This window comes from Oncorhynchus mykiss, chromosome 13 (genome assembly GCF_057628025.1).
Source record: "Oncorhynchus mykiss isolate SJ-2025 chromosome 13, ASM5762802v1, whole genome shotgun sequence".
Classification (NCBI taxonomy): domain Eukaryota; kingdom Metazoa; phylum Chordata; class Actinopteri; order Salmoniformes; family Salmonidae; genus Oncorhynchus; species Oncorhynchus mykiss.
Window position 1 is genome coordinate 14,660,268 of NC_143034.1, and position 71,045 is coordinate 14,731,312.

General features: G+C 44.6%; 6 protein-coding genes and 1 long non-coding RNA gene across 14 annotated transcripts in view; 5 read left to right on the plus strand and 2 right to left on the minus strand.

Annotated features, from left to right (window-relative positions):
- Positions 1-3,824: 3,824 nt before the first annotated feature.
- On the minus strand, positions 3,825-10,305 carry LOC110485476 (uromodulin). 2 transcript variants are annotated; one of them, XM_036948028.2, is made up of 9 exons: positions 9,943-10,305; positions 7,615-8,418; positions 7,326-7,412; positions 6,682-6,869; positions 5,883-6,034; positions 5,206-5,454; positions 4,914-5,064; positions 4,335-4,410; positions 3,825-4,149 (listed from the first exon to the last, which is right to left on the minus strand). In XM_036948028.2, the coding sequence occupies exons 1-9, from the start codon at positions 10,004-10,006 to the stop codon at positions 4,130-4,132; spliced, it is 1,791 nt and encodes a 596-aa protein (XP_036803923.1). In that variant the 5' UTR covers positions 10,007-10,305; the 3' UTR covers positions 3,825-4,129. The 2 variants fall into 2 exon arrangements, with proteins under 2 accessions (XP_036803923.1, XP_090050542.1); XM_090194416.1 differs by lacking the exon at positions 7,615-8,418 and having other exon boundaries at positions 9,943-10,034.
- A 6,605-nt stretch (positions 10,306-16,910) lies between these two features.
- On the plus strand, positions 16,911-30,959 carry LOC110514183 (uncharacterized). The gene is made up of 4 exons (XM_036948087.2): positions 16,911-17,113; positions 17,769-18,469; positions 20,992-22,028; positions 30,716-30,959. Exons 2-4 carry the CDS (start codon positions 18,167-18,169, stop codon positions 30,717-30,719), a joined length of 1,344 nt encoding a protein of 447 aa, XP_036803982.2. The 5' UTR covers positions 16,911-17,113; positions 17,769-18,166; the 3' UTR covers positions 30,720-30,959.
- On the plus strand, positions 24,743-26,804 carry LOC149978719 (uncharacterized). Its single transcript, XR_016485680.1, has 2 exons — positions 24,743-25,142; positions 25,803-26,804. It is a non-coding gene; the product is annotated as an uncharacterized LOC149978719 (long non-coding RNA).
- Positions 30,953-32,705, plus strand: LOC110485479 (uncharacterized). The gene is made up of 2 exons (XM_090195343.1): positions 30,953-31,310; positions 31,468-32,705. Exon 2 carries the CDS (start codon positions 31,478-31,480, stop codon positions 31,844-31,846), a length of 369 nt encoding a protein of 122 aa, XP_090051469.1. The 5' UTR covers positions 30,953-31,310; positions 31,468-31,477; the 3' UTR covers positions 31,847-32,705.
- Positions 32,706-36,496: 3,791 nt separating this feature from the next.
- On the plus strand, positions 36,497-48,749 carry LOC110487226 (uncharacterized). Of its 4 annotated transcripts, none has more exons than XM_036948009.2 (4): positions 36,497-36,640; positions 41,498-42,633; positions 44,274-45,478; positions 46,646-48,749. In XM_036948009.2, exons 2-4 carry the CDS (start codon positions 41,782-41,784, stop codon positions 46,647-46,649), a joined length of 2,061 nt encoding a protein of 686 aa, XP_036803904.2. In that variant the 5' UTR covers positions 36,497-36,640; positions 41,498-41,781; the 3' UTR covers positions 46,650-48,749. The 4 variants fall into 4 exon arrangements, with proteins under 4 accessions (XP_036803904.2, XP_090051461.1, XP_090051462.1 ...); XM_090195336.1 differs by lacking the exon at positions 36,497-36,640 and adding an exon at positions 36,670-36,772; XM_090195337.1 differs by lacking the exon at positions 36,497-36,640 and adding an exon at positions 36,723-37,268.
- A 6,012-nt stretch (positions 48,750-54,761) lies between these two features.
- slc26a11 (solute carrier family 26 member 11) lies at positions 54,762-69,296 on the minus strand. Of its 4 annotated transcripts, none has more exons than XM_090195338.1 (17): positions 69,022-69,296; positions 67,369-67,591; positions 66,964-67,129; positions 66,118-66,226; positions 64,207-64,399; positions 62,977-63,062; positions 62,827-62,906; positions 60,927-61,069; positions 60,658-60,836; positions 60,174-60,246; positions 59,824-59,935; positions 59,233-59,288; positions 58,151-58,291; positions 57,909-58,036; positions 57,550-57,649; positions 57,291-57,424; positions 54,762-56,364 (listed from the first exon to the last, which is right to left on the minus strand). In XM_090195338.1, the coding sequence occupies exons 3-17, from the start codon at positions 67,089-67,091 to the stop codon at positions 56,263-56,265; spliced, it is 1,764 nt and encodes a 587-aa protein (XP_090051464.1). In that variant the 5' UTR covers positions 67,092-67,129; positions 67,369-67,591; positions 69,022-69,296; the 3' UTR covers positions 54,762-56,262. The 4 variants fall into 4 exon arrangements, with proteins under 4 accessions (XP_090051464.1, XP_090051467.1, XP_090051465.1 ...); XM_090195341.1 differs by having other exon boundaries at positions 62,827-62,861; positions 66,964-67,096; positions 69,022-69,291; XM_090195339.1 differs by having other exon boundaries at positions 66,964-67,096; positions 69,022-69,291.
- The window catches only part of sgsh (N-sulfoglucosamine sulfohydrolase (sulfamidase)), a 20,811-nt gene continuing 19,039 nt past the window's right edge, over positions 69,274-71,045 (plus strand). The window contains exons 1-4 of the mRNA XM_036948066.2: positions 69,274-69,689; positions 69,889-70,049; positions 70,405-70,510; positions 70,764-70,849. Of these exons, the coding sequence (XP_036803961.2) occupies positions 69,599-69,689; positions 69,889-70,049; positions 70,405-70,510; positions 70,764-70,849 (444 nt within the window). The 5' untranslated portion in view covers positions 69,274-69,598. The remainder of the gene's footprint in view (positions 69,690-69,888; positions 70,050-70,404; positions 70,511-70,763; positions 70,850-71,045) is intronic.

Genomic DNA, 71,045 nt, shown 5'->3' on the forward strand with positions numbered 1-71,045 from the left:
TCACATTGTATTGTTACAAAGTAGTATTCAAATGGATTTAATTGTAAAAAAATTAATCTGCAATCTACGCAAAATACTCTGTAATGTCAAAGAGGAAGAGAAAAGTGAATTATTTCTGAAGGGAAAATACATCAATCTAGTTGTTGCGTAACTATTCAGCTCTCTGAGTTAATACATGTTAGAAACACCTTTGGCAGCGATTACAGCTGTGAGTCTTCTTGGGTAAGTCTCTAAGAGCTTCACACACCTGGATTGTGCAACATTAGCCCATTATTCTGTTCAGAATTCCTCAAGCTTTGTCAAGATGTTGGGGATCATGGCTAGACAGAAATGGCCAAGTCTTGCCATAGATTGTCAAACAGATTTAATTCAAAACGGTAACTAGGCCACTCAGGAACATTCACTGTCTTCTTGGTAAGCAGCTCCAGTGTAGATGTGGCCTTGTGTTGTAAGACTCCTGCTGAAAGGTGAATTCCTCTCCCAGAGTGTGGTGTAAAGCAGGGTTTCCTCTAGGATTCTGCCTGTGCTTAGCTCCACCCCTTTTCATTTTACCCTGAAAAACACCCTAGTATTTGCCGATGACAAGCATACCCATACCATGATGCAGCCACCACCATGCTTGAAAATAAAAGGTGATGTCAGTGATCTAACAATTTTTTCAGAATGGCACAAATTCCCCGATATCAGGGTACTCATGTCAACATGTTTGCTTTCAGAGCATATTTGATCCCTATTTATAAGGGATGGGATCAGTGATGTGGTGTGTTGGATTTGCCCCAAACATAAGGCTTTGCATTTAGGCCAAAACGTTTATTCCTTTTCAGTACTGTTTTGCAGTATTACTTTAGTGGCTTGTTGCGTACATGAATGTTTTGGAATATTTGTATTCTATATACTTGTATTCTTCTTTTCACACATTTAAGTAATCATTGTGGAGTCACTACAATGTTGTTGATCCATCCTCAGTTTTCTCCTATCACAGTCACTGAACTCTGTAACTGTTTTAAAGTCACCAATGGCCTCATGGTAACATCCCTGAGCAGGTTCCTTCCTGTCCTGCAGCTCAGTTCAGAAGGACGACTGTATCCCTGAGCAGGTTCCTTCCTGTCCTGCAGCTCAGTTCAGAAGGACGACTGTATCCCTGAGCGGGTTCCTTCCTGTCCTGCAGCTCAGTTCAGAAGGACGACTGTATCTTTGATGTGCCTGGGTGGGTTAATACATCATCCACAGCATCATTATTAACTTGGTCAGGCTTAAAGAGATATTCAATGTCTGATTTGTTATTGTTACCCATCTACCAATCACTGGCCTTCTTCATGAGGCTTTCTCAAAGCTCCCTGCTCTTTGTGGCTGAATCTTGACTGAGGGACCATACAGATGTTGTATGAATGGGGGACAGAGGATGGGTTAGTCATTCAACCACTGTTATTTCACACAGACTGAGCCCGTATTAGGTTTGCCTAAACAAAGCGTCTGTATACTTACGCAACGACCAGATTTGAGTTGACATTTTTATGAATCTTTTTATTTTTTTATTTACATTTTTCTTCCATTTTGACATTCCAGAGTTATTTCAGTAGGTTATTGACCAAAAATTACATTTAAATCCAGTTTACTTCCACGTTTAAAGATAATAAAATGTGAAGTAATCCAAGGGGTATGAATACTGTATCAAGGTACTGTATCAAGAGCGCAGATCTAGGATCAGATCCCCTCTGACCGGACCCTGTCCACGTCATCTAATCAGACCCTTCCTGACCCCACCCTGTCCATGTCATCTTATCAGACCCCCCCTGACCCCACCCTGTCCATGTCATCCTATCAGACCCCTCCTGACCCCACCCTGTCCATGTCATCTTATCAGACCCCCCCTGACCCCACCCTGTCCATGTCATCTTATCAGACCCCCCCTGACCCCACCCTGTCCATGTCATCCTATCAGACCCCTCCTGACCCCACCCTGTCCATGTCATCTTATCAGACCCCTCCTGACCCCACCCTGTCCATGTCATCTTATCAGACCCCCCCTGACCCCACCCTGTCCATGTCATCTAATCAGACCCCTCCTGACCCCACCCTGTCCATGTCATCTTATCAGACCCCCCTGACCCCACCCTGTCCATGTCATCTTATCAGACCCCCCCTGACCCCACCCTGTCCATGTCATCTTATCAGACCCCCCCTGACCCCACCCTGTCCATGTCATCTTATCAGACCCCCCCTGACCCCACCCTGTCCATGTCATCCTATCAGACCCCTCCTGACCCCCCCCCCCCCTGACTCCACCCTGTCCATGTCATCTTATCAGACCCCCCCTGACCCCACCCCCTGACTCCACCCTGTCCATGTCATCTTATCAGACCCCCCTGTCAGACCCCCCCGTCAGACCCCTCTGTCAGACCCCCCCCTGTCAGACCCCCCTGACCCCACCCTCCATGTCTAAAAGGCAATTATAAATCACTCCTACTCAGAGCTGCTGTGTACATATATATTTGTTTACCTTTATTTAACTAGACAAGTCAGTTAAGAACAAAATCTTATTTATGATGGCCTACCGGGGAACAGTGGGTTAACTGCCATTTTCAAGAGCAGAACAACCTTGGGATTTGATCCAGCAACCTTTCGGTTACTGGCCCAATGCACTAACCACTAGGCTACCTGCCGACCCAAAAATACGTATGGTCCCTGGATAGAGAGGAAAGCAATATGGTGAAAACTCCTGGCCTATCAGAGGGCAGGGTTGACCTACCACCATGTTGCTTATTTATCCCATTCTCTCAGATCTACACAGGTTGACTAGACAAGCGGGTGCTACTACTGGAATACATCAAACAAGTGGAGAGACTAGAGTGATCCAGGAGGGGTTTGGGAAACACTGAATTAGAGTCTAGGAATCACAGAACGTTGGTGGATCACATGGTTTCCAGTTGTTTGATGCCATTCCATTTGCTCCGTTCCAGACGTTATTATGAGCCGTCCTCCCCTCAGCAAGTTCTACTGCTCGGGATTGATTCAGGACTGGGCCAACAGCCAACCTTTCTCTTACCACAGCGCCACAGCTCCACCTAGTGGAGAGACTGGAGAACTGATACCTCGTAAAACTTTCCCCAAACCAACAGCACCTTGGTGCTTTACAGACAGCTCTGTTGAAGTTTAGAGGGTATTAAATGAAACTGTCATCTTGATAACAGTAACTGTTTTACAGACTCTAGCTTGACCCTGTGTTAATGAGCTCTTTGTAATAAACACACACACCCACACACATCCACACACACACACCCACACAAACGAGGCCTGAAGGCACAACCCACATTGAGTTTACAGTAACAATGGAGAGAGGTGGAAGGTCCTCAACCAACAGTAACAATGGAGAGAGGTGGAAGGTCCTCAACCAACAGTAACAATGGAGAGAGGTGGAAGGTCCTCAACCAACAGTAACAATGGAGAGAAGTGGAAGGTCCTCAACCAACAGTAACAATGGAGTCATAAGAAAGGAGCATCATAAACTACTACTCAGACTGTCATGGCCATTCTGAAGACTTTCATTGTGTTATTCTACAGTGGAACAAACAGCACTATTTCAATACACCAATCAGTCTTCCTGCTTTGGTAAAACAACCTAGGAAGTGTTCAGTACACTGACTAAATACATATCATGAATGTCACTTAGCCAGTTTTCCTAAAATCTGCTATGGTCAATTAGTACTTTCACCTATACAAAATAAACCACACATTGTTCTGCCTTTTGTAAATATGTATACACCTGCCTTACAATACATATATGTTTACAACCTGTTAAATAGACAATCATTAGACAATGACCATCATCATACAGAGTTATTTATTGACATCATCAAATCACAGCACACACACACAGCAACTCAGATTTGGATGGAACTTACACAATGATTTGAGGAAATGATCAGTCCTAAAACAATGCAAGTCTGTGTGTATACAACATGCACAGTACAATGAAATCACACTGTAGTGCATAAATTCATTACTAGAATCAAAACAAGTATTTCTGTGCCCTTAAAAGTTACACTGGGCTGTAGGTTGGGATGGAGATCAGGGGATTAGTTCAGGAGGGACCCCATCCTTCATATGACATGCTGGGGGCTCCCAAGGCTCACTCCAGACTCTGGGCCCCTGGGGGTCAAAGAGAATCTGACTGTTAGAGAGGAAACACACCAGAACAACGGCCGAGTGCTTTTGACCAGAATATCGGCCATTCATTTTTGTTCATTTCCCGACTACTCTACATTTCGGTCCAAAACCTCTACAATATATTAGCTCATAAACTATGTAAGTCATTACTAAAGTAAAATATTTACAGGTGATTGGCCCGATGGTGAGCGGCTTGAGGCGGATGGACTTGGACACAGAGCGGGATCTCCTCCTGGAACACACCTGTAGAGAGAGAAACCAACCACTAAGTCAGAGTGACCAAACACTAAGTCAGAGAGACCAAACACTAAGTCAGAGTGACCAAACACTAAGTCAGAGAGACCAAACACTAAGTCAGAGAGACCAAACACTAAGTCAGAGAGACCAACCACTAAGTCAGAGTGACCAAACACTAAGTCAGAGAGACCAACCACTAAGTCAGAGAGACCAAACACTAAGTCAGAGAGACCAAACACTAAGTCAGAGTGACCAAACACTAAGTCAGAGAGACCAAACACTAAGTCAGAGTGACCAAACACTAAGTCAGAGAGACCAACCACTAAGTCAGAGAGACCAACCACTAAGTCAGAGAGACCAAACACTAAGTCAGAGTGACCAAACACTAAGTCAGAGAGACCAAACACTAAGTCAGAAAAACACTGAGTCAGAGACCAACCACTAAGTCAGAGAGACCTGAAAGCCCAAGGAGAGAGTTAAATGAGTCTGAGAAGAACATCAGGACTCACTGGAGTGCAGGAGGAGCTCCCCTGGTCACACAGGCTGAGTCTGCAGTGCAGGAATATGTAACGGTATTCCCCCTGCAGTAGAGCAGAGAACGAAGCCCTGAGGGACGAGCCACTTTCCTCCACTGTCACCTGGGTACGATTTGTAGGACACCTGGGAGAAGAGCCAAGAAACAGCAAAGGTTTCAAGGCATGCACGGCTACACAGACCGTACACAGCAACAAACACACCATACTTCACACACAAAACAAACACACACGGACATGCAAACAGCCGATGAACAGAGTCATGGACCTGTCCTGAATCATGTAGGTCCGTGGGAGATTATCAGGGCTGGGGGATTCCGTGGTGTAGCAGTCTTCCAGAACAACAACAAAACGTTCTGCCTCGGACTCCTCTACGGACACGCCCACGTGCAGGGAGGAACCCGCAATCAGGGTGACTGGCTGACCAGCTGGGTAAGGCTGTGTGTAGTTGGAGTCGCGGTACAGAGACATGGAGGCCTTGGCCTTGGCACCGACTCGGACAACTTCATGATCAGTTCTGTGAAGAGGTACAAAGGTACATAGAGGTGACGCTACAAATCAAACTTTATGAACATTAAAATAACAGTTGAATGTTCACAATGATGGCACTGTTAGACTAAACAGTTCCAAAGGGGTTCTTTGGCTGTCCCCATAGGAGAACCCTTTCTGGTTCCAGGTTGAACCTGTTTTGGTTCTAGGTAGAACCCTCTGTGGAGAGGGTTCTATATGGAACTCAAAATAATAATATAGCTGAAACCAAAAGGTTTCTGCCTGGAACCAAAAGGGGTTATTCAAAGGGTTCTCCTATGGGTTCTCCTATGGGTTCTCCTATGGGGACAGCCGAAGAATCCTTCTAGGTTCTAGATATCACTTTTTTTATATAATAGTGTCGTCTGCACAAAGACAACAGAATAAACAGAATGGACTTTCTGCATATTTTCTCACAGTGGGAGAGGTCTGATGGCCACATCCAGACTGCTCTCTGTCTCCAGAGGATAGACACAGGAGAAGGGAAAGCCGAAGGGTCGGGAGCCGTTCCTCCCATCTACTGGATAAACAAATAAACTGTTGGAGTAGACAGCATGGGTGGTGTTTGTCTGGGAAAAAGGGAGGAGGGGGTTAAGAAACATGTCATATTCATGCATTTATTAGGCCTGCTTGAATTAGTGATGTGTAGACTACCGTGAGATCACAGGGATTTGTTTGACAATTAACCACCGTTAACACTAATGTCATGTCGTCTTCAGCCCTATTTATTTACCTGACCTTTATTTAAAGAGTCCTATTGAGACCAAGGTCTCGTGACCAGACCAGCAGCTATTACACATTAAACGGTAGAGACTCACACACTTCAGTCAAGGCAGGAGCATAGAAAACACAAAAATACAAAAACACAATTCAAAAAACAAGCAGAGGTTCCTCCGCCAACAATCTGAACTGAAAGGCACCACTGCATCCCGCGTAGCTCGGTTGGTAGAGTATGGCGCCAGAGTTGTGGGTTCGATTCCCACCAGGGACCGGTATGAAAGGTATCAACGTATCAACTCCCTACTGCAAGTGGCTCTGGATGAGAGCGTCTGCTAAATGTCAAATGTAACTGTGGGTTATTCTGAAGGTTGTTACATAAGTAAGATGTGAACCAACTAAAGTGTGTGTTTAGTAATAATTCACAAAACGTCTCCAGGGAAAATATTGGGGCAGCAATATAGAACCTTTTTGAGCATAAAGTGAAAATATTTCTCACCTCCAGAGTGTTTCCACAGTGTCCCTCCCGTCGCTCCACCTGGTACCACACTGAGCCGTTACGATCCTCGTGGGCGGAGCAGCGTCCGTCAGCCAGGTGGGCAGAGGAAGCATCCAGACCAGCAGCCTCCAGGTAAACATTTGGAAGGCCCACCTTCAGGAGGCTCCGCCCACACACCAGCTCTGGAGCTAAGTAAACCACTCAGGAGGTTATTTAAGCAATAAGGCGTGTGAACAGGTACATGTGTGAGACTGAGATCTCTGTGTTATACACCACGCAACACGGAATGCCTGCATACATCCCTCAGCCGTGGTATATTGGCCATATACCAAAAACCCCCAAGCTGCCTTATCAACCAATCATCATTCAGGGCTGGAACCCTGAATGTTGATTGGCTGAAAGCCACGGGTATGAGGAAACATGTATTTTTACTGTTCTAATTCCATTGGTAATCAGTTTATAATAGTAATAATGCACCTTGGGGGTTTGTGACATATGGCCAATATACCACGCCTCCTCTGACCTTATTGGTTAAAAGATACGCCTCTTAAAGATGCATCATTTCACCCCGAAATCTCTGCGTTTCATAGTGTTTGAAAAAAAGACAGATCTGACAATACAGTTTATATTTGTTCAGCACTCACCTTTCCTCTCACATCTCCAGTGTGTCTCATTGTCTCTCACACAGGCATCAAACACTCCACATGTGGAACACACCGTGGTGTTGACATCTGGAAGAGACAGAGGTAGTGTTAAATTACTTTGTTATGTCTAGTTATTTGAACACTCTTGATGTCTTTAAGAAACAGTGACAAGGACATTATGAGGTCATACCTGCACAGTGACAAGGACATTATGACGTCATACCTGCACAGTGACAAGGACATTATGACGTCATACCTGCACAGTGACAAGGACATTATGACGTCATACCTGCACAGTAGGCCATGTTGCATAGTGTTGTAGGGACAAACTTGTAGACATAGTAGTTTCCATAGCAGGCTTTGACATGGATGGGATTTTGCCTCCTGTAGCAGCAGTCATAATAATAGTGTCCACAGACGCTCCTCTGAACCACCCCGTCTAACAGCTGGGGATGAGCTAATGGAAGCCACAAGGGGATCTCCGTCCCACACATGTATTTCTCCACACACCTCTCTGGCATCTGAACACTGGTGTTCCCCAGGAACAGGCGATACCAGCCCTGCCAGTTGACAGACGAGTCACAGTGGTAGCCATTAGCTGGACCGTAGTTGGTGGTGGAACGCCAGTCGTCATTCAGTACAGAGTAGTGCAGGCAGGGGTCTGCACAGAGGGACGATCCACCAACACTGATACAGTCCTCTCCCACTGGACACCGTCTCCCCCCGCACTGAAACTGCACTGAACGGGAGTCACCAGGACTGGAGTGGAGGTTGTCTTCAGGAGGCACCAGGCAGTTGAAGGATCCGGGGGTGTTCTCACAGACCTGAGGAGGGCTGCAGGGTTGGTCTGGGAGGGAACACTCGTCAACGTCCACACAGCCCAGCTCCGAGGACCAGCCGTAACCTTGACGACAGCAGGAGCCTTTAGCGCAGAACTCAAGGTCGTAACAGGTGATGCCGTCGCCAACGAAGCCATCTTGACAGGTGCAAGTGACGGACCAGGTTTGGAAAGCATCTCCCCTCTCACGTTCCACAGGTGAGTCTAGGCAGGTGGCTTGGTCATGACACGCCTCACAACTGGTAACAACCGTACCTGAGAAAACAATTCCCCCATAAAGCTTATGACAAGACACTACATTCAATTTAATCAATGTGTGATATATTGGCCGTTATAAACTGGGTAGTTTGGGTCCTGGATGCTGATTGGTTGAAAGCTGTGGAATATAAGACATTATAGACTGGTTGGTTAGAGCCCTGAATGCTGATTGGATGACAGACGTGGTATTCAGACCGTATACCACGGGTATGAAAAAACAGCTCTAATTACGTTGGTAAACAGTTTATAATAGCAATAAGGCACCTTGAAGATTTGTGTTATATGTGCAATGTACAACAGGCTAAGAACAGCCCTTAGCCGGGGTATATTGGCCGTATACAACACCCCCTCGTGCCTTATTGCTTAAATATACCACAAGTATGATGCAAAATTACTTGTTTACTGTTATAATTACTTTGGTAACTAGTTTATAATAGAAATAATGCACATCAGGGGTTTGTGGTATATGGCCAATATGTCACTGCTAAGGGCTGTATCCAGGCACTCCCCTTCACATCGTGCCTAAAAACAACAACACATAAAACCTCACATAATTCTGCTAAAAAACAATGACAATTTATCTCATCCAGTGGTACAGTTGAAGTCATTAGTTTACATACACTTTAACCAAATACATTTAAACTCAGTTCTTCACAATTCCTGACATTTCATCCTAGTAAAAATTCCCTGTTTTAGGTCAGTTAGGATCACCACTTTATTTTAAGAATGTGAAATGTCAGAATAATAGTAGAGAGAATGATTTATTTCAGCTTTTATTTCTTTCATCACATTCCCAGTGGGTCAGAAGTTTACACACACTCAATTAGTATTTGGTAGCATTGCCTTTAAATTGTTTAACTTGGGTCAAACGTTTTGGGTAGCCTTCCACAATAAGTTGGGTGAATTTTGGCCCATTCCTCCTGACAGAGCTGGTGTAACTGAGTCAGGTTTGTCTGCCTTCTTGCTTGCACACATTGCTTTATTCTTGCACACAAAGCATCACCCATAACCTGCACTGGGGAGCAACAGTATATATATAACCTGCACTGGGGAGCAACAGTATATATATAACCTGCACTGGGGAGCAACAGTATATATATAACCTGCACTGGGGAGCAACAGTATATATATATAACCTGCACTGGGGAGCAACAGTATATATATAACCTGCACTGGGGAGCAACAGTATATATATAACCTGCACTGGGGAGCAACAGTATATATATAACCTGCACTGGGGAGCAACAGTATATATATATAACCTGCACTGGGGAGCAACAGTATATATATAACCTGCACTGGGGAGCAACAGTATATATATAACCTGCACTGGGGAGCAACAGTATATATATAACCTGCACTGGGGAGCAACAGTATATATATATAACCTGCACTGGGGAGCAACAGTATATATATAACCTGCACTGGGGAGCAACAGTATATATATAACCTGCACTGGGGAGCAACAGTATTCTGTGTGAAGCTCTCCATCCGTTCCCTAAATGAGAATCAACCCTTTACCTGAGCTGTCTGCAGTAACATGCTTAAAGAACAGGAGCACCATCAGAACACCCGATGACATCATTCTGTTCAGCTTCTCTTCAGATCAGACACACGGCTGGAAAATAAAGAATAAAAAAATAATATCAAATATTTTGGCCTAAAAGTCTCCATCAGGGTCAAAACATGATAAAGGCTAACGAGCGAAACAAACACGTTTTAGTTTTATAATTGAAGAAGCGTTTAAAAATAACAAATGATCAACTTCCACTTCCTGAGTTCCTGAATTCACTTCACTTGTGGCAAAATCAAACAATAAAATGTGAAGTATTTTCATGCAGAAGGAATAAGATATAGTTGAAACTATGGAAAAAGACATCGCTCACTTACCAATCAGCATATGATGGATTTGACCATTGAGCTAGAGAATATATCCAGTAGTTTTTCAGGGGAGGAGGAGGGGGTGGTGGGGCGCATCATGTGACTACAGTAAAAGGGATATTGTTTTTAACGGAGTTACTAATTAATCGTTACTAATTAACTATTAGAAATATAATCTATGCCAGTTAGCCTTGTGCCAATGTGCCCATGGTGATGACACTGAAACATTGAACAACTGAATAAAGTGTATTGTTTAAAGCCGTGTTTCCCAATACCAAACGGGGGGGGGGGGGGGGGGCAGGGGGGGTTACATTTCGCCCTAGCACCGAACACATTTGATTCAGCTAATCAACTCACCATCAATCAAATTTGACTTGAATCAGGTATGTTAGCACATTGGAAAAATGTGTCCCCGTTCGGGTCCCCAGGACCAGGATTGGGAAACACGGCTTTAAAGGGACATTTCACTCGTAAATGAAAGACTTTCAGACCTCAAAAGTAGACTGGTTTCAAGGTTTCAAGATGAAACCCACAACATTGGTTGTGTAGATCATGCCATATGCCTCAATCCAAAGGGTTTTCTCCAGTGCTGATCTTTTCCATTCACTCTGACATGAGTTAACTTTGGAAGTCTGAAAACTGAAAACGTCTGACAACCTTTTAGTTGAAGGTGTAATGTCCCTTTAATCACTGTGTGGAGCTGAACTAATGAGCTCATCACTCCGAGTGTTATGTTGGTCTGTCATTGATAATAAGTCATGACCATAGGTCATACTGGTCGGAGCCAGAAGGGCCCATTGGGCGGGAGCCTATCGGTCGTCATTATGGGCGAGTGGTAAAGTCAGAAGCTCCGCCTCTTTCAAAAATGTTTCTTCTTCTAATCTGAATTTAAACCTAACCTTAACCTCACTGCTTACTGTATGTCTAACCATGACTTTAAATGAAGACCAACCTCACTGCTTACTGTATGTCTAACCATGACTTTAAATGTAGACCAACCACACTGCTTACTGTATGTCTAACCATGACTTTAAATGAAGACCAACCACACTGCTTACTGTATGTCTAACCATGACTTTAAATGAAGACCAACCTCACTGCTTACTGTATGTCTAACCATGACTTTAAATGTAGACCAACCACACTGCTTACTGTATGTCTAACCATGACTTTAAATGAAGACCAACCTCACTGCTTACTGTATGTCTAACCATGACTTTAAATGAAGACCAACCACACTGCTTACTTTATGTCTAACCATGACTTTAAATGAAGACCAACCACACTGCTTACTGTATGTCTAACCATGACTTTAAACAAAGACTAAAAATCCCATTTTGATTTCCTCTTTCTCTAGCCCAGGTGTTTCCCAGGGATCCAAAGAGAGGCACGTTTTTGGCTTCGCCCCTGTACTAACACAGCTGATTCAAATCAAATGCTTGATGATGATGATGATGATGATGATGATGATGATGATGTCGATTAGTGGAATGAAGTGTGTGAGTGCTGGGGTAAACACAACAATGTATATCCCTTTGGGTCCCAAGGACCAGGACTGAGAAACAATGAGTGGTGTGAGGCAGAATGATGTACCAGTACACCCCCTGGACAGGACACTAGTCTATCTCCTGTTTCTGTAGGGTGAGGCAGCTTGATGTACCAGTACACCCCCTGGACAGGACACTAGTCTATCTCCTGTTTCTGTAGGGTGAGGCAGCTTGATGTACCAGTACACCCCCTGGACAGGACACTAGTCTATCTCCTGTTTCTGTAGGGTGAGGCAGCTTAATGTACCAGTACACCCCCTGGACAGGACACTAGTCTATCTCCTGTTTCTGTAGGGTGAGGCAGAATGATGTAACAGTACACCCCCTGGACAGGACACTAGTCTATCTCCTGTTTCTGTAGGATGAGGCAGCTTGATGTACCAGTACACCCCCTGGACAGGACACTAGTCTATCTCCTGTTTCTGTAGGGTGAGGCAGAATGATGTACCAGTACACCCCCTGGACAGGACACTAGTCTATCTCCTGTTTCTGTAGGGTGAGGCAGCTTGATGTACCAGTACACCCCCTGGACAGGACACTAGTCTATCTCCTGTTTCTGTAGGGTGAGGCAGCTTGATGTACCAGTACACCCCCTGGACAGGACACTAGTCTATCTCCTGTTTCTGTAGGGTGAGGCAGCTTAATGTACCAGTACACCCCCTGGACAGGACACTAGTCTATCTCCTGTTTCTGTAGGGTGAGGCAGAATGATGTAACAGTACACCCCCTGGACAGGACACTAGTCTATCTCCTGTTTCTGTAGGATGAGGCAGCTTGATGTACCAGTACACCCCCTGGACAGGACACTAGTCTATCTCCTGTTTCTGTAGGGTGAGGCAGAATGATGTACCAGTACACCCCCTGGACAGGACACTAGTCTATCTCCTGTTTCTGTAGGGTGAGGCAGCTTGATGTACCAGTACACCCCCTGGACAGGACACTAGTCTATCTCCTGTTTCTGTAGGGTGAGGCAGAATGATGTACCAGTACACCCCCTGGACAGGACACTAGTCTATCTCCTGTTTCTGTAGGGTGAGGCAGAATGATGTACCAGTACACCCCCTGGACAGGACACTAGTCTATCTCCTGTTTCTGTAGGGTGAGGCAGCTTGATGTACCAGTACACCCCCTGGACAGGACACTAGTCTATCTCCTGTTTCTGTAGTGTGAGGCAGAATGATGTACCAGTACACCCCCTGGACAGGACACTAGTCTATCTCCTGTTTCTGTAGTGTGAGGCAGAATGATGTACCAGTACACCCCCTGGACAGGACACTAGTCTATCTCCTGTTTCTGTAGGGTGAGGCAGCTTGATGTACCAGTTCACCCCCTGGAAAGATGCTGTCACTGATATCAAGTTACATTTATTGGAGAACCCAATATCTTCCCATGATATTCTTCGGAGTTGTGCTCACAGTACATTTACACACACACACACACACACACACACACACACACACACACACACACACACACACACACACACACACACACACACACACACACACACACACACACACACAATAAACGTGTGTAATTGTCATCAGTCAGTTACGCAAGAAACTCTTATCTAATGCTGTACAAACAATCCGCTGGTCCATTCTCAAAAACATCATAAAATGTAGCCTACTGGTTAATCTTAGTGGTCTGATTAAATAAATTCACAACTGAGTTAGGAAATAGGACACACACACACTGCCACACACACACACACACACACACACACACACACACACACACACACACACACACACACACACACACACACACACACCTGGATTTAATCCAAGGCGTATTATAGAGCAGCTATCCTATGATGTATATTGTCGTGTGTTGAATTGGATTGAATCCCACCCCCAGTACAGGAGCCTGAAGGCAACACCCACATTGAGTTTACAGTAACAATGTAGAGAGGTGGAAGGTCCTCAACCAACAGTAACAATGGAGAGAGGTGGAAGGTCCTCAACCAACAGTAACAATGGAGAGAGGTGGAAGGTCCTCAACCAACAGTAACAATGGAGAGAGGTGGAAGGTCCTCAACCAATAGTAACAATGGAGAGAAGTGGAAGGTCCTCAACCAACAGTAACAATGGAGGGAAGTGGAAGGTCCTCAACCAACAGTAACAATGAAGAGAGGTGGAAGGTCCTCAACCAACAGTAACAATGGAGAGAGGTGGAAGGTCCTCAACCAACAGTAACAATGGAGAGAGGTGGAAGGTCCTCAACCAACAGTAACAATGGAGAGAGGTGGAAGGTCCTCAACCAACAGTAACAATGGAGAGAGGTGGAAGGTCCTCAACCAACAGTAACAATGGAGGGAAGTGGAAGGTCCTCAACCAACAGTAACAATGAAGAGAGGTGGAAGGTCCTCAACCAACAGTAACAATGGAGAGAGGTGGAAGGTCCTCAACCAACAGTAACAATAGAGAGAAGTGGAAGGTCCTCAACCAACAGTAACAATGGAGGGAGGTGGAAGGTCCTCAACCAACAGTAACAATGGAGAGAAGTGGAAGGTCCTCAACCAACAGTAACAATGAAGAGAGGTGGAAGGTCCTCAACCAACAGTAACAATGGAGAGAAGTGGAAGGTCCTCAACCAACAGTAACAATGAAGAGAGGTGGAAGGTCCTCAACCAACAGTAACAATGGAGAGAGGTGGAAGGTCCTCAACCAACAGTAACAATGGAGAGAGGTGGAAGGTCCTCAACCAACAGTAACAATGGAGAGAGGTGGAAGGTCCTCAACCAACAGTAACAATGAAGAGAAGTGGAAGGTCCTCAACCAACAGTAACAATGGAGAGAGGTGGAAGGTCCTCAACCAACAGTAACAATGGAGAGAGGTGGAAGGTCCTCAACCAACAGTAACAATGGAGAGAGGTGGAAGGTCCTCAACCAACAGTAACAATGAAGAGAAGTGGAAGGTCCTCAACCAACAGTAACAATGGAGAGAGGTGGAAGGTCCTCAACCAACAGTAACAATGGAGAGAGGTGGAAGGTCCTCAACCAACAGTAACAATGAAGAGAAGTGGAAGGTCCTCAACCAACAGTAACAATGGAGAGAGGTGGAAGGTCCTCAACCAACAGTAACAATGAAGAGAGGTGGAAGGTCCTCAACCAACAGTAACAATGGAGAGAGGTGGAAGGTGTGTGTGTATGAAAGTGTGTAGATATATGTGAATGCACTCCTTTGCGCCCCCACCCCTTTTCCCCGCACAGTGGTGAGCTATAATTTGAATAAAGCTGATTTTAAACACAACAAACTCATGTCAGGAAAAGAAAAAAGGTGAAACTAATCTATGCCTGTTCTGATAAAAAAAACTCCGGGCATTTAGCCTGGGGGGGATGCCTTGCTTGACCACACCCTCCTTCCTTGCTCCTGCCCTGCCTCTTCCACCAATCCATTTGTTTTTATGGACAGAAAAGAGCAGGAGCTCTGAGCTGTACGATCAGGTCCATAGGCAACACCATTAAGGGCCATCTCCATTCGACTTCTATGAGTTAGTAATCAAACTGAAAGTGTGCCTACCTTCATGTTCCAATCCAACCAAAAGTACACATGGTCATCCATGCGGGGAGAGAAACATGACAAAGTGAGAAAGGCTATAGTGGGTCTTTTTTTTTTGCTCTTCATTTCCAAATCATCCTAAAGTATCTACAAATGTACTGTGTAGCTCAATGAAGTTACTTATAGGTGAATTGGACATGAAGTGTGAAAACGCTTAGGTACCATTGACATGCATTGGATTCGTGCCGTAAATGCTAAACAGTTAGCTTTTGAAACAGTGACCAGGTAAACAACACCGAAGCATCTGTTGCTGTCATAGCTTGTCCATAGACTGCTGGATGTAATGTGGGTGAACTATCCAAGTCCTGGTCTAAAGAGCAAGAGAACTGTTGGTTATTAGCCTATAGGACTAGCTAGGTTTAATCTGTGTCCGGGAAGTCGTCCCTCACTGTTGGTTATTAGCCTGTAGGACTAGCTAGGTTTAATCTGTGTCCGGGAAGTCGTCCCTCACTGTTGGTTATTAGCCTGTAGGACTAGCTAGGTTTAATCTGTGTCCGGGAAGTCGTCCCTCACTGTTGGTTATTAGCCTGTAGGACTAGCTAGGTTTAATCTGTGTCCGGGAAGTCGTCCCTCACTGTTGGTTATTAGCCTGTAGGACTAGCTAGGTTTAATCTGTGTCCGGGAAGTCGTCCCTCACTGTTGTAAATCTAACCCCTCCACAGTGTCAGTGTTGAGTCTGGTCCTGATTGGTAACACTGGCCAGGGTCGGGGTGCAGCAGGAAACGCCATCCTGGTCAGAGAGGCGTTCTGAGGCGTTCTTCTCTCTGGTTGCCGTGACAACAGAGTGCCAGTGTTGGACCGGGCCAGCTGCTGCTACCGCTACGGGACCAATGTACACCATGGTGCTGTTCACTGGGGGAGACCAGCTAGAGGGGAGACCAGTGGATGACCTACTGAAGGACAACAGTCAACTGCTACAGCTAATCAGTACCTGCAGGGGCAGATATCATGGGAACTTGGAGAGAAACGGACAATGAAAGGTTGACTACTGAGAGAATGATTATCAATGTGTTACTACTAAATTAGAGCTTTGATCCAAGCTTTGGTTAGACTCATTCCTGTAATTTATGTGAGTGTGAATTATAGTCATATGTCATCAAAGGAGAAAATATTAAGCAATACTGTATCATGCATTGTTTTATCTACATTTGTATGCTGATATAAAATTACGTAAAAAATAATTATATCAAATGATGGGAAAAAAATTAAATACATAAAAATAAAAAAATAAAAAAATCAGAATTAGGGTGTCATTTTATGACCAAATAAAATGATTTAACAAATGAATGAAAAGCAAATCTATACTGTCTCTTCAAACAGTAGATACGTGTTTTACCATGTGGATTTACGAACAGATAGTTATTTCACCACGTACAGATGAATATGGGAAACCCATAAGAATTAGGGGTATGTCTATCTTTATCTCTTATAGAGCATACTTGGAAATGGGACGATATGTCTGATTCCTCCGATCCGCTAGGTGGCAGCATTGAGAATGTGGACGTCGAACAAAATCACCAGAACCAGTCACTACTTCCTTTGCGCTGTGGATTCATGTGCGTTATTGTTTATCTTTGAATGCAACTGTGTTTATTGCAAACTGGGATTGCAATTATTTCCTGATATAACTGTACTGGCTTCTCAGTAAACCGACTCTGAACACCCATGCCCGCCTCAGATTGTTGCCTTCGTCTCTGCAGGTAGGCTATTTGATGTCTCTTGCAGTAGTAACTAGCTAGCTGATGTTTAGCTAGCTCTGGTCCAGTTGATGTTTAGCTAGCTCTGGTCCAGTGCGTGTAACTCTATTTAGGAGCAACTCGTTGTCTTTGCGCGATTAGACCAGAGCAAGCTGACCAAACGTCATAAATCAGCCAATCAACTGAATAACTACAGTAGCTATAGCTTTCCACAATGCAAGCTATCAAATAAACTTCGCTTTAAGTATCTGTCAATATGTAATCAATGCATTATTCATCCGGAAGTAACTAAGGTACTGCTTCGTTTTGCACCAACATAATACATTTGGTAGACTTTTTTTTAATCTTTAAAAGAGACCTCTCTTGCAGCAAAATGTAGTGTTGAATTTCACAATGAAGATCCATTTATCCTATAATGATTTCATAGATTTTTAGGTTAATGATGTGAAAGGTTTAAAAACCAGTCAGGTGGTCTTTCTCACCAATAATAGTTTGTTTAATATATCTACTTTGGAGAGATAATAATATTGGATTCCTTATTCTTAGTTAATTTGATTGAGTCTAATTTATGTTCTTAAATCTTACGATGTAGGCTTAATTTTCTCAATTCTAGTATTCTTATTTACTTTCTCTCCATTGAATCCATTATTTCTTACAGATGATGACCAGCTCTGTCTTTAAAGGAGAAGACAAGACATCCCCCACATGGTTCCATCCTAGAGCTACAAGACCCTAGAATGATGACCAGCTATGTCTTTAAAGGAGAGGACAAGACATCCCCCACAGGGTTCCATCCTAGAGCTACAAGACCCTGAGACATTAGTTTAACAGAACACGTTTCTCTGCCCAGATTGAGACACGGGGTAATGTTCCCCTATGTTATTTCATCAACCATTGCTATAACATGATGTGGTTAGTTGAAACTTAAAATACATATCCAGGTGTTGTGAGATCAGGTCAGGCGTCAGCAACTTCTGAGCAGAGGAACGCTTCTTACATCAACTCAAAATAGAGGGAGGAGATTCACTGCATAGCGTTAACCTGAATCATCTCAAAATGGCTGCTATCGTGAGACTCCACAGACTAACGAAGGATCAACTGTCTCTCGCTGCTCAGAAGAACAATAACAAACCAGGCAGAAAACCAACGAAGAAGAAAAACTCCACCACCACCACCACCACCAGAGGAAGGAAACAATCCACAGGAAAAGGAAACAACTCTGCTGACAGTGAAAGTGTTTCTAGCCAGGTATCATCGGCCCCTAAGTGGTGGGGTCGCCCCAAGGGAAGCAAAAACAAACCCAAGATAAGTCTACAACTCTCCAGCGCCATCTTGAGGCCTGACGAGGTAAAACAAGAGGTAGGTTTAAAGTTGTGGCTTTTAAATTAACATTTAATTGAGATCTTGTATAGCATTTGTATCTGTCTGTGTGAATGTTACAGCTATATGTTTACTAGATATCTGTCTGTGTGAATGTTGCAGCTATATGTTTACTATATATCTGTCTGTGTGAATGTTGCAGCTATATGTTTACTATATATCTGTCTGTGTGAATGTTGCAGCTATATGTTTACTAGATATCTGTCTGTGTGAATGTTACAGCTATATGTTTATTAGATATCTGTCTGTGTGAATGTTGCAGCTATATGTTTACTAGATATCTGTCTGTGTGAATGTTGCAGCTATATGTTTACTAGATATCTGTCTGTGTGAATGTTGCAGCTATATGTTTACTAGATATCTGTCTGTGTGAATGTTGCAGCTATATGTTTACTAGATATCTGTCTGTGTGAATGTTGCAGCTATATGTTTACTAGATATCTGTCTGTGTGAATGTTGCAGCTATATGTTTACTAGATATCTGACTGTGTGAATGTTGCAGCTATATGTTTACTAGATATCTGTCTGTGTGAATGTTGCAGCTATATGTTTACTAGATATCTGTCTGTGTGAATGTTGCAGCTATATGTTTACTAGATATCTGTCTGTGTGAATGTTGCAGCTATATGTTTATTAGATATCTGTCTGTGTGAATGTTGCAGCTATATGTTTACTAGATATCTGTCTGTGTGAATGTTGCAGCTATATGTTTACTAGATATGTCTGTGTGAATGTTACAGCTATATGTTTATTAGATATCTGTCTGTGTGAATGTTGCAGCTATATGTTTACTAGATATGTCTGTGTGAATGTTGCAGCTATATGTTTACTAGATATCTGTCTGTGTGAATGTTACAGCTATATGTTTACTTGATATCTGTCTGTGTGAATGTTACAGATCTACACTACCGGTCAAACTGTTTAGAACACCTACTCATTCAAGGTTTTTCTTTATTTTTACTATTTTCTACATTGTAGGAGAATAGTGAAGACATCAAAACTATTAAATAAACATATGGAATCATGTAGTAACCACAAAGCAAAATATATTTGAGATTCTTCAAGTAGCCACCCGTTGCCTTGATGACAGCTTTGCACACGCTTGGCATTCTCTCAACCAGCTTCATGAGGTAGTCACCTGGAGTGCATTTCAATTAGCAGGTGTACCTTGTTAAAAGTTACATTTGTGGAATTTCGTTCCTCAATGCTTTTAAGCCAAAGGGTGGTATACAGAAGATAGCCCTATTTGGTAAAAGACCAAGTTCATATTATGGCAAGAACAGCTCAAATAAGCAAAGGGAAACAACAGTCCATTACTTTAAGACATGAAGGTCAGTCAATGTGGAAATTTTCAAGAACTTTGAATGTTTCTTCAAGTGCAGTCGCAAAAACCTGAGTTACATCTGCTGCAGAGGATAAGTTCATAAGAGTTACCAGCCTCAAATTGCAGCCCAAATAAATGCTTCGAAGTTCAAGTAACAGTCACATCTCAACATCAACTGTTAAGAGGAGACTGTGTGAATCAGGTCTTCATGGTCGAATTGCTGCAAAGAAACCACTACTAAAGGACACCAACAAGAAGAAGAGACTTGCTTGGACCAAGAAACACGAGCAATGGACATGATATCGGTGGAAATGTGTCCTTTGGTCTGGAGTCCAAATTGGAGATTTTTGGTTCCAACCGCTGTGTCTTTGTGAGATGCGGTGTGGGTGAACATGTGTATTTCCCACCGTAAAGCCTGGAGGAGGAGGTATTATGGTGTGGGGGTGCTTCGCTGGTGACACTGTCTGTGATTTATGTAGAATTCAAGGCACACTTACTAAACCAACGTGGCTACCACAGCATTCTGCAGTGATACGCCTTTACATCTGGTTTGCGCTTAGTGGGACTATCATTTGTTTTTCAACAGGACAATGACCCAACACACCTCCAGGCTGTGTAAGGGCTATTTTACCAAGAAGGAGAGTGATGGAGTGCTGCCTCAGATGACCTGGCCTCCACAATCCCCCGACCTCAACCAAATTGAGATGGTTTGGGATGAGTCGGACCGCATAGTGAAGGAAAAGCAGCCAACAAGTGCCCAGCATATGTGGGAACTCCTTCTAGACTGTTGGAAAGGCATTCCAGGTGAAGCTGGTTGAGAGAATGGCAATAGTGTGCAAAGCTGTCAAGGCAAAGAGTGGCTATTTGAAAAATCTCAAATATTTTGATTTGTTTAATACTTTTTTGGTTACTACATGATTCCATATGTGTTATTTCATAGTTTTGATGTCTTCACTATTATTCTACAATGTAGAAAATTGTAAAAAAATAAAGAAAACCCCTTGAAGTAGGTGTTCTAAAAATGTTGACTGGTAGTGTATGTTTAATATATATATATATATATATATGTCTATGTCTGTGTGAATGTTGCAGGTATATCTTTCACTAGATATCTTTATGTATCATACCACCACTGAAGTTTCCTCTGGGAAAATAAAGCTATTCTGTTCTAAACCAGGTGAAACAAGAGATGGACGAGCTGCCTATCGGGACAAGAAGTGATGAACACTGGTTGAAGTCTGTGAAGACAGAGAGCTACGACCCAGAGATGGGTAACACCAGGGGACCTACAGAGAGCGACCCCAGGACAGATGCACATCAGCTGGGTATCAAGACGGAGGACGCCCCCCTGTACCACCAGGATGGAGGGAGGCGGCTGCGGTCGGCTACCGTTCAGCTGTTCAATCTGGCTGCGTTGCGGTCTGAGTCGGAATGGTGGCCTCGCAACCAGAAGGTCCGCCGGTTCCCGTGTCCAGACTGCGGACAGAAGTTCTTCTCCAAAACCACGCTGGGGTTACACTCCCGGATCCACACCCAGTACCGGCCGTACTCCTGTGAGGTGTGCCATAAAACCTTCTCCCGGAAAGGCGGTCTGGTCGAGCACCGACCAATCCATGAGGTGGAGCGCCCCTTCGCCTGCCTCCAATGTGGCAGGACCTTCACGTTCAAATCCAACCTGACCCGCCACATGCGTTTCCACAGCGACGCACGACCCTACGTCTGCCCCCAGTGCGGCAAAGGCTTCAAAATCTCCGCCCAACTCAAGAGCCACATGATTTCCCACAGCGGGTATAAACCGTACGTGTGCCCGGAGTGTGGCCAGAGTTTTGTCCGTTACATTAGTCTGAAGTATCACCGGCTGAGCCACACCGGCGAGCGCCCGCTGTCCTGCCCAGAATGTCCCATGACCTTTGCCCGGCCGCACACCCTAATGGTCCACCGGCGACAGCACACCGGGGAGACGCCCTTCTCTTGCCAGGACTGTGGGAAGAGGTTCAAACAGGGGTGCCAACTGAAAGACCACGTCAGAAGGAAACACACAGGGGAGAAACCGTACGAATGCTCCGAGTGTGACAAGTGCTTCGTCACTTCGGCGTCCCGTAAAGTGCACATGGTTGTCCACACAGGAGAGAAGCCGTACAAATGCACAGAGTGCTGTAGGAGCTACAGTCAGAGTGGGGGCCTGAAGAGGCACAGGTGTGAGCAGCAAACCAGGTGAGAGGAACCTTGGGGTTACGCCCCAAATGGCACCCTATTCTCTAACTAGTGCACTAAGGACCATAGGGCTCTGGTCAAAAGTAGTGCACTAAAATAGGGACTAGGGTGCCATTTGGGACGTAGACCCAGTGTTCTGAGTGTAGGAACTGGAGAGAACTTGAGTGTTCCATGGACTGTTCTATCAGTTATTGAACCCCCAATGGGCTGTTCCATTGACTGTTCTATCAGTTATTGAACCCCCAATGGGCTGTTCCATTGACTGTTCTATCAGTTATTGAACCCCCAATGGGCTGTTCCATTGACTGTTCTATCAGTTATTGAACCCCCAATGGGCTGTTCCATTGACTGTTCTATCAGTTATTGAACCCCCAATGGGCTGTTCCATTGACTGTTCTATCAGTTATTGAACCCCCAATGGGCTGTTCCATTGACTGTTCTATCAGTTATTAAACCCCCAATGGGCTGTTCCATTGACTGTTCTATCAGTTATTAAACCCCCAATGGGCTGTTCCATTGACTGTTCTATCAGTTATTAAACCCCCAATGGGCTGTTCCATTGACTGTTCTATCAGTTATTAAACCCTCAATGGGCTGTTCCATTGACTGTTCTATCAGTTATTGAACCCCCAATGGGCTGTTCCATTGACTGTTCTATCAGTTATTGAACCCCCAATGGGCTGTTCCATTGACTGTTCTATCAGTTATTGAACCCCCAATGGGCTGTTCCATTGACTGTTCTATCAGTTATTAAACCCTCAATGGGCTGTTCCATTGACTGTTCTATCAGTTATTGAACCCCCAATGGGCTGTTCCATTGACTGTTCTATCAGTTATTAAACCCTCAATGGGCTGTTCCATTGACTGTTCTATCAGTTATTGAACCCTCAATGGGCTGTTCCATTGACTGTTCTATCAGTTATTGAACCCTCAATGGGCTGTTCCATTGACTGTTCTATCAGTTATTGAACCCTCAATGGGCTGTTCTATCAGTTATTGAACCCTCAATGGGCTGTTCCATTGACTGTTCTATCAGTTATTAAACCCCCAATGGGCTGTTCCATTGACTGTTCTTTCGGTTATTGAACCCTCAATGGGCTGTTCTATCAGTTATTAAACCCCCAATGGGCTGACCAGTTTTCCCTGTGATGCAGTCCCACTCTTACCTGATGTGTGATGTGAACGTTGCGGGACGGGTTCCCCAGACGCAGATTAAGCCAAGTCCTGGAACTAAAAGCAGGAGAATCTCCAGTGTAATAGGTTTTTATCCTAGCGCTAGGCTTCATCTGTGGAAACCGGCCCTCCATGTTGTTAAACAGTCTTTGTATTGAAACTTCAAATCACATTTTATTTGTCACATACACATGTTTAGCAGATGTTAATGGTCACATACACATGGTTAGCAGATGTTATTGGTCACATACACATGGTTAGCAGATGTTAATGGTCACATACACATGGTTAGCAGATATTATTGGTCACATACACATGGTTAGCAGATGTTATTGGTCGCATACACATGGTTAGCAGATGTTAATGGTCGCATACACATGGTTAGCAGATGTTAATGGTCACATACACATGGTTAGCAGATGTTAATGGTCGCATACACATGGTTAGCAGATGTTAATGGTCGCATACACATGGTTAGCAGATGTTAATGGTCGCATACACATGGTTAGCAGATGTTAATGGTCACATACACATGGTTAGCAGATGTTATTGGTCACATACACATGGTTAGCAGATGTTATTGGTAACATACACATGGTTAGCAGATGTTATTGGTCACATACATGGTTAGCAGATGTTAATGGTCACATACACATGGTTAGCAGATGTTAATGGTCACATACACATGGTTAGCAGATGTTAATGGTCACATACACATGGTTAGCAGATGTTAATGGTCACATACACATGGTTAGCAGATGTTAATGGTCACATACACATGGTTAGCAGATGTTAATGGTCACATACACATGGTTAGCAGATGTTATTGGTCACATACACATGGTTAGCAGATGTTAATGGTCACAAACACATGGTTAGCAGATGTTAATGGTCACATACACATGGTTAGCAGATGTTAATGGTCACATACACATGGTTAGCAGATGTTAATGGTCACATACACATGGTTAGCAGATGTTATTGGTCACATACACATGGTTAGCAGATGTTATTGGTCACATACATGGTTAGCAGATGTTAATGGTCACATACACATGGTTAGCAGATGTTAATGGTCACATACACATGGTTAGCAGATGTTAATGGTCACATACACATGGTTAGCAGATGTTATTGGTCACATACACATGGTTAGCAGATGTTATTGGTCACATACACATGGTTAGCAGATGTTAATGGTCACATACACATGGTTAGCAGATGTTAATGGTCACATACACATGGTTAGCAGATGTTAATGGTCACATACACATGGTTAGCAGATGTTATTGGTCACATACACATGGTTAGCAGATGTTATTGGTCACATACATGGTTAGCAGATGTTAATGGTCACATACACATGGTTAGCAGATGTCAATGCGAGTGTAGCGAAATGCTTTGTATAAAAAAAACATGCATATACTATTAATGGCATGGTTGAGACTGAAATCCTTTTGTTGGAGACGATTCTTACACCTCTACACCTGCATTGCTTGTTGTTTGCTGATGTAAGAAGGGCTTTATAAATACATTTGATTTGATGATTATCAGGATGTATAGAACAGGTTGTACCATGATGATGGGTGGAACGGAGTAAATGGAATGGATTCTAACACATGGAAACCATGGAAACCGTGTGTGATGATTATCAGGATGTATAGAACAGGTTGTACCATGATGATGGGTGGAACGGAGTAAATGGAATGGATTCTAACACATGGAAACCGTGTGTTTGATGCCGTTCCACCTGTTCCGCTCCAGCCATTACCACAAGCCCGTCCTCCCCAATTAAGGTGCCACCAACCTCCTGTGGTGCCATGCTTATGTCATTTATGCCCAACTGATTTAATAGAACGGATCAATAAACGTGTTGGTGAGTGATAAGGGCTAGTCAGAAAGAGGAGACTGTAAAATGGCTGGTTTAAACAACACTGACAGGTTCAGGGCTGGTTTAAACAACACTGACAGGTTCAGGGCTGGTTTAAACAACACTGACAGGTTCAGGGCTGGTTTAAACAACACTGACAGGTTCAGGGCTGGTTTAAACAACACTGACAGGTTCAGGGCTGGTTTAAACAACACTGACAGGTTCAGGGCTGGTTTAAACAACACTGACAGGTTCAGGGCTGGTTTAAACAACACTGACAGGTTCAGGGCTTGTTTAAACAACACTGACAGGTTCAGGGCTGGTTTAAACAACACTGACAGGTTCAGGGCTGGTTTAAACAACACTGACAGGTTCAGGCCTGGTTTAAACAACACTGACAGGTTCAGGGCTGGTTTAAACAACACTGACAGGTTCAGGGCTGGTTTAAACAACACTGACAGGTTCAGGGCTGGTTTAAACAACACTGACAGGTTCAGGGTTGGTTTAAACAACACTGACAGGTTCAGGGCTGGTTTAAACAACACTGACAGGTTCAGGGCTGGTTTAAACAACACTGACAGGTTCAGGGCTGGTTTAAACAACACTGACAGGTTCAGGGCTGGTTTAAACAACACTGACAGGTTCAGGGCTGGTTTAAACAACACTGACAGGTTCAGGGCTGGTTTAAACAACACTGACAGGTTCAGGGCTGGTTTAAACAACACTGACAGGTTCAGGGACGCTCTTTAAGGAATGATGGAGGAGATTACAATGTAACTGAAGAATCACACTGCTTAAAAGGTGAGATCCCTTTTGGCTACTAAACCAGAGCCATGTCTTACGTATCCAGCAGGTTAGTGTGATTAACAGGGTTGGCAGTAGGGAGGATCTATGTGACATTTTGCTTTGACCTTTGACCTTGTAGCCTGACGGGGCAGTTGAAGGGCACTACGGAACACGCCAGCACTGCATGAACTTTGAACTTGAGAGTTGACTAAAAGTAGATGTATGAATCTGCTGTGTTCTGAGCAAACTAAAATGGACTACGAATGAATATATATATTTTTTACTTATACTGATTAAGGAGGTATATTAAAGACTTAAAAACAATATGAAATATAACAGGAATCCATTTCAAATTGCTGTAATATTGCTTGCTATAAGTTACATTGGGACAAGATGTCCCATAACATCTGTTCAGTCATTTGGTGACATGTTTTTCTTGAAGTCGACTTTTGTTTTTTTTATTAACTCTCTCAGTAGACGACGTATCAAAGTAAACCACACCTGTTTCACTGATGAGGTCATTCCATGGCACTTCCTGTTACCCCGTTGATAATGGCTGACCTTGGCTTCGACCTCAGCCCTTCAGACTGTCTCGGAGAGATATACAAACATTTACAAATTCACACAACTACACACTTGTACAAGTGTGAAATAGGACAAATAGAGGCACCTGCGTACCATACTGTCGAGGTAAATGTTATTAAATATTTGCTTATGTCAGGAGGGAAGGAATTACCGGGAAAATAAAAACGTTTTGATGATGAACAAAAGGCAGTAATGCTGTAACTCCTGGGCTGTCAGGAGGAGTCATAGTTGATACCAGAATTTAGTCAAATATTCTGACTTAAAAATAAAATAAATGCTTTGAATCAATATATATAGTAGTGTTAGATTGTATTTCTGATGTTTTGATTTCACCTCTGTCACAATAAAGAAGACTACCACAGTATGGCTGAGGTAATTAGAGGAGACTACCACAGTATGGCTGAGGTAATTAGAGGAGACTACCACAGTATGGCTGAGGTAATTAGAGGAGACTACCACAGTATGGCTGAGGTAATTAGAGGAGACTACCACAGTATGGCTGAGGTAATTAGAGGAGACTACCACAGTATGGCTGAGGTAATTAGAGGAGACTACCACAGTATGGCTGAGGTAATTAGAGGAGACTACCACAGTATGGCTGAGGTAATTAGAGGAGACTACCACAGTATGGCTGAGGTAATTAGAGGAGACTACCACAGTATGGCTGAGGTAATTAGAGGAGACTACCACAGTATGGCTGAGGTAATTAGAGGAGACTACCACAGTATGGCAGAGGTAATTAAAGAAGACTACCACAGTATGGCTGAGGTAATTAAAGGAGACTACCACAGTATGGCTGAGGCAATTAGAGGAGACCACCACAGTATGGCTGAGGTAATTAAAGGAGACTACCACAGTATGGCTGAGGTAATTAGAGGAGAACAGACCGACTCAGGTAAGAAGCCCCTCAGAATGAGCTTTTCATTGAGTTTTTGGTGTCTCGACTTTTCCTGGTTTCAGGTTCATTAATATCATCACTTATAGGACTCGTTTAGATTGTCTGTGATTTTCTCTGGGCAGAAAGCCCCTGGCCTTGTCGTCAAGAGTATCAGTAGCTCAGAGTCTTACTGACACTCATTTAGATTGTCTGTGATTTTCTCTGGGCAGAAAGCCCCTGGCCTTGTCGTCTAGAGTATCAGTAGCTCAGAGTCTTACTGACACTCATTTTTACTGTGTTTTACATTTGATTCATGCATTTCACTCTGTTGTTCATGCAGATAAATTATGATTTAAACTCATGTGAAATCAACCAAATATTTCACCCTGTCATTGAATTTAGGTTGAAAGTTGGGTGGAAAAAAACACAATACCCCTTTAAGTTGATGACTATTGGCGAATCCAGTTAGTTTTCCACGTTGATTCAACTTCATCACATTGAATATTTTTGGTTTAAATGACGTTGATTCAACCATTTTTTTCCCCCAGTGGGACAGTAAGATGTGAGCTTAGAATAGTTCTGCTGGGTATGACTGTAGGAAGAAAGAGTGCAACAGGAAACACCAAACTGGGGAGAATTGTCTTCACAGTAGAGGCTTCCTCTGTGTCTGTGACCACAGTGTTAGTCAGAATATAGAGTTCTGGACAGGACCAACATCATTGTCATGGAAACCCCAGGAGTAATCAGTGAAATGCCTGGATCTCTCTCGTCCTCGTGTTCTACTGCTGGGGGGGGGTTCACTGACGAGGAGAAGGAACACTGTGAAGTCAATCCAGGAGAGTTTTGGATCACAAAGTTCACGAGTGCTGTTAAAGACCTGTTGAAGGGTAAACCTATAATGGCCTTTCTGAAGAGCAGTCCAGACCTTCAGGTGCTCAATGCTAACTGGTGGTGGATCCAATGTCTTCAACATTGAAGTCAAAGGCAACATTGGAGAAGTTAAATGACTGCATGACAATATTTATACATTATCATACCAGAACTGGGGATACTACTACATGGAAGAGGCAGAAAGATCAGAGCTGAAGAGCCATGGAGGAGAGAAGAGGCAGAAAGATCAGAGCTGAAGAGCAACGGAGGAGAGAAGAGGCAGAGAGATCAGAGCTGAAGAGCAACGGAGGAGAGAAGAGGCAGAAAGATCAGAGCTGAAGAGCAACGGAGGAGAGAAGAGGCAGAAAGATCAGAGCTGAAGAGCAACGGAGGAGAGAAGAGGCAGAAAGATCAGAGCTGAAGAGCAACGGAGGAGAGAAGAGGCAGAAAGATCAGAGCTGAAGAGCAACGGAGGAGAGAAGAGGCAGAAAGATCAGAGCTGAAGAGCAACGGAGGAGAGAAGAGGCTGAGAGATCAGAGCTGAAGAGCAACGGAGGAGAGAAGAGGCTGAGAGATCAGAGCTGAAGAACAACGGAGGAGAGAAGAGGTAGAAAGATCAGAGCTGAAGAGCAACGGAGGTAAGAAGAGGCAGAAAGATCAGAGCTGAAGAGCAACAGAGGAGAGAAGAGGCTGAGAGATCAGAGCTGAAGAGCAACGGAGGAGAGAAGAGACAGAAAGATCAGAGCTGAAGAGCAACGGAGGAGAGAAGAGGCTGAGAGATCAGAGCTGAAGAGCAACAGGAGAGAAGAGGCTGAGAGATCAGAGCTGAAGAGCAACGGAGGAGAGAATAGGCAGAAAGATCAGAGCTGAAGAGCAACGGAGGAGAGAAGAGGCAGAAAGATCAGAGCTGAAGAGCAACAGAGGAGAGAAGAGGCAGAGAGATCAGAGGAGAGAAGAGGCTGAGAGATCAGAGGAGAGAAGAGGCTGAGAGATCAGAGCTGAAGAGCAACGGAGGAGAGAAGAGGCTGAGAGATCATAGCTGAAGAGCAACAGAGGAGAGAAGAGGCTGAGAGATCAGAGCTGAAGAGCAACGGAGGAGAGAAGAGGCAGAGAGAGGTGAAGGTGAAGAGCAAAGAAAGACAATATTTTACAACATACATTTTCTGCCTTACAGGAGGCAAAACAAATTCGGACATAAAAGATCTAGCACAACTAGCTACATTAAGTTGTCTCTTCAAACAGTAGCTACGTGTATTACTATGTGGTTATGGTTTTAGGTGCAGATAATTCATTTGCAGACAGTATATCCACAGATGAAAAGAGAAAATCCTTAAGAATTGGGTCTATAAGAATATCTCTAATAGAGCATTATGTAGTATGGAAATGGGACGAAATGTCTTCATCCGCTCCGCTAGGTGGCAGCACTGAGAATGTGGAGGTCTTGGAACAAAATCAGCAACAGTAGTCACTACTTCCCATGCGCTGTGGATACATGTGGTATTATTTATCTTGGAATACAACAGTGTTTCTTGCAAACGGGGATTGCAATTATTTATCTGAAATGAAATGTACAGGCTTCTCAGTAAACCGACTCGTACCAGCCATGACCACTGCAGATTGCTGCCTCCGTCGACGAGCTAGCTACTGAATATTTATTTATTTTGCTAGCTACTGAATAACTACAGTAGCTTTCGCTTTCCACAATGCAGGCTATCAAATACACTTAGCTGCAAATATCCAACGGGGGAGTTGATTATCACTATATAATCAATGCGGTATTTATCCAAAAGTAACTAGATACGGATTCGTTTTGCACCAACAGAATGCATTTGGTGGACTTTTATTCTTTAAAAAAGAGACTTTTACATCAACATGTAATTAGTGTTGTATTTAACCATGAAGTCCTATTTAACCTAGTTATCTTGTGGATTTTTAGTTTAGGGATGTTAAAAGTAATAAAAAAAAAAAAAAACTGTATTAGATACCAATAATAGTTTATTTACAGATGCAATATGTAACTTTTGGGGATCCGGACCAATTTCACATAGAAATGTAAGTTATAGATCTGTCACTCATTGAAAGCAAGTCTCAGAAGCGGTAGATCTGTTCTGTGTGTACTCTTTCTATGCTCCCGTCCTTAAGATTTGTTTTATGCATCTGTTGCCTTCAGTTTTGTACACCAGCTTCAAACAGCTGAAAATACTATATTGGTTATGGAAAAGATACTACACAGCGGTTTAGATGGTACAATGATTCTCTACACTACACATGCTGGTTTTGTCAAACTGAAAGTAGGTGAACTATTCTAATTTTATCAACCAGGAAATGGCGGAGGGATTTCTGCATAGGGCATCTTTACTATATTAATATATCTACTTTGGAGAGATGATACTATTCGTTTCCATTATTCTTATTCTGGTCAATTCTAAAAAATAAAATAAAAATCGGGTTGATATGCTTATTTTCTTACCTTGTAGGCTTAATTTTCTCAATTCTTATTGACTTTCTCTCCATTGTTTCTTACAGATGATGACCAGCTCTGTCTTTAAAGGAGAGGACAAGACATCCCCCCACAGGGTTCCACCTTAGAGCTACAGGTCCCTAGAATGATGACCAGCTCAGTTTTTAAAGGAGAGGACAAGACATTCCCCACAGGGTTCAATCCTAGAGCTACAGGTCCCTAGAATGATGACCAGCTCTGTCTTTAAAGGAGAGGACAAGACATTCCCCACATGGTTCCATCCTAGAGCTACAAGACCCTAGAATGATGGGACCCTAGAATGAAACTCACCTTACATCAACTCAAAATGTCTGCTGTCGTTTCTTTACCTATCGTGAGACTCCACAGACTAACGAAGGATCAACTGTCTCTCGCTGCTCAGAAGAACAATAACAAACCAGTCAGAAAACCAACGAAGAAGAAAACACCACCACCACCACCACCAGAGGAAGGAAACAATCCACAGGAAAAGGAAACAACTCTGCTGACAGTGAAAGTGTTTCTAGCCAGGTATCATCGGCCCCTAAGTGGTGGGGTCACCCCAAGGGAAGCAAAAACAAACCCAAGATAAGTCTACAACTCTCCAGCGCCATCTTGAGGCCTGACGAGGTAAAACAAGAGGTAGGTTTAAAGTTGTGGCTTTTAAATTAACATTTAATTGAGATCTTGTATCGCATTTGTATCTGTCTGTGTGAATGTTACAGTATATGTTTACTAGATATCTTGACTGGTTGTAAGTTTACTCAGAGAAAAATAAAGGTATTCTAATTTAAACCAGGTGAAACGAGATGGATGAGCTGCCTATCCGGACAAAAATTGAACACTGGTTGAACTCTGTGAAGCCAGAGAGCTACGACCCAGAGATGGGTAACACCAAGGGACCTCCTACAGAGAGCGACCCCAAGACAGATGCACATCACCTGGGTATCAAGGCAGAGGATGCCCCCCTGTACTTCCAAGATGGAAGGAGACGCCTGCGGTCGGCTAACAGCCAGCCGTTCAATCTGACTGCATTCCGGTCCGACCCAGAATGGCGGCCTCGCAACCAGAAGGTCTGCCGGTTTCCGTGCCCAGATTGTGGACGGAAGTTCTTCTCCAAAACCACGCTGGAGTTCCACTCCCGGATCCACACCCAGTACCGGCCGTACTCCTGCTAGGTGTGCCGCAAGACGTTCTCCTGGAAAGCCACCTTGGACGACCAATTCACGATGCAGAACGTCCTTTCGCCTGCCCCCAGTGCGGCAGGACCTTCACGTTCAAATCCAACCTGACCCGCCACATGCGGTTCCACAGTGATGCGCGGCCCTACGTCTGCCTCCAGTGCGGCCAAGGCTTCAAGATCTCTGCCCACCTGAAGCGCCACATGACGGCCCACAGTGGGTGTAAACTGTACGTGTGGCCAGAGTTACATGAGTCTGAAGTATCACCGGCTGAGCCACACCGGCGAGCGCCCGCTGTCCTGTCCAGAGTGTCCCATGACCTTTGCCCGACCTTTGCCCGGCCCCGGCCCTTATGGTCCACTGGCTGAAACACACCGGGGAGACGCCGTTCTCTTGCCAGGACTGTGGGAACCAGTTCAAACAGCGGTGCAAGCTAAAAGACCACGTCAGAAGGAAACACACAGGGGAGAAACCTTACAAATGCTCCGATTGTGACAAGTGCTTTGTCACTTCGGGGGCCCGTAATGCACACATGGTTGCCCACACCGGAGAGAAGCCATACAAATGCATGGAGTGTGGTAAGAGCTACAGTCAGAGTGGGAATCTAACGCAGCACATGAGGAGACACACAGGGGAGAAACCATACAAATGCTCCGAGTGAGACAAGTGCTTTGTCAATTCTACTTCCCGTAAAGTGCACATGGTTGTCCACACAGGGGAGAAGCCGTACAAATGCACGCAGTGCGGTAAGAGCTACAGTCAAACTGGCTCCCTGAAGAGGCACAGGTGTAAGAAGAAACCCAGGTGAGAGGAACCTCCGGGGTACATCCCAAATGCCACCCTATTCCCTATAAAGCAAGAGAATCTCCATTGAAATAGGGTTTTTATCCCAGGACCAGGCCCTACTGGTACATAGAGAATCTCCATTGAAATAGGGTTTTTATCCCAGGACCAGGCCCTACTGGTACATAGAGAATCTCCATTGAAATAGGGTTTTTATCCCAGGACCAGGCCCTACTGGTACATAGAGAATCTCCATTGAAATAGGGTTTTTATCCCAGGACCAGGCCCTACTGGTACATAGAGAATCTCCATTGAAATAGGGTTTTTATCCCAGGACCAGGCCCTACTGGTACATAGAGAATCTCCATTGAAATAGGGTTTTTATCCCAGGACCAGGCCCTACTGGTACATAGAGAATCTCCATTGAAATAGGGTTTTTATCCCAGGACCAGGCCCTACTGGTACATAGAGAATCTCCATTGAAATAGGGTTTTTATCCCAGGACCAGGCCCTACTGGTACATAGAGAATCTCCATTGAAATAGGGTTTTTATCCCAGGACTAGGCCCTACTGGTACATAGAGAATCTCCATTGAAATAGGGTTTTTATCCCAGGACTAGGCCCTACTGGTACATAGAGAATCTCCATTGAAATAGGGTTTTTATCCCAGGACCAGGCCCTACTGGTACATAGAGAAGCTGTATTGAAACGGCCCTGCTCAAATGGTTAACTGATGAATTGAACGGATCAATAAACTGACTTGTTTGACTGTATTGTGTGTATGTGTCTCCATAGTGGCAGCGTTGAGGCTGCTTCTGATTGGTAACACTGGGCAGGGTCAGAGTTCAGCAGGAAACACCGTCATTGGCAGAGACCTTCTGAGTGGACTTCTCTATGGTTGCCGTGACCACAGATTGTGAGAGTTGGACCAGGCCAGCTGCTACTACCGCTAGAGGGTCAACCGGACGGGCCTCCCGCCACGTCGACCACACCCCGGGCCTCCCGCCACGTCGACCACACCCCGGGCCTTCCGCCACGTCGACCACACCCCGGGCCTCCCGCCCACGTCGACCACACCCCGGGCCTCCCGCCACTTCGACCACACCCCGGGCCTCCCGCCACGTTGACCACACCCCGGGCCTCCCGCCACGTCGACCACACCCCGGGTCTTTCCGCCTCTCCAGGATCTCACACGTTCCTGCTGGTGATCAGGGGGTGAGGTTCGCAGAGGGATACCCTCATGAGGTGGATCCAGGAGAACTTTAGAGAAGTATTTAATGTACACCGTGGTGCTGTTCACTGGGGGAGACCAGCTAGAGGGGAGACCAGCTAGAGGGGAGACCAGCTGGAGGGGAGACCAGCTGGAGGGGAGACCAGCTAGAGGGGAGACCAGCTAGAGGGGAGACCAGCTAGAGGGGAGACCAGCTAGAGGGGAGACCAGCTAGAGGGGAGACCAGCTAGAGGGGAGACCAGCTAGAGGGGAGACCAGCGGAGGACCTACTGAAGGACAACAGTCAACTGCTACAACTAATCAGTACCTGCAGGGGCAGATATCATGTCTTCAACAACAAGGAGAAAGGTGACCACACTCAGGTCACAGAGCTGCTGGAGAAGAGAGAGGAGATGGAGGAGAGCAATGGTGGAAACCACTTCAATGTCAACACACCCAGTAAGGGAGAAAGAAGGGTCTGGTGGTCACCATGGTGATGTTAGTGGCAGTTGGAGCTGTGTTCAAATTGATCATTGATGACTTATGGAGCAAAATACAAGATGGTGATGTGAAAATCAATACATTATGACTACATTGAATTACAGAGCTTTGATCTAAGTTTTGGTTCGACTCATTGTTGACTTTTATTTACTCCCATTTTATGTGAGTGTGAATGATGGTCATATGTCATTAAGGAGATACAGAATTCTCAAAACATTCTGTATAATACATTGTTGTCCAACACATTTGTAACAAATCATGAAATAAATTGAGATTTTTTTAATGTAAACTAATTATTTAACAAATGAATGAAAATATCTACAGTGTACAAAACATTAAGAACACCTCTTTCCATGACAGACTAACCAGGTGAAAGCTATGATCACTCGTTAAACAGTTCAATCAGTGTAGATGAAGGGGAGGAGTCAGGTTAAAGATGAAGGGGAGGAGTCAGGTTAAAGATGAAGGGGAGGAGACAGGTTAAAAATGAAGGGGAGGAGTCAGGTTAAAGATTAAGGGGAGGAGTCAGGGTAAAGAAGGATGTTTAAGCTTTGAGACATGGGTTGTGTATGTGTGTCATTCAGAGGGTGAACGGACAAGACAACATATTTAAGTGCTTTTGAACAGGGTATGGTAGTAGGTGCCAGGCGCATCTGTTTGTGTCAAGAACTGCAACACTGCTGGGTTTTTCCACGCTCAACAGTTTCCCGTGTGTATCAAGAATGTTCCACCACCCAAAGGACATCCAGCCAACTTGACACAACAGTAGGAAGCATTGGAGTCAACATGGACCAGCGTCTCTGGAGTCCGTGCCCCAATGAATTGAGGCTGTTCTGAGGGGAAACGTGGTGGGTGGTGGGGGTTCAACTCAATATTAGGAAGGTGTTCTTGATGTTTCGTACACTCAGTTTATACTGTCTCTCTAAGGTTTATGTAGAGGTAATGATTGTAGATCGTACACGCACAGATGAACAGGGGAAACCCATAAGAATCTATCTAATTGGTATTGTACATCTATTAAATGGAACTAAATGTCTAATTCCTCCACTCCGCTAGGTGGCAGTAATGGTAATGTAGATGTCTTGACCAAGAAGAGCAGCAGAAGCAGTCACAACTTCCTTTGATCTGTCTGTTCAGGGTTGCCATGTTCGCAGTTTTGACATTTGGGTAACTTTGAAAATGATGTCACGGGTGAAAATGTATTGGTCACGGGTTGCGGGTTTTTGGGCTACTTCTAAGTTGCACTGCGGTCGCCATGGCATTTCTCTTAAAAAATAAACAGTGGCTGTTGACAAACATTCAGTTGATATACATATGAATATTTTATCCAATGATTGAAATTAAGACTGATCCTCAGTAGCCTATCCCAGCAGGTTATTGGGAAACACAAGCACTTCTTACCTCAAATCGCCAAACTATTCATGTAGAATAAATGAGTATTAATTTGAACTAAGCAATACTCTGAATTGTTCAGTTTACATTTTGCCTCGTCTACTGTAGACTATCAGAAATTAGATGTAGGCTACATCTAAGCAAATACCTGCATCTAGGCAAACCATGGCGAAGTTGAATTACAATCATAACCCCAGATTTTAGTTTGTAGCCTTTGCTTATTAAAATGACAAGGCAATCTCACAAATGGTAAATTTATAACAGTTTGTCATCTTAACATCTGGCTTCATACGAACAGCACAATTGACAGAAAATAGCAAAACATTCAGGGGTTTTTTTCCCATCCAAGTGTTTCTCGCTCAGATTTGTAGATCCTCCGTCCCTGAACATTGTCCAACTTTCATCACTTAAACTCTGTGTATTGATCTATAGTTATGCACAAAAGTGATTTATTTACAATTATAACCCGAGTTCAAGCCCTGAATGCTGATTGGCTGAAAGCTGTGGTATATCAGACAACTTTTACGTTGGTAACCAGTTTATAATAGCAATAAGGCACCCTGGAGGTTTGTAGTATATGTCCAATAAGGTTGTGTCCAGGCACTCTGCGTTGCTTCACGCATAACACATTTAGCATGTAGTTACGTCTATGTTCCTTGTTAATAGGCTAATAACGTTATGGGAAAATGGTTTATTACAACTCATCTCTTGATGTGAAAAAAAAAATTGTCCTCGTTTCAGGTCTTTTGCACAGGTTTTTCACATGACCTGGCAACCCTGTGTATGGATAACAGTGTTTATTACAAACAGGGATCGTAATTATTTCCCAGAGATAAATGTACTAGCTTGTCGGACCAACTCGGATCACTCATACCCGCTGAAGATTGCTGCCTCCATCTCTGCAGGTAGACTGTCCGTTTCTAGACTTGACAGTTAATGCAGTTGTTGTCTATCCAGGCTGGATCACATCCGGCCGTGATTGGGAGTCCCATAGGGCGGCGCACAATTGGCCCAGCGTCGTCCGGGTTTAGCCTGGGGTAGGCCGTCATTGTAAATAATAATTTGTTCTTAACTGACTTGCCTAGTTAGATTTTTTTTTAAATTTAGGGCTTCCCTCGTGCCCCTTTTCACCTAATAACGTTAGCAGCTAGCTACTGTAGCTAGCTTCCGACCGGAACATAATCAAACCACGACCAACGACACATAGACTATACAGCTAAAAGTAGCGAGTGGAGTTACAAATGAACTATACTAAACAAGTTAAATGTATTACCTGTGATCAAATATTTTTCACACACATAGCTACGTGTTGCCTACTGTACTTGGGACACCTGCTCCCTGCATTTCCCACTCCAATGGCGAATAGACAAGCCACACAGGCTTTATTTCCTTGTTTGCGATCCGCAGGTCGGGATTTTTTATCTGGTTACATATACATTGAACATGTTTTGTTATTGTTGTAAAATCAACAACGAAGATGGTGGTGAATGGGAAAGAATGTTTGTTTCCCCCAATTTATGGGCGTGGTCAATGGTAATTTCTTATTATTACTTGAATATAGACTCGGACAGTTCTGCTCATACAATGAACACAAATATAAACGCAACAAACTGTTGGTCCCATGTTTAATTTGCTGAACTATTGTTTACATCACTGTTAGTGAGCATTTCTCCTTAGCCAATATAATCCATCCATTGGACAGGTCTGGCATATCAACAAGCTGATTGTGATCATTACACAGGTGCACCTTGTGCTGGGGATAATAAAAGGCCACTCGAAAACATGCACTTATGTCACACAACACCACAGATGTCTCAAGTTTTGAGGGTACGTGCAATTGGTATGCTGACTGAAGGAATGTCCACCAGAGCTGTTGCCAGAGAAGTTAATGTTCATTTATCTACCGTAAGCCACCTCCAACTTCACCTCAGAGAATTTGGCAGTAGGTCCAACCGGCCTCACTACCGCAGACCACATGTATGGCGTTTGAGTGGGCGAACGGTTTGCTGACGTCAACGTGGTGAAAAGTGCCCCATGGTGGCGGTGGGGTTATGGTATGGGCATAAGCTATGGACAACGAACACAATTGCATTTTATCGAGTGCACAAAAATATTGTGACGAGATCCTGAGGCCCATTTTTTTCAATTTTTTAAAATCTAATGTGACCAACAGATGCATATCTGTTTCCCCATATTTCAATTGACTGATTTCCTCATATTAACTGTAATTCCGTATTTGGTAGTGAGTGGAAACACCAAGCAGATGCTTCACATGTATACATCCACTGAAATATCTGTCTCGTTGTTCTTTCTGTGATACGAGTCATAAAACCCGGAAATGGTTCCAATCGTTTTTTTCACAATTCATTTTTCCATCTGGGAATTTAGAACTACTTCATATAAAGGTCAGTGTTTCGTGTAGGCTTACCCTGGCGTGACATTCTGATGACAACGGTCTCTCGGACAAGATAACTTTTATCAATAATTAGCATAGCACATTTTGGGGAGTAGATTGAGGTGAATATAGTGATAAAACTCCCCTTGTCCAAGAGAGAATTACAAGGCTATCAAAATGTCAGGCCAAGGTAAGCGTACACCAAACACACAATTCATGTGAATGTGAGAAATTAATGTCGGAAAAAAACCATTGGAACCATTTCCGTGTTTTTATGGCCATTATGACACGTCCACTGTGGCGGACGATTCCGAGCCCAACAAAAACATATTGCAACCTATGTGTTGTGATGATTGCATTGTTTGCTCTAGAACCTGTTAGGTCATATGCCTTGCCTCAATAAGAAGACAGTGGCAGAATATTCAACCACACCTTTGTTTCATCACAAAACCATTCACAAGTCCACAAAGCATATTGCATCTTACAAACTCTTGCTTGACCTACATCATGGTCAAGCAAATGAATGTTTCCCACATTTTCAAACTACTAAACAACTACTGAATTTAGAACCACGGAGAGTTACCGCAAGTCGCAAAGAAAACAGGAGCTGCCTCCACTATTCCAGCACCAGGTCAACATCATCAAATTACGTGTGCTTATTAGTCTAGGACAGTGACAATAAAAGGTTAGAAAAACCATTTAGTTCAATCAACGTAAGCTAAATATGATGTGGCAGTCCATGGTTCTGCTTTGTGTGTGCTATCATGCAAGTAGAAAAAACATGTTGACTCTCCCCAGTTCTAGAGAACAATGCCTTCCTCTTCTTTTTCCATGTTGATGAAACGGTCTATGACGTCATATTGTAAACACTTTAATTTTGTGTTGTCCTGTGCTACCTGGCTAAAATGTTTGCTCATTATCCTAACTTCATTTCATGGGCAATGTTAGCTAGTTAATATTAGCCTTCTGCATCTAGCTACATATTGAACTTCCATCCTTATAATCATTAGCCAGTATGGAGAGTTAAGTAAAACCACAAGTCCAAATCCCTATCTCCATCCATGTCTAATTTAGGAAAAGGACAATTTTATCTAGCTAGCTAGAATACCGAAGGACAACAACACAACGAGATGCAACAATTCATGTTGTTTCTGTCAATTACTTATTTCTCTTGATGTGATAGAAGTGAAGCCAAATCCAAACTGGCATCCCTTGACCCTTTTTTTTGGTGTGCCAGGACCATTCACAGCTGAGCTCACTCAGTTTAGCTCAATGCTGATTGGCTACTATTTTATACTTTTTTTTATCAAGGGAGGCCAAATGCTTGCTGGCTTCCCTTTTGCATTCAGCTATGGCTAGCATCAATGTCATAGTCTTTCTGACCAGACAGCATCAGATAGATGGCCTACACATACAGAGAGGCACTGTTTTGCTTGCTCGGGTGCTTTCTCGGGTGAGATACATTCAGCCTCTTGCAAATTGAAGGAAAATTATGAAAAGACAAAGCTAAAATATTTTTTTCGTTTTTCTTGGTCAATTTTTTAGGCTGGTTTCCCTTGGCAACCATGAAAACACACCACTGCATGTGTCTATACTTAGATTTAAATGTGTCCGGAATCCCTTTTCCCAAGTTGTATTCAAATGCCCGCATGCATTCTGCAGTGGACCAGGCAAAATATAATAATTACACAACAACAACAACATGTTGGCAGTAGCTAAATACTATAGCTAAACTCTGGCGCTAACCCTCAAGCTAGAAAGCAAAGCTAAAGCGATTGTAAACGGTTACCATAACTGTAGCCAAACATGTTTCATTCTAAATATTAGCTATATTAGCATTTGGCAAGCAAACATTTCTCATACGGTAGGAATGTATTCCACAGATAAATAAGAAGAGGCAGGGGTGACAAGTAGCTAGCTAGCCAGTGTCAATTCACCCCCACCTGTTGGGCAATCTTTTCCCGCAGTTCTGTTAACGACGGTGAAGGCAAGTGTTCGGCAGGTGGGAGCGAAGGATACTGTAGAGTGTTCAAACATTATCTCATTCAATGTTTATGACAAAATGTTCAATAGAGAATTGCATCAGAAAAACGATAGTCCAAATTCTATGTCTCTAACATATACAGTGCCTTCGGAAAGAATTCAGACCCCTTGACGTTTTACAAATGTTGTTAGGTTACAGCCTTATTCTAAAATCGTTTTCAATCTACACACAATACCACATAACGACTAAGGTATGATGCTACAAGGTTGGCACACCTGTATTTGTTGTTGCTGTAGAGATGGTTGTCCTTCTGGAAGGTTCTCCCATCTCCACAGAGGAACTCTAAAGCTCTGTCAGGTGACCATCCCTGACCAAGGCCCAGATTGCTCAGTTTGGCCAGGTGGCCAGCTCTAGGAAGAATCTTGGTGGTTCCAAACTTCTTCCATTTTAAAAATGGAGGCCACTGTGTTCTTGGGGACCTTCAATGCTGCATAAATGTTTTGGTAACCCTTCCCCAGATCTGTGCCTCGACACAATCCTGTCTCGGAGCTCTAAGGACAATTCATTCGACCTCATGGCTTGGTTTTTGCTCTAACATGCACTGTCAACTGTGGGACCTTATATAGACAGGTGTGTGCCTTTACAAATAATGTCCAATCAATTGAATTTACCACAGGTGTACTCAAATCAAGTTGTAGAAACATCAAGGATGGTCAATGGAAACAGTATGCACCTGAGCTCAATTTCGAGTCTCATAGCATAGGGTCTGAATACTTTTGTAAATTATTTATTTATTTGCAAACATTTCTAAAAACCTGTTTTTGCTTTGTCATTATTGGGTATTGTGTGTAGATGGCTGAGGATTTTAGTATTAATTGTTTTCAATTTAGAGTAAGAATTTAATGTAACAAAATGGTGGACAATTAAAGGGGTCTGAATACTTCCTGAAGGCACTGTATGTACAGCAATAGTTGAATAAGATGTACTTGACTAGAATATACTGCACTTATGAAATGGGTAAAACAGTATGTAAACATTATTAAAGTGACCAGTGTTCCATGTCTTATGTACATAGGGCAGCAGCCTCTAAGGTGCAGGGATGAGTAATTGGGTGATAGTCAGCTAGTGACAGCGACTTAAGTTCAGAGCAGGATACTGGATAGAGGCCTGCTAGAGATGGCTATTTAAAAGTCTGATGGCCATGAGATAGAAGCTGTTTTTCAATCTTTCGGTCCCAGCTTTGATGCACCTGTATGGACCTCACCTTCTGGATAATAGCGGGGCGAACAGGCCTTGGATTCCCTTATCCTGATTTTGTCAATTTGAATTTGTCTAGTTGACATTCTTCTTTATTCTTACATGTCTCTCCATTACTTCTTACAGATGATGACCAGCTCTGTCTTATAAGGAGAAGAGAAGCCATCAGTCACCCACATGGCACCAGCCTAGAGCTGTCTTATAAGGAGAAGACAAGCCATCACAGTCACCCACATGGCACCAGCCTAGAGCTGTCTTATAAGGAGAAGACAAGCCATCACAGTCACCCACATGGCACCAGCCTAGAGCTGTCTTATAAGGAGAAGGCAAGCCATCGCAGTTACCCACATGGCACCAGCATAGTTTAACAGAACAAGTTTCTCTGCCCAGGTTAACTACATCAACTCAAAATGGAGGAAGGAGATTCTCTGTATAGCGTTAACCTGAATCAACTCAAAATGGAGGAAGGAGATTCTCTGCATAGCGTTAACCTGAATCAACTCAAGATGGAGGAAGGAGATTCTCTGCTTAGCGTTAACCTGAATCAACTCAAGATGGAGGAAGGAGATTCTCTGCATAGCGTTAATCTGAATCAACTCAAGATGGAGGAAGGAGATTCTCTGCATAGCGTTAATCTGAATCAACTCAAGATGGAGGAAGGAGATTCTCCCCATAGCGTTAATCTGAATCAACTCAAGATGGAGGAAGGAGATTCTCTGCATAGCGTTAATCTGAATCAACTCAAGATGGAGGAAGGAGATTCTCCCCATAGCGTTAATCTGAATCAACTCAAGATGGAGGAAGGAGATTCTCTGCATAGCGTTAATCTGAATCAACTCAAGATGGAGGAAGGAGATTCTCTGCATAGCGTTAACCTGAATCAACTCAAGATGGAGGAAGGAGATTCTCTGCATAGCGTTAACCTGAATCAACTCAAGATGTCCGCTGCTGTTTCTTTACCCATCTTGAGACTCCACAGACTGACAAAGGATCAACTGTCTCTCTGTGCTCCCAGACTTAACCAGAACAACCCGAAGAACAACAAACCAGGTAGAAAACCAACGAAGAAGAAAAACACCACCAGCAGAGGAAAGAAACAATCCACAGGAAATGGACACAACTCTGCTGACAACAAAAGTGTTTCTAGCCAGGTATCACTAGTGTCTAGACATCAGCACTGTCTGAAGGGAAGCAAAAATAAACCCAAGATCATTCTCAAATTCTCCCGCTCCATCTTGAGGCCTGACGCAGCAAAACAAGAGGTAGGTTTAAACTTGTAGCTTTTAAATTAAAATGTAATTAAGATATTTTATACCATTTGTATCTGTGTGAATGTTGCAGCTACAGTTCATTCGGTAAGTATTCTGACCCCTTGACTTTTTCCACATAAAAAATCTTTATCAATCTACACACGATACCCCATAATGACAAAGCAAAACAGGTTTTTAGAAATGTTTACAAAGTATTCAGAACCTTTGCTATGAGACTCAAAATTGTGCTCAGGTCCATTCTGTTTCCATTGATCATCCTTGATATGTTTCTACAACTTGATTGGAGTCCATCTGTGGTAAATTCAATTGATTGGACATGGTTTGGAAAGGCACACACCTGTCTATATAAGGTCCCACAGTTCACAGTGCATGTCAGAGATAAAACCAAGCTATGAGGTCGAAGGAATTGTCCGTAGAGCTCCGAGACAGGATTGTGTCGAGGCACCGATCTGAGGAAGGGTAACAAAAAAAATCTGCAGCATTGAAGGTCCCCAAGAACACAGTTGCCTCCATCATTTTTAAGTGAAAGAAGTTTGGAACCACCAAGAGTCCTGACCAAGAAGCCGATGGTCACTCGGACAGAGCTCCAGAGTTCCTCTGTGGAGATGGTTGTCCTCCTGGAAGGTTTGTCCGTCTCTGCAGCACTCCACGAACCAAGCCTTTATGGCAGAGAGGCCAGATGGAAGCCACTCCTCAGTAAAAGGCACATGACAGCCTGCTTGGAGTTTGCCAAAAGGCACCTAAAGGACTCTGACCATGAGAAACAAGATTCTCTGGTCTGATGAAACCAAGATGAAACAATTTTTCCCTGAATGCCAAGCGTCACGTCTGGAGGAAATCTGGCACCATCTCTACTGTGAAGCATGGTGGTGGCAGCATCATACTGTGGGGATGCTTTTCAACGGCAGGGACTGGGAGACTAGTCAGGATCGAGGCAAAGATGAACAGAGCAAAGTACAGAGAGATCCTTGATGAAAACCTGCTCCAGAGCACTCAGGACTTCAGACTTGGGCAAAGGTTCACCTTCCAACAGGAAAACCACCCTAAGCACACAGCCAAGACAACGCAGGCGTGGCTTCGGGACAAGTTTCTGAATGACCTTGAGTGGCCCTGCCAGAGCCCGGACTTGAACCCGATTGAACATCTCTGGAGAGACCTGAAAACAACTGTGAAGCAACACTCCCCATCCAACCTGACAGAGCTGGAGAGGATCTGCAGAGAAGAATGGGGAGAAATTCCCCAAATGCAGGTGTCAAGCTTGTAGCGTCATACCCAAGAAGACTCAAGGCTGTAATCACTGCCAAAGGTTCCAAAAGTGCTTCAATAAAGTACTGAGTAAAGGATCTGAATACTTACGGAAATGTGATAGTTTTTTACTTTTTAATACATTTACAAAAAAACATTTTTTAACTGTTTTTGCGTTGTCATTATTGGGTATTGTTTATTAAATTGAGGGGTGGGGGGTGTATTTAATCAATTTTAGAACGAGGCTAATGTAAGATAGAGGAAAAAGTCAAGGGGTCTGAATACTTTCCGAGTGCACTGTATATATTTACTAGATATCTTGACGTAGTATCTTACTATCACTGAAGTTTCCTCTGGGAAAATAAAGCTATTCTGTTCTAAACCAGGTGAAACAAGAGATGGACGAGCTGCCTATCGGGACAATAAGTGATGAACACTGGTTGAACTCTGTGAAGCCAGAGAGCTACGACCCAGACATGGGTAACACCAGGGGACCTACAGAGAGCGACCCCAGGACAGATGCACATCACTTGGGTATGAAGATGAAGGATGCCCCCCTGTACCACCAGGATGATGTGAGGCAGCTGCAGTCGTCTACCGTTCAGCCATTCAATCCGGCTGCGTTGCGGTCTGACCTGGAATGTTGGCCTCACAACCAGAAGGTCCCCAGGTTCCCGTGTCCAGACTGCGGCCAGAAGTTCTTCTCCAAAATTCAGTTTAAGTTTCATTCCCGGAGCCACACCCAGTACCGGCCGCACTCCTGTGAGGTGTGCCATAAAACCTTCTCCCGGAAAGGCAGTCTAGACGAGCACCGACCAATCCATGAGGTGGAGCGCCCCTTCGCCTGCCTCCAATGTGGCAGAACCTTCACGTTCAAATCCAACCTGACCCGGCACATGCGGTTCCACAGCGACGCGCGGCCCTACGTCTGCCCCCAGTGCGGCCAAAGCTTCAAAATCTCCGACCACCTGAAGAGCCACATGACGGCCCACAGCGGGAATAAACCGTACTTGTGCCCGGAGTGCGGCCAGAGTTTTGTCCGTTACATTAGTCTGAAGTATCACCGGCTGAGCCACACCGGCGAGCGCCCGCTGTCCTGCCCAGAGTGTCCCATGACCTTTGCCCGGCCGCACACCCTTATGATCCACCGGCGACAGCACACCGGGGAGACGCCGTTCTCTTGCCAGGACTGTGGGAAGCAGTTCAAACAGGGGTACCAATTGAAAGACCACGTTACAATGAAACACACAGGGGAGAAACCATACAAATGCTCCGAGTGTGACAAGTGCTTCATCACTTCGGCGTCTCGTAAAGTGCACATGGTTGTCCACACAGGAGAGAAGCCGTACAAATGCACAGAGTGCTGTAGGAGATACAGTCAGAGTGGGCATCTAGCGCAGCACATGAGGAGACACATGGGGGAGAAACCATACAAATGCTCCGAGTGTGACAAGTGCTTCATCACTTCGGCGTCTCGTAAAGTGCACATGGTTGTCCACACAGGAGAGAAGCCGTACAAATGCACAGAGTGCTGTAGGAGCTACAGTCAGAGTGGGTCCCTGAAGAGGCACAAGTGTGAGCAGCAAACCAGGTGAGAGGAACCTCGGGGCTACGCCCCAAATGGTACCTTATTCTCTAAATTGTGCACTAGGGCCCATAGGGCTCTGGTCAAAAGTAGAGCACTGAATAGGGTGCCATTTGGCACCAGCCCCAGTGTTCTGAGTGTAGGAACTGGAGAGAACTGGAAAGTGGGTCCTTAAAGCAGTACAGCTGTAAGCAGCCACGTAGGTGAGAGGGTTCTCAGGTGTTTTGACGAGGGGAACTGGACTTTGTTCATACAGACACTTAGCTGCGTTCCCTATTCCCTAATATAGTGCACTACTAAATGACCAAATAAACCTACAGCTCTGATCAAAAGTAGTGTTGTGTCCCCTCCCCGTGTTACTGTTCCCCCCCCTCCCCGTGTTACTGTTCCCCCCTCCCCGTGTTACTGTTCCCCCCCTCCCCGTGTTACTGTTCCCCCCCTCCCCGTGTTACTGTTCCCCCCCCTCCCCGTGTTACTGTTCCCCCCTCCCCGTGTTACTGTTCCCCCCCTCCCCGTGTTACTGTTCCCCCCTCCCCGTGTTACTGTTCCCCCCTCCCCGTGTTACTGTTCCCCCCTCCCCGTGTTACTGTTCCCCCCCTCCCCGTGTTACTGTTCCCCCCTCCCCGTGTTACTGTTCCCCCCTCCCCGTGTTACTGTTCCCCCCTCCCTGTGTTACTGTTCCCCCCTCCCCGTGTTACTGTTCCCCCCGTGTTACTGTTCCCCCCTCCCCGTGTTACTGTTCCCCCCGTGTTACTGTTCCCCCCGTGTTACTGTTCCCCCCCTCCCCGTGTTACTGTTCCCCCTCCCCGTGTTACTGTTCCCCCTCCCCGTGTTACTGTTCCCCCCCTCCCCGTGTTACTGTTCCCCCCTCCCCGTGTTACTGTTCCCCCCTCCCCTTGTTACTGTCCCCCCTTCCCGTGTTACTGTTCCCCCCCTCCCCGTGTTACTGTTCCCCCCCTCCCCGTGTTACTGTTCCCCCCCTCCCCGTGTTACTGTTTCCCCTCCTCCCCGTGTTACTGTTTGTTCTTTGCAGAACAAAAATGTAGTGCACTATACAGGAAATAGGATGCCATTTCAAACACACCCCTCTGTTTTGTAAAAGCTACCAAGCATTCATTGTTCCTCTGAAGTCTAAAAGAGAATCAACTTGTCCCTTATTTGCAACACTTCCAGGTGATATTGTTGTGACGAAAAGCCCACTCGTCTTAGAGCCTGCCTTCTGTGAGTCTCCCTATAAATTAGAGGACTTACTAAACATAGTAAGTCCAAGGCGAGGCCACGCCAAGTTGGACGAATGATCTAATCTCCTTGGAAACCAAAACACAGATCGAGGAAGCCTTATCCTACTCCGACAGAAGAGTTTCCAGAGAGGAGGAGCTCACTGTTGTTCATTCAAGACCACGGACTGAGTTCGCAATACATCCTGTGGGGTTAGAGAAATAATTACATTAACTCTCATAGACTTTTGGCCTACTTTCCTGGACTGATAACTACACTGAACAAAAATATAAACGTAACATGTAAAGTGTTGGTCCCATGTTTCATGAGCTGAAATAAAAAATCAAATTTGTCCTATACACACAAAGAGCTTATTTCTCTCAAATGTTGTGCTCAAATTTGTTTACCTCCCTGTTAGTGAACATTTCTCATTTGCCACGATAATCCATCCACCTGACAGTTGTGGCATATCAAGAAGCTGATTAAACTGCACGATCATTACACAGGTGCACCTTGTGCTGGGGGAAAATAAAAGGCCACTCTAAAATGTACACTTTTGTCCCACAACACAGATGTCTCAAGTTTGAGGGCTTGTGCCCTCAACATGCTGACTGCAGGAATGTCCATCAGAGCTTTTGCCAGATAATTGAATGTTACATTCTCTACCATAAGCCGCCTCCAATGGCATTTTAGAGAATTTTACAGTACGCACAACCAGCCTCACAACCGCAGACCACGTGTATGGCATTATGTGGGCGAGCGGGTTTGCTGATGTCGACGTTGACAGAGTGCCCCGTGGTGGCGGTGGGGTTATATGGGCAGGCAAGCTGTGGACAACGAACACAATTGCATTTATTTGAATGCACAGATATACCGTGATGAGATCCTGACGCCCATTTTCATTCCATTTATCTGTCACCATCACCTCCTGTCTCAGCATGTTAATGCACAGCCTTATGTCGCAAGGATCTGTACACAAGTCCTGGAAGCTGAAAATGTCCCAGTTCTTCCATGGCCTGCATACTCACCAGACATGTCACCCATTGAGCATGTTTGGGATGCTCTGGATCGACCGTGTCCGACAGCCTGTTTCAGTTTCCGCCAATATCCAGCAACTTCGCAGAGCCATTGAAGAGAAGTGGGACAACATTCCACAGGCCACAATCAACATTCCACAGGCCACAATCAACATTCCACAGGCCACAATCAACATTCCACAGGCCACAATCAACATTCCACAGGCCACAATCAACAGCCTGATCAACTCTATGTGAAGGAGATGTTTCACGCTGCAGGAGGCAAATAATGGTCACACCAGAGACTGTTTCTCATCCATCCAGGCCCCTACCTTTTTTTTAAGGTATCTATTCCCAATCATGTGAAATCCATTTATTTCAATTGACTGATTTCCTTATATGAACTGTAACTCAGTAAAATATTTGAAATTGTTGCATGTTGCGTTTTATATTTTCGTTCAGTAAAAGAACCGAGAGAGGAAGATGTGAGGTGTCACTCCTTTGGCTGTGAGCTATTTCCAGCCCCCTGGCCTCAGCTCCACGAGAAAGAGAGACCACCATCCTCCAAGCACTTATCCCATCCTGACGGAATCCCACTGAGAGTCAGCATCGACATACAATGAATGTCCCTGTTGCATTATTCCTGTTCTATGAAAGTGGCGTTGTGTGTGTAAGACGGCAGGTCTAATTTACCAACCCATGATCCACACTGTCTCTGCACTGTCCACATTCAGATGTGATCTGATAGCCTGGTCCCACTGGAGATTTCTGGGTGACAAAACGAGCATTTCACGGTTGTGAAGGCATGTGTTGGTGGGGCCTCTCATATTTCCCTCTCAATTGATAAGGTCTATCTCGTCCTCAAAAGTCTTGTGAATGTATGTGCTGTTGTATTTGCTGAGTTGGGTACGGAAGTTAATTGACCTGTGGAGATGATCCCTTAGACAACTGTGCTGTATCTTGTATACCCTGCATTTAGATCGTATCTGTTAACTATTGAATTTTCCAACTTATTTAGTCTAGTAAATAAAACCATGAATTAATTATTTGTGGCATTGAGTTAATTTGCAAGACATTGGGTTCTTGGACGTTTTAGAGCTCGACAACCATTCAGAATGAGAACATAATCAATTGACTGTTGATTAACACTGTTGTTGATAGAGGATTAGATGGTATACCGGTTAATGATAACTACTGATCGAGTTAATTCAATCTCTATATTAAAACCCTTAATGGTGCCCCTCTTAGATTAATTTGGATAGGACTACCAAATGAGTTAAATAAATGAGATAAAATAATCTTGAATATCCATAGCCAGAAGTCACAACAGTTGCCGAGGTCGGAGGGGCAGACAGCAAGGTTTATGCAAACCCCCACTGTTGCAAACCAAATGCTGGGCTAGAAGCAAAGGGAAATAATGTCTTGGTGCTTTTTCTCCAAGTGGAGATGAAGTTTATGAAATGCCTGGCTGGACTGATGGGAGGGGACAGTGGATACGTGTCTTCCATACTCTTATCACCTTTGGACCCTTAATCAATAGTCTTGTTGTGATAAGGACCAATGAATAACAAATGGTTCAACTGCACTTATGACACCTGAAGGAGCGTCCGTATATTGTTCGATTGGAGAGATTCTACATTAAAATCGAAGAAACCCTCAGAAAAAAAGGTCAGAAAATATCTTGAAACTAAACAGGAAGTTACCAACGTATACTATGCCACAGGAGGTTGGTGGCACCTTAATTTGGGAGGACGAGCTCGTGGTAATGGCTGGAGCTGAATCAATGGAATGGTATCCAATACATAAAATACATGGTTTGATGCCATTCCATTTGCTCTGCTCCATTATCATTATGAGCCGTCCTCCCCTCATCAGCCTCCACTGGACTATGCGTATTGATTGACAGGGTCACATGTAATACAAATCCAATTGTATCCACCCGTGTTGAGGGCCACCGTGACAGGTGTGTTGTTGCCTACCCTCACCACCTGGGGGCGAACCATCAGGAAGTCCAGTTGTTGAGGGAGGTTTTCAGTCCCAGGGTCCTTAGCTTAGTGATGAGCTTGGAGGGCACTATGGTGTTAAACGCTGAGCTGTGGTCAATGAACAACATTCTCGTGTAGGTGTTCCTTTTGTCCAGGTGGAAAGGACAGTGTGCAGTAGAGATCATCTGTGGATCTGTTGAGGTGGTATCTGAGTTGAAGTGGGTCCAAAGTGTCTTGGATGATGGTGTTGATGTGAGCCATGACAAGCCTTTCAAAACATGTCATGGCTATAGATGTGAATGCTACTGGCCAATAGTCATGTAGGTTACCTTTTTTGGGCATAGGGACTATGGTGGTTTGCCTGAAACATGTAGGTATTTCAGACTGGGTCAGAGAGAGGTTGAAAGTTAAGATACTTGCAAGCGGCGTGCTCTGAGTACATGCCCTTGTAATCCGTCTGGCCTTGTGAATGTTAATCTGTTTAAAGGTCTTACTCACATCAGCTACGGATGTGATCAAACAGTCGTTCCGAACAGCTGTTGTTCTCAAGCATGGTTCAGTATTGCTTGCCTTGCTTGAAGTGAGCATAGAAGGCATTTAGCTCGTCTGGTCGGCTCGCGTCACTGGGCAGCTTAACGGCTGGGTTTCCCTTTATAATCCGAGATAGTTTGTAAGCCCTGCCACATCCGACGAGCATCAAAGCTGGTGTAGCAGGATTCCATCTTAATCCTGCATTGACGTTTGTCTGTTTGATGGTTTGTCGGAGGACATAGCGGATTTTCTTATAATAGTCTGGGTTAGTGTCCCACTTCTTGAAAGCGGGAGCTGTGGTTTATAGCTCAGTGTGGATGTTGCCTGTAATCCAGGGCTTCTGGTTGAAATATGTACCTGTTTTTGTTGACTTTGTTGCATCAATCCCTAGTGTCGTGGAAAATTACAGAATTAGTCACGCTATCCCATGTTTTACTGCTTAAAGATCAGTCTCGTTATATGCTAGCGTTTTTCTAACCTGATACAAACTTGTCTTTGTGTGACTTAGTCACAAGACTGGGCGTATAGCTAAGATCTGTTAGGTGCGACCTCAGCATGTGAGACATCCCGTGAGTTTACTATCTGCAGGAAGTCAGCTGTGTGGAACCTTGCAGGAAGGAGGAGCACATTATGGTGTGAACTGTGACAGAACGCAGTTATATGGTTGAGCCCTCGTGCGATCTTAATATGCACAGACAAACCAATCGCCTTTTACCCTATGTTCCGCCCGTTTCCACACATCTGCTAAACTGCCTTTTCCACTATGTTCCGCCCGTTTCCACACATCTGCTAAACTGCCTTTTCCACTATGTTCCGCCCGTTTCCACACATCTGCTAAACTGCCTTTTCCACTATGTTCCGCCCGTTTCCACACATCTGCTAAACTGCCTTTTACACTATGTTCCGCCCGTTTCCACACATCTGCTAAACTGCCTTTTCCACTATGTTCCGCCCGTTTCCACACATCTGCTAAACTGCCTATTCCACTATGTTTGCCCGTTTCCACACATCTGCTAAACTGCCTTTTCCACTATGTTCCGCCCGTTTCCACACATCTGCTAAACTGCCTTTTCCACTATGTTCCGCCCGTTTCCACACATCTGCTAAACTGCCTTTTCCACTATGTTCCGCCCGTTTCCACACATCTGCTAAACTGCCTTTTCCACTATGTTCCGCCCGTTTCCACACATCTGCTAAACTGCCTTTTCCACTATGTTCCGCCCGTTTCCACACATCTGCTAAACTGCCTTTTCCACTATGTTCCGCCCGTTTCCACACATCTGCTAAACTGCCTTTTCCACTATGTTCCGCCCGTTTCCACACATCTGCTAAACTGCCTATTCCACTATGTTTGCCCGTTTCCACACATCTGCTAAACTGCCTTTTCCACTATGTTCCGCCCGTTTCCACACATCTGCTAAACTGCCTTTTCCACTATGTTCCGCCCGTTTCCACACATCTGCTAAACTGCCTTTTCCACTATGTTCCGCCCGTTTCCACACATCTGCTAAACTGCCTTTTCCACTATGTTCCGCCCGTTTCCACACATCTGCTAAACTGCCACGTAGACAAAAGAGGCTGTACTTTTTCTATTAAAAAAAAACAAGTCCCGACTATGTTTGTTAAGCTTTCAACTCTAAACCGTTCTTGGTGATGGTTGATAGCTTCATTTTTGCAAATCTTATAATAAAGTCGTTGTAAGAGGAGTCTGCAGTCTCGTTTTCTATAGAATTGCTACCACACTAGTTAGCCATAAACTTGTTTGGTAGCTATTTACATGTTGACTTGTAAAGGTACAGTAACATAACCAATCTGTCTGACCATGTTTCTTATCAACATTAGAGAGAAAGTGAGCACATTTTCAACCCCAAAAGATTATAAACTTTATCAGAAGTGTGTGTATGTGCGCTACCTGCACTGCATCTCAGTGCTAGAGGTGTCACTACAGACCCTGGTTCGATTCCGGGCTGTATCACAACCGGCTGTGATTGGGAGTCCCAATTGGTGATGGGACGTCAGGCTCAGTTGGTTCTGCATCTCTCTGGTAACAGCACAGAAGTTTGATAAATTTACACCTGGGTCTATGTTGCTTACGGTGATAAACCCTTCAGAAAACGGCAGCAACTCACATTGTATCGGACCAGCCTCGAACTGTATTGGTTAATTTATGGACTCTTTTTCTCTTAGACATAACGTCAGAATCTGGTTGTGGATGTCCCAACACAGATAAACATAATCAATAACTTCAATTAAGATGAATTGTAAGAATACATGTTGTTTGAAGCGTATATTTAATAAAGCCTATGCAACAGGTGCCAAAGCTGTATGAGAGATTAAAATACTTTGTTTTTACACTGGTCAGCAGCTGGTCCTTGTTCTTCTCATCAAAGACCACATTCTCTCCCTCCATCTTCCATTACATAGATACACAACAGTATGTGGACTACCCTTCAAATTAGTGGATTTGGCTATTTCAGACACACCTGCTGCTGACAGGTGTATAAAATTGAGCACACCGCCATGCAATCTCCATAGACAAACATTGGAAGTAGAATGGCTTTACTGAAGAGCTCAGTGACATTCAACGTGGCACGGTCACAGGATGCCACCTTTCCAACAAGTCAGTTCGTCAAAGTTCTGCCCTGCTAGAGCTGCCCCGGTCAACTGTAAGTGCTGTTATTGTGAAGTGGAAACATCTAGGAGCAACAACGGCTCAGCCGCAAAGTGGTAGGCCACACAAGCTCACAGAACGAGACCCCCCGAGTGCTGAAGGGCGTAGCGTGTAAAAATCGTCTGTCCTCGGTTGCAACCCTCACTACTGAGTTCCAAACTGCCTCTGGAAGCAACGTCAGCACAAGAACTGTTCATCAGGAGCTTCATGCAATAGCAGAGCAGCAGCACACAAGCCTAAGATCACCATGCAGAATGCCAAGTGCCGGCTGGAGTGGTGTAAAGCTCGCCGCCATTGGATTCTGGAGCAGTGGAAACGCGTTCTCTGGAGTAATGAATCACGCTTCACCATTTGGCAGTCCAACAGACGAATCTGGGTTCGGCAGATGCCAGGAGAACGCTACCTGCCCCAATGTATAGGGCCAACTGTAAAGTTTGGTGGAGGAGGAATAATGGTCTCAGTCTGTTTTTCATGGTTTGGGCTAGGCCCCTTAGTTCCAGTGAAGGGAAATCTTAACGCTACAGCATACAATGACATTCTAGACGATTCTGTGCTTTCAAATTTGTGGCAACAGTTTGGGGAAAGCCCTTTCCTGTTTCAAAGCCCCCGTGCACAAAGAGTATTGATTTTGTCCACCCACACTAGATGCAATCAGGAGAAGCAGGTTTAAATATCAAAACAAACTCTGAACCAACTATATTAATTTGGGGACAGGTTGAATTTAGCTAGCTTGCTGTTGCTAGCTCATTTTTCCTGGGATATAAACATTGGGTTGTTATTTTACCTTAAATACACAAGGTCCTCTACTCCACAGATAAAAGGGTAAACCGAGTTAGTTTCTAGAAATTTCTCCTCCTTCAGGCTTCTTCCACTTTGGACTTTATATGGCTGTTGGCAAACAACTTTAAGGTGCATTACCACCACCAACTGGACTGGAGTGTAGACCTCAGTTCATCTTTCAATCACCCACGTGGGTATATGCTCCTAAAAACCAATGAGGAGAGGCGGGACTTGCAGCGCGTCAAGCGTGACAAATAGAATCAGGTTCTATTTTAGCGCCTGGCTCCACAGACGCTTCGTTGACTCATGCAAGCAGTGTGGATGCAATGATTGAATTAGATGTGTACATGTATTTTGCAACGCTCGCTCATGTTACATGCTGACCACACCACAGAGCGCATTCATACCTTAATAGAAAAATACTACTTGAGTAAGTCAAAGTATTTGGTTTTAAATAGTCTGAAGTATCAAATGTAATTGCAAAAATATACTGAAGTATCAAAAGTATAAAGTATAAATCATTTCAAATGACTTCTATTAGGCAATCCAAACAGCACAATTTATGTTTGTATTTATTTATTTACAGCTAGCCAGGGGCACACTCCAACACCCAGACATCATTTACAAATGAAGAATATGTTTAGTGAGTCCATCACATGAGGCAGTAGGGATGACCAGGGATGTTCTCTGTTTAGTGAGTCCACCACATCAGAGGCAGTAGGGATGACAGTAGGGATGACAGTAGGGATGACAGTAGGGATGAGAATTAGACCATTTTCCTGTCCTGTTAATCATCCAAAATGTAACGAGTACTTTTGGTTGTCAGGGAAAATGGAGTAAAAAGTACAGTATTGTCTTTAGGAATGTAGTGGAGTAAAAAGTACATTATTGTCTTTAGGAATGTAGTGGAGTAAGAAGTACATTATTGTCTTTAGGAATGTAGTGGAGTAAGAAGTACATCATTGTCTTTAGGAATGTAGTGGAGTAAGAAGTACATAATTGTCTTTAGGAATGTAGTGGAGTAAAAAGTAAAAGTAGTCAACAATATAAATAGTAGAGTACAAATACCCCCAAAACGACTTCAGTAGTACTTTAAAGTATCTTTACTTAAGCACTTTACAACACTGGTTAATTCACTGCATAAAACTAAGTTTGGAGCTGGATACAAATTGTCAGTCTTATCAAATACATTTCTAAGTAAGAATTAGAAAGTTTCAAAGTGTTAAAAAACAACATAATAATTGTATTAAGTGCAGAACATGCAAGGCACAAACCATTTGGAATGTGATATTCTTCTTATGGTCATGATCGTACAGGTAAACACACACACACACACACACACACACACACAGCGAGAGAGAGTAGGAGACAGTCAACTTCTCATCCAATAGAGGCAACCAATAAAGCACAATTGATCAATTTGAAAGTGATCAATAACTGTAATTTATCAAAGTCTAATTGATCAAGCAAATGTATACAATAATATATTATATGTATTAATGTGTATAAGAAGAACAGTTAAAAACAAAGTTGCAATAGTGTAAGTACCTCACCAGTCTAAGGATATTTAACACGTCCTATACCAGATAGAGACCTAACACCTATGTAAATCAAATCAAAACATTCCATAGGTATTAGATATACAGTTATATCTCTGGACAGGTTAAGTGCTATTTCCTCCATATTGCTTCCACCTATCCACACACACTGACTCCGGTGAGGGTTTCCCAATCCTGGTCCGGGGACCCAAGGCGGTGCACAGGTTTTGTTTTTAGCTTGATTCAACTAATAAACTTCTCATCAAGCATTTGGTTGAATCAGGTTTGTGAGTGCAGAAAACTAAAATGTGCCCCCCTTAAGGGTCCGCGGGACCAGGATTGGGACACAGGGGTAGGGGCTTGGAAAGGATTTGGAATTTTGATTTGGAACACAAACAGGAAGTTAAGTGCTGCGAGGGTGGGGCTTCTTTCCTTACATCACTTCCTGAGAAGTGATTTCCTGTCCTCCAGTTCCTCTGTGTATGTTGGCTCTGAAGGGGTTAACGCACAGAGCAAACGTGTTAAAACAGACCCAGGATAAAGGTGGTGTGTGTGTGCTAGCTGTTCCTGTAAACTTCCAGTCATTATGCTAACGCTAGTTAGCAATGGGCCAGAAACTACCTTCAAACTGCACACTGAGACATTCAAATGTCCATTAGTGATAGAAACCACAAACCTACTCTAGACTTGATCAGTGTCTAACAGATAACTTCAACATGAAAGTCATTATAAAAGCTACAAGAAGAAACCGATCACACAGCAGCATCTTCAAAGTGGAAAAGCATAAGAGATCGGTTCTCATGTTTGGTTAAAAAAAAAGGGATTGACAACCTGTCAACTGCTTGACAGCCAATCAATTGGTGAGGGGGCGGGACATTCTTGGCCACCGCTGTACCCTGATTGGTCCAGATCCATACCAATCATTCTGATTTCAGTGTCAGGGTCCGTTGAGTCGAGTGTAATCGGTGTACTCAGCAGGAATTGGTTCAGGACAGCATAAAAAAAAAATATATCACTGTTCTCGTCTGTGATTGGTTGGTTGCAGTGTCAGTCACTGAGTGCTACCCGATAGGATGGTTAGTGCCGCCTCCACACTGGCGGTGTGTCTAAGATCCGGCAGGTCTGCTGCCAACAGGACCTCCAAGACCGAATACTGAGAGAGGGAGACAGAGGGAAGAGAAGAGAGAGAGAGAGACCGAGGGAAGAAAAGAGAGAGAGGGAGACAGAGGGAAGAGAAGAGAGAGAGAGACAGAGGGAAGAGAAGAGAGAGAGGGAGACAGAGGGAAGAGAAGAGAGAGGGAGACCGAGGGAAGAAAAGAGAAGAGACAGAGAGAGATGCAATCAGTCTGATTATACTTCATCATTGTTGGTCGACTAATGTACCTGCAGGCCAGAACACACCCAGTCAGTCAGTCAGTACCTGCAGGCCAGAACACACCCAGTCAGTCAGTACCTGCAGGCCAGAACACACCCAGTCAGTCAGTACCTGCAGACCAGAACACACCCAGTCAGTCAGTACCTGCAGGCCAGAACACACCCAGTCAGTCAGTCAGTACCTGCAGACCAGAACACACCCAGTCAGTCAGTCAGTACCTGCAGACCAGAACACACCCAGTCAGTCAGTACCTGCAGGCCAGAACACACCCAGTCAGTCAGTACCTGCAGGCCAGAACACAGTCAGTCAGTCAGTACCTGCAGACCAGAACACACCCAGTCAGTCAGTCAGTACCTGCAGACCAGAACACACCCAGTCAGTCAGTCAGTACCTGCAGACCAGAACACACCCAGTCAGTCAGTCAGTACCTGCAGACCAGAACACACCCAGTCAGTCAGTACCTGCAGGCCAGAACACACCCAGTCAGTCAGTCAGTACCTGCAGGCCAGAACACACCCAGTCAGTCAGTACCTGCAGGCCAGAACACACCCAGTCAGTCAGTACCTGCAGGCCAGAACACACCCAGTCAGTCAGTACCTGCAGGCCAGAACACACCCAGTCAGTCAGTACCTGCAGGCCAGAACACACCCAGTCAGTCAGTACCTGCAGGCCAGAACACACCCAGTCAGTCAGTCAGTCAGTACCTGCAGGCCAGAGAAGATGAGTCCGACCCCTCGTAGTTTGAACTGTCGTAGCAGGTCCCTGAGCTCGTTGACAACTGTATAGTCTACAGTATTGACATGATGACAGTCCAGGACCACTGACCTAGGAGGAGAGGCTGAGGGAGACAGGGGGGGGGGGGGGCACGCACAAGAGGAGGAAAGATTAGTCTCCCTAGGCAGACGGATTGCCTCCCACATTAACAATGTTCCAGCATTCCAGAATACACACACTCTCTCTTACCCTGCAGTGCCTGAGTGTATAGGACAGTGTTGAGGTACTCTGTGGAGGGGAAACTGAGTCCACTATCTAACTCCATCACCAAAACACCATGATCACACACCTGTTACACACAGAGAGAACACACACACACCTGTTACACACAGAGAGAACACACACACACACACCTGTACACACAGAGAGAACACACACACACACACCTGTTACACACAGAGAGAACACACACACACACACACACCTGTTACACACAGAGAGAACACACACACACACCTGTTACACACACACCTGTTACACACAGAGAGAACACACACACACACACACACAAATGAATGCACGCACGCACACATACACATACACATTACCTTTATGCTGGGCCTGGCTACATTGTAGAGCAGCATGAGTCCAGAAACAACTACACCTCCCACAATGCCGTACTGCACCTCCCAGAAACTCAACAGGAAGGTGATCAGGAACGGCACCAGATCAAGCTCTAAGACACACACACACACACACACACACACACACACACATTTGAAATACACACTGACACACAAAGATGTAAAAACTGTGAGACAAACACACAGGTTCAACACAAACGACTCACTGCGTATCCTCCAGAACTGCATGACGACGCGGTAGTCGACCAGGGGAGCCACAGCACAGATGATGACTGCTGCCAGAGAGGCTTTAGGGATGTAGTAGAACGCTGGCATCAGGAAGGCCAGGGACAACAGCACTACCACACCTCAACACCAGACAGATACCACACATTAATTACAGTATACTAACTACTACACAACCCCACCTCAACATCAGACAGATACCACACATTAATTACAGTATACTAACTAGTACACCTCAACACCAGGGGGCGTCAGACACTACACAATAATTACAAGTATTCTGCAGTATTATACAGTAAACAACTATACTACAGTACAATACTACAACAACATTGCAGTACAGTACAGAGAGAGAGAAAGATGGATGGATAGGAGAGAGAGAGAGAAAGATGGATGGATAGGAGAGAGAGAGAGAGAAAGATGGATGGATAGGAGAGAGAGAGAGAGAAAGATGGATGGATAGGAGAGAGAGAGAGAGAAAGATGGATGGATAGGAGAGAGAGAGAGAAAGATGGATGGATAGGAGAGAGCGAGAGAAAGATGGATGGATAGGAGAGAGCGAGAGAAAGATGGATGGATAGGAGAGAGCGAGAGAAAGATGGATGGATAGGAGAGAGCGAGAGAAAGATGGATGGATAGGAGAGAGCGAGAGAAAGATGGATGGATAGGAGAGAGCGAGAGAAAGATGGATGGATAGGAGAGAGCGAGAGAAAGATGGATGGATAGGAGAGAGCGAGAGAAAGATGGATGGATAGGAGAGAGCGAGAGAAAGATGGATGGATAGGAGAGAGCGAGAGAGATGGATGGATAGGAGAGAGAGAGAGAAAGATGGATGGATAGGAGAGAGAGAGAGAAAGATGGATGGATAGGAGAGAGAGAGAGAAAGATGGATGGATAGGAGAGAGAGAGAGAAAGATGGATGGATAGGAGAGAGAGAGAGAAAGATGGATGGATAGGAGAGAGAGAGAGAAAGATGGATGGATAGGAGAGAGAGAGAGAAAGATGGATGGATAGGAGAGAGAGAAAGAAATGGGAGTGATATTTGTAGTAAATTCTGTCTTACCAGTGACTATGCCTCCGGCTGGAGTACACACTCCTGTCTGGGAGTTCACTGCAGTCCTGGACATGGGCAGATTATACATTAGTGTGTATATAACACACACACACACACACACACACACACTACACAGGAAACACACAAACATTAGTGTGTATATAACACAAACACACACACACACACACACACACACACACACTACACAGGAAACACACAGACAGTGTGTATATAACACACACACACACACACACTACACAGGAAACACACAGACAGTGTGTATATAACACACACACACACACACACACACACTACACAGGAAACACACAGACATTAGTGTTGTCACCATGTCAGTATTTTCCATGGCAAAAAATAAAACACTAAGCAGACTAAACTCCTTTAAAACCTACTTTTGTAACATATTGTGTGGTACAACTTCCAAAATAAACAACTGTGATTCTGGGTGACAACATCAGGCTGTTTGTTTCCAACATTAGGACTGTTTCAAGAGCTTCAGTCTGCTTCATGTTGTGTTTCCTTTGTTTCCTGACTTCCTAGTATCACCATACTGGTGTCATGGCAACACTAATGCACACACACCTTCCGAAGCTTCCTGTGACCGGATAGGCTGAGACGAAGGATCCCATAATGTTGGTTAGACCAATAGCAAACAGTTCCTGGTTGGCATTGATCCTATAGTCATTCTGACTGGCTGGGGATTCAAATCAAATCAAACTTTATTCAAAGTGCATTTAAACTCACTTAACAGCGAATAAGATAGAGAAACAGAATAATTATGCAAGATTTTTGAGATATTCCATCCTCAATGTGACTTCTCTGGTCAAATAAATAACAAATAAACATTTAACAACACACGTTGGTACAGAAGGAGCGCACCATTAACATCGCTCAAACACACACACACAACCACACACACACACAGCTCTCACCGAAGGCTTTAGCGATGGCAATGCTCTCCAGTACTCCCATGAAGGGGATGACAGCCAGCCCTCCTCCAAAATCCTGCCACGGGATTGGTCAGAAGGGGTTTTCAATCACTCATATCCGAGATGTGATTGGACAACGGCGTTCTAATGACTAATTACTGTTCCCTGATTGGCTTAGCATACTGACCAAGAGCGACTGGGGACCTTTGCTGTAATAGCTACTTGTTACTTTTCACTGTAACCTAATTGGAAACATAATAATACTGTGACAACTCAACACTAACAAATCAATACTGTAATATCATTGGTTCAGCTCACTCTCCCCCTGCTCTCCCCAACGGTGATAACAAAATTACGACACCCACTCTCCAGTGTCAACTCTGTATCCAAATTGGTCCATCTACCTGTCACTCCCCCACCCTGTATCCCTATTGGTCTGTCCCCCTGTCACTCACCAACTCTGTATCCCTATTGGTCTGTCACTCACCTCTATGATCTCTCCGAAGCTGATGCTGGTACCGTTGGGCGTGGTCTCGAAGAGGGGAGGGGCTCTGAACGGCGGCAGGCCCTGGGATGTTTTCCCGGTAATGGTGAAGACCGGTGAGCCAAACGCGTTCCATGAGAACGCCACGAAGGTCGCCGCCACTACGACCAACGCATTACGCACTGAGGTGGGGAGACACACACATTATACTCTCTCTCTCACACACACACACACACACACACACACACACCCCTCCCCCTACCGGTACTGACCGGTAGCGATGCCCCAGACCAGACTGTGAGCGGCCCTGGTGAGGAAGGCGTTCTGTTCTGACGGGGGTTCCAGGGTACTCTTCATCCACTGCAACGTCACCAGCAGACACAGACACAGCAGACCTAGAACCACGTCTCCTATCCTACACACACAGACACAGCAGACCTAGAACCACGTCTCCTATCCTACACACACAGACACAGCAGACCTAGAACCACGTCTCCTATCCTACACACACAGACACAGCAGACCTAGAACCACGTCTCCTATCCTACACACAGACACAGCAGACCTAGAACCACGTCTCATATCCTACACACAGACACAGCAGACCTAGAACCACGTCTCCTATCCTACACACAGACACAGCAGACCTAGAACCACGTCTCCTATCCTACACAGACACAGCAGACCTAGAACCACGTCTCCTATCCTACACACAGACACAGCAGACCTAGAACCACGTCTCCTATCCTACACACAGACACAGCAGACCTAGAACCACGTCTCCTATCCTACACACACAGACACAGCAGACCTAGAACCACATCTCCTATCCTACACACACAGACACAGCTGACCTAGAACCACGTCTCCTATCCTACACACAGACACAGCAGACCTAGAACCACGTCTCCTATCCTACACACAGACACAGCAGACCTAGAACCACGTCTCCTATCCTACACACACAGACACAGCAGACCTAGAACCACGTCTCCTATCCTACACACAGACACAGCAGACCTAGAACCACGTCACCTATCCTACACACAGACACAGCAGACCTAGAACCACGTCTCCTATCCTACACACACAGACACAACAGACCTAGAACCACGTCTCCTATCCTACACACAGACACAGCAGACCTAGAACCACGTCACCTATCCTACACACAGACACAGCAGACCTAGAACCACATCTCCTATCCTACACACAGACACAGCAGACCTAGAACCACATCTCCTATCCTACACACACAGACACAGCAGACCTAGAACCACATCTCCTATCCTACACACACACACACAGACACAGCAGACCTAGAACCACGTCTCCTATCCTACACACAGACACAGCAGACCTAGAACCACGTCTCCTATCCTACACACAGACACAGCAGACCTAGAACCACGTCTCCTATCCTACACAGACACAGCAGACCTAGAACCACGTCTCCTATCCTACACACAGACACAACAGACCTAGAACCACGTCTCCTATCCTACACACAGACACAGCAGACCTAGAACCACATCTCCTATCCTACACACAGACACAGCAGACCTAGAACCACGTCTCCTATCCTACACACAGACACAGCAGACCTAGAACCACGTCTCCTATCCTACACACACACACACACTACAATGATATTACACAAACACACACACGTTACAATAACATTACACACACATTACAACGATATTACACAAACACATTAAAACATTACACACACACACACGTTACGACAACATTACACACACACACACACACAAAAGTATAGCCTACTGTAGGCCTACTCTACCTGTAAGATGTAGACCAGCCCTCTACTGTACCTGGTCTCAGGTATCCTGTAGAAGGTGTAGACCAGTCCTCTACTCTACCTGGTCTCAGGTTTCCTGTAGAAGGTGTAGACCGGCCCTCTACTCTACCTGGTCTCAGGTATCCTGTAGAAGATGTAGACCAGTCCTCTACTCTACCTGGTCTCAGGTTTCCTGTAGAAGGTGTAAGACCAGTCCTCTACTCTACCTGGTCTCAAGTATCCTGTAGAAGATGTAGACCGGCCCTCTACTCTACCTGGTCTCAGGTATCCTGTAGAAGGTGTAGACCAGACCTCTACTCTACCTGGTCTCAGGTATCCTGTAGAAGGTGTAGACCAGTCCTCTACTCTACCTGGTCTCAGGTATCCTGTAGAAGGTGTAGTAGACCTGCAGGAAGAACTCATGAGGTATGTCCTTCAGTCCCAGCACATTCTGGAGACAAAACAACACTGAATTAACACTGTCCTCATACAGGGATGGTGTGTGTATGTGTGTGTCTCACCTTGACTTGACCGAAGCCTATGGTTACCGCGGCAGCACAGGTGAAGCCTTTGATCACCGGAAATGAGATGAAGTCCAGAAGAAACCCTGAAACCAAAAATGATCTAGAAATAGAACTTTGAGGATGATCTAGAACCAGAACTATGAGGATGATCTAGAACCATAACTATGAGGATGATCTAGAACCATAACTATGAGGGTAATCTAGAACCAGCACTATGATGATCCCGAACCAGCACTACGAGGATGATCTAGAACCAGGACTACGAGGATGATCTAGAACCAGGACTACGAGGTTCATCTAGAACCAGGACTACGAGGTTCATCTAGAACCAGGACTACGAGGTTCATCTAGAACCAGGACTACGAGGTTCATCTAGAACCAGGACTACGAGGTTCATCTAGAACCAGGACTACGAGGTTCATCTAGAACCAGGACTACGAGGTTCATCTAGAACCAGGACTACGAGGTTCATCTAGAACCAGGACTACGAGGTTCATCTAGAACCAGGACTACGAGGTTCATCTAGAACCAGGACTATGAGGGTGATCTAGAACCAGGACTATGAGGGTGATCTAGAACCAGGACTATGAGGGTGATCTAGAACCATAACTATGAGGGTGATCTAGAACCATAACTATGAGGGTGATCTAGAACCATGAGGGTGATCTAGAACCAGCACCATGATCCAGAACTACGAGGATGATCTAGAACCAGGACTACGAGGTTGATCTAGAACCAGGACTACGAGGTTGATCTAGATCCATGACTACGAGGGTGATCTAGAACCAGGACTACGAGGGTGATCTAGAACCAGGACTACGGGGGTGATCTAGAACCATAACTATGAGGGTGATCTAGAACCATAACTATGAGGGTGATCTAGAACCATAACTATGAGGGTGATCTAGAACCATAACTATGAGGGTGATCTAGAACCAGAACTATGAGGTGATCTAGAACCAGAATTGAGGGTGATCTAGAACCAGAACTGAGGGTGATCTAGAACCAGAACTATGAGGGTGATCTAGAACCAGGACTATGAGGTTGATCTAGAACCAGGACTACAAGGTTGATCTAGAACCATGACTACGAGGGTGAACTAGAACCAGAACTACGAGGGTGATCTAGAACCAGAACTATGAGGGTGATCTAGAACCAGAACTATGAGGATGATCTAGAACCAGAACTATGAAGACAATCTACAACAAACTATTATTTCTCCCCTACCCAAACGTAGTAGAGCCATGGCGGTCTGTATGGTTCCACAGATCAGGCTGAGGAGGACGGCTCGGACCGGGTCTCCCCCCACGTAGGAGGCACACAGCAGGGACATGATGGCAGTAGGACCCAGGGTTACATCCTTGGAGGTTCCCAGAAACGTATAGATGAACCCACCCATGAAGGCTGAGTACAAGCCGTACTGTAGAGAGGGGGATAATTTGACTTAAAGGAAGTAGAGAGAGCTGCACTTCCTAACCTCCTGCCAAATGTATACCCATATTAGAGACACATATTTCCTTCAGATTACACAGATCCACAAAGAATTCGAAAACAAATCAAATTTTGATAAACTCCCATATCTACTGGGTGAAATTCCACAGTGTGCCATCACAGCGGCAAGATTTGTGACCTGTTGCCACAAGAAAAGGGCAACCAGTGAAGAACAAACACCATTGTAAATACAAGCCATATTTATTTATTTTCCATTTTGTACTTTAACTAACTATTTGCACATCGCTACAACACTGTATATAGACATAATATGACATTTGAAATGTCTTTATTATTTTGGAAAATGTGTGAGTGTAATGTTTACTGTTAGTTTTTAGTGTTTATTTCACGCTTGTTCATCCATTTCACTTGCTTTGGCAACGTAAACATATGAATCCCATGACAATAAAACCCCTTGAATTGAATTGAGAGGCAGAGTAGAGGAGAAGTGAGGGGTCTGGGTAGGAAACAAAAAGAGAGTAGAGGAGAAGTGAGGGGTCTGGGTAGGAAACAAAAAGAGAGCAGAGGAGAAGTGAGGGGTCTGGGTAGGAAACAAAAAGAGAGTAGAGGAGAAGTGAGGGGTCTGGGTAGGAAACAAAAAGAGAGCAGAGGAGAAGTGAGGGGTCTGGGTAGGAAACAAAAAGAGAGCAGAGGAGAAGTGAGGGGTCTGGGTAGGAAACAAAAAGAGAGTAGAGGAGAAGTGAGGGGGATTGTAGGAGAAGATGGAGGGAGAAGAGTGTTATGTCAGGTAGCAGGTAAAAGAGTCCCCAAGGTAAAGCTGTAGTGTACTAAAACATGAGAGGACTTGATGACTATGGTCTATAGACACTCAGGCCTATGAACTGTGTCCCTACTGTGTCCCTATTCTCTAAACTATTCATTCCCCCATAGGGCTCCGGTCAAAAGTAGTGCACTATATAGGGAATAGGGCTCCGGTCAAAAGTAGTGCACTATATAGGAAATAGGGTGCCATTTGGGATGCACTCTGAGGTCTATAAAGCTATATGATCCAATAACATGTTCAACATTACACTCAACTATGCTTACTGTGAGGGGTTGGAAAATGTAACAACATAGGTGTGCCAAAAGTTTATTAATACAACACTAGAAACAGCATGTGATCCTTCTGGCGTGAGAGGCCTTGTCCCAGAGATATAGCAGGTACTTCTACTACCACTCACCAGTACAGGTAGGCCTAACTATTTAACCCCGACTCCTCCCTCTCACCTGTACAGATATACCCTGCCCCCAGCCCCTCCCTCTCACCTGTACAGATAAACCCTGCCCCTGCCCCTGTCCCCTCCCTCTCACCTGTACAGATAAACCCTGCTCCTGTCCCCTCCCTCTCACCTGTACAGATAAACCCTGTCCCCAGCCCCTCCCTCACACCTGTACAGATAAACCCTGCCCCCAGCCCCTCCCTCTCACCTGTACAGATAAACCCTGCCCCTTGCTCCTCCCTCTCACCTGTACAGATATACCCTGCCCCCAGCCCCTCCCTTTCACCTGTACAGATAAACCCTGCCCCCAGCCCCTCCCTCTCACCTGTACAGACAAACCCCTGCCCCTTGCTCCTCCCTCTCACCTGTACATTCTATGGTCTATAGACACTCAGGCCTATGAACTGTGATCCATTGGATCTCTCACCTGTACAGGTAGGCCGGCCACCTCAGCATAAGCCAGGGCCTGTGGTACGGTGGTTAGACCCACGGTGAGACCTGCTATCAGGTCCATCTGGAGCCAGCTCAGCCTGTACCTGGAGGTGGAGAAAACACAGAAAGACTTGTGTTAGCTCCCCAAGGATTTAGATTGAGAGACAGAGACCAAGACATATTTGAAAGTAAATAAATAACGTGCTTCAATAAGACTTACTAACCCTGCTAGTTTAGTTTGGGGTTAACTGTTCTGAACTCCCAGCACAGATAAGCAGATGAATTCCCATGTGTCCTAAGTATCAATCAGGCAAATACATGTATTTTTTTATTGAGGCAAGGCGTCAGTGACATTCATATCTGTGCTCTTCTGTTCTCTATCCATGGAATTAGTCCACTGCGCCACCAGGATGGAGCTAGCAGGCCATGTTTTATTAACTCTTTCAAAGCTGTTCCTTTTAGCTCATTTAGACCCCATATCAAAGTAATCAACCACTCATTAAGATCAGGGTTGGCCAATTAGTGGGCACGGGGCCAACAACTGAACATTATGTAAAAAAAATAAAGGAGAGAGTTTTGTTGACGCTGAGAACGGAATGTATATGTTTTTAAATAACATTCTAAGAACGTTTAGAATGTTTTCTCGTGGTTTTTATGGAAGGTTTTCTTAATGTTCTGAGAACATGACTTTAAATCGAACCATGAAGAAACCTGTAGAAAACGTAATGCTGAAGTACTGACGTTTCCACCTAAGAAACACGTGGTTCTTAGAACAGTGTGTGCTAGCTGGGCAGCCTTTGTCTCTCATCACCAGAGAAAGAGATGAGGGTGGGACACCTACTTGGGTAACCAGGTGAGGATGGGGAGCCAGGCCTGGAGGGTTCTGTAGGAGCAGCAGGAGGCCATTCTCTCCCCCAGAGAGGACCTTCCTATCTGGGGCCCGGGCCGGTCGACTAGGGGCTCCATCATGTTGCCTGGAAGCAGGACGGAACAGGACAGAGGAGGGTCTGTAGTTGGTGAAGGGCCGAACATGAGATGGAGGAGGCGGAGAGATGTTAATGTAGACAGAGAGCAGAGTCATAGACAGACACACAAAGTGCTGAGAAGCAGATTTTGAGACTACAGTACACACACACACACACACGAAAACCAATCCAATGTCTTCATTCCATAGACACACAAACAGGCAAAACCAGGAAGGTACTGTAGGTGGCAGCAGTAGGCCAGGTAGGTTGTGTTTGCTTACCTCAGTCCTCAGTCCTCAGGGTGGGTGAGGTTCAAACTCGACTATAATATGACATCCACGTCTCCACACTCCAACTAGGCAGGTAAAAGAGGACGAAACACCAAGAGAGCAGAGAATCACCAATGTTCCCAGAACCGTCAGATCTCACATCATTCTAGAATCCAGAAAGGCAAGATCCTCCCAGTGTGTCTCCATTCCATGTGTGGTAGTACTGGTGCACTCACTGTGATGAAAGAACAGAAAGAAAGGAGAAAAGTGGTCAATTAAATCCAGCAATAAAAGCCCATAAAGAACGAAGACAAAGATGGTAAAATAGAGGATACTGTAGACTGTCGTCTCCTGACAGACTTAAAGGAAAATGGTTTTGCTTGTCAGCAATCGAGTTTTCAAGATAAGCCACTTTCAAAATACAGAAATCATCCTCGTATGACGTATTCGGCATCATATGGTGATGATGTCGCTATTTTGAAAGTTGCTTATCTTAAAAATTGGATTGCTGACTGGCATAACATGTTGGGACTTTGTCAACAATGGACTCATGAAACAAATACTGTACCAAACGGTCGTTTTAGGGTGGAGTTTTCCTTTAACTATTCAAATCCTACCCACAAGTGTGAGATTTATATCAGGGTGCCAACCAAGATGAACTAGACTGTGAGCTACGTGCATTTATCAGTCAGTCTACTGTACTCTACTTTCACGAGTTCTGAGTTCTACTGTACTGCCAACAGAGCATGAGCAAAATATTTTTGTCTCATTTATTGAATCTATAGTTTCTAAATTCAGTCGAGGCAAAAGAACATACGCAGATTGATTTAACTATCACCATGCCAACCCACTCCATTTAAAATCTATGGCTATGGTGTCACCATGCCAACCCACTCCATTTAAAATCTATGGCTATGGTGTCACCATGCCAACCCACTCCATTTAAAATCTATGGCATCACCATGCCAACACACCCCATCCAATTTAGAATATACGGCTATGGTATCACCATGCCAACCCACCACATCCCATTTAGAATATACTGCTATGGCGCTGGCTGGCAAATGTATTTGACACTGGCTAGCCACGATCACATGACAATTTGTTTAAGATCTACTTTACAATTTGCATTCTGGTCTCATACAGTTTTAAATTTGTCATTGGGTCCACAGTCATTTTCATAGCTGCTCAGGCCTCAGGCGCACACACACACACACACAAAATGGTATGTACGGCCTGCACCAGGAAGTCCATCACTTCAACTCGTCTGACGGAGTACAAAGCCTACCTTTACTGCTGGGCCAAGCACAGGTAGGTAACACACATTCACCCGTCACACTCATCATTACACGTACCCACACACACACACACACACACACACACACACACACCATTGCCAAGACCTTACAAACACACACACACACATATATATACATACATACATTGTAATGACCCTGGGTTTATTACAATATACACTGTACAGACAGAGACAGACACACACGGACGGACGGATACACACACGGACGGACGGATACACACACGGACGGACACACACACGGACAGACGGATACACACACGGACACACATACTGGGCAGGCAAATACTGACTGGCAATAAAATGATCCAGTGGAATGGACATAGAATGAATTACTTAAATAGACAAACCTATTTCCAGGCGATCTATTCTTTATAAAACGCCTGTGTTCTTCAATCACAATACATCTATTCTTTCGTTTACTGACCGCAACTAAGCGAGGTCAGCAACATAATCACTGCAGTGACCACTTCCCTTAAATGTAACTTGTGCTGATCAAGAAACCACCTTCCCTAAATGTCACTTGCGCTGAGCAAGAAAGAAAAAAAGAGAGACTTCCGTTGCGTCCACTCTTCTCCGGCAAAACTTAAACACTCCACCTCATGTGACCACGATCATGTGACCAAAGTGGGTGGGGTTTGAAGCGCTGTGTTTGCGCTATTTCCGGGAGTAGATCAAATTGATTTTCACACTGCATTTTCTTTGAACAAGAGAAAACAAAACATTGATTATTGCGAAAGTAATCAGTAAATAGAGGATAGGCTTACTTCAATGTAGAATATGTCAATAATGTCAAACAAACACTTTGACTGGAGTGTTTAAGATAAGCTTTATAGAGCTGATGCTATATTTTCTTAAAAAGTGGACTCTGCAATATACTGCAACTGAAAATATTGTGTTTATGATTTGGAACTTTATGAGACGGATATGGCTGTTGGTCATGATGTGATAGTTTTGTTGCTGGCGGTAATATGCTGTGTTGTAGAGTGCAAGAAGAGGAATGTACTTCTTATTATCGGTAAGTCACTTTTTGCTTTGGGTTATATTAACTGCAGTTAAATTAATCAAAGATCGACACTGCGTGTCACTTATCAATGAATTCGATCAGATGTATTTGTGAGTTTTTGACATCAGTTCTTCAACTTAGCTACTCGGTCAACACACTTCATCTCTCCCCCCTTCACTCTCTCCACTCCCTTCCCCCCTCGCTCTCTCAGCGGACGACGCAGGCTTCGAGACGTCGGTCTATAACAACACCGTGGTCCGCACGCCTCACCTAGCCGCTCTGGGTCGACGCAGCCTGGTGTTCCAGAATGCCTTCACCTCCGTTAGTAGCTGTTCTCCCAGCCGATCCACCATACTAACAGGCCTGCCACAGGTGTGTGTGTGTGTGTGTGTGTGTGTGTGTGTGTGTGTGTGTGTGTGGTGTGTGTGTGTGTGTGTGTGTGTGTGGAGAGAGAGAGAGAAGGCAAGAGCGAGAGAGAGGAAAAAGTGTGTGTGTGTTCACCTCCTCCCTATGGTTCCTGGTCAAAAGTAGTGTACTAAATAACAGGGTGCCCTTTGGAACACACTCCTAATTTTTCTTCATGATACATACAGCAACATAAAGTGGGGACATCCCAGATGGAACACTATACAGTGCACTACTTTTGACCAGAGCCATATAGGGAATAGGTTGCCTTCCAGGGCAGGTCATTCATCCATTTTGTTTTCTCGTGTTCCTCTGTCCTCAGCATCAGAATGGTATGTACGGCCTGCACCAGGGAGTCCATCACTTCAACTCGTTTGACGGAGTACAAAGCCTACCTTTACTGCTGGGCCAAGCTAACATACGCACAGGTAGTTAACACACATTCACCCTACACACTTATCATCACACACCCACCCGTAGCATTGTCAAGACCTTACACACACACAAACAGGTAGTTAACACACATTCACCCTTCACACTCATCATCACACACACCCTTCGCACTCATCATCACACACACACACAGGTAGATAACACACACATCATCACAAGTGCGCGGGGACATGTGTGTTTTGATGGAGTGTACCAGAGTGCCAGTTTCCCTATTCCTCCTCCATACAGGGATCATTGGGAAGAAACACGTAGGCCCTGGCCCTGTCTATCCCTTTGAATTCGCCTACACAGAGGAAAACAACTCTGTACTTCAGGTAGAATTATTAAACCATTCTTTTATATATTGTTTGTTTAGCGTTATTATGCTATTTTAGAATCTTATTTTATGACAATCTATGATTGTAAATTGGTGTATAATTAAAACAGTTAATCAGCTCAACCAATAAATTGTACTGCTACTACTACTACTGCTACTACTACTACTACTGCTACTACTACTACTACTACTAC

What these genes read in the sequence shown, in the direction of transcription:
- LOC110485479 (XM_090195343.1), top strand. Translation starts at nt 31,478, where the DNA reads ATGGATGAGCTGCCTATCCGGACAAAAATTGAACACTGGTTGAACTCT.
- slc26a11 (XM_090195338.1), bottom strand. Translation starts at nt 67,091, where the DNA reads ATGATGGAGCCCCTAGTCGACCGGCCCGGGCCCCAGATAGGAAGGTCC. An exon ending in CATGGCTCTACTACGTTTGG is followed by an intron (nt 63,063 to 64,206) that starts GTAGGGGAGAAA and finishes TTTTGGTTTCAG; the next exon opens with GGTTTCTTCTGGACTTCATC. An exon ending in TAGCCAGGCCCAGCATAAAG is followed by an intron (nt 57,650 to 57,908) that starts GTAATGTGTATG and finishes TGTGTGTAACAG; the next exon opens with GTGTGTGATCATGGTGTTTT.
- LOC110514183 (XM_036948087.2), top strand. Translation starts at nt 18,167, where the DNA reads ATGGCTGCTATCGTGAGACTCCACAGACTAACGAAGGATCAACTGTCT. An exon ending in CTGACGAGGTAAAACAAGAG is followed by an intron (nt 18,470 to 20,991) that starts GTAGGTTTAAAG and finishes GTTCTAAACCAG; the next exon opens with GTGAAACAAGAGATGGACGA.
- LOC110485476 (XM_036948028.2), bottom strand. Translation starts at nt 10,006, where the DNA reads ATGATGTCATCGGGTGTTCTGATGGTGCTCCTGTTCTTTAAGCATGTT. An exon ending in GCCATCAGACCTCTCCCACT is followed by an intron (nt 5,455 to 5,882) that starts GTGAGAAAATAT and finishes ACCTCTTCACAG; the next exon opens with AACTGATCATGAAGTTGTCC. An exon ending in GGAGCTCCTCCTGCACTCCA is followed by an intron (nt 4,411 to 4,913) that starts GTGAGTCCTGAT and finishes CTCTCTCTACAG; the next exon opens with GTGTGTTCCAGGAGGAGATC.
- LOC110487226 (XM_036948009.2), top strand. Translation starts at nt 41,782, where the DNA reads ATGGAGGAAGGAGATTCTCTGTATAGCGTTAACCTGAATCAACTCAAA. An exon ending in CTGACGCAGCAAAACAAGAG is followed by an intron (nt 42,634 to 44,273) that starts GTAGGTTTAAAC and finishes GTTCTAAACCAG; the next exon opens with GTGAAACAAGAGATGGACGA.